General features: G+C 34.2%; 10 protein-coding genes across 16 annotated transcripts; 7 read left to right on the top strand and 3 right to left on the bottom strand.

Annotated features, from left to right (window-relative positions):
- The first annotated feature begins 7,541 nt into the window (after positions 1-7,541).
- On the top strand, positions 7,542-10,420 carry LOC105176977 (protein RICE SALT SENSITIVE 3). The gene is made up of 7 exons (XM_011099981.3): positions 7,542-8,074; positions 8,239-8,289; positions 8,471-8,599; positions 8,767-8,872; positions 9,104-9,145; positions 9,386-9,442; positions 9,555-10,420. The coding sequence occupies exons 1-7, from the start codon at positions 7,944-7,946 to the stop codon at positions 10,233-10,235; spliced, it is 1,197 nt and encodes a 398-aa protein (XP_011098283.1). The 5' UTR covers positions 7,542-7,943; the 3' UTR covers positions 10,236-10,420.
- Positions 10,421-13,431: 3,011 nt separating this feature from the next.
- Positions 13,432-15,003, top strand: LOC105176978 (wall-associated receptor kinase galacturonan-binding protein). The gene is made up of 3 exons (XM_011099983.3): positions 13,432-14,343; positions 14,442-14,480; positions 14,713-15,003. Exons 1-3 carry the CDS (start codon positions 13,518-13,520, stop codon positions 14,835-14,837), a joined length of 990 nt encoding a protein of 329 aa, XP_011098285.1. The 5' UTR covers positions 13,432-13,517; the 3' UTR covers positions 14,838-15,003.
- A 2,996-nt stretch (positions 15,004-17,999) lies between these two features.
- PSKR2 (phytosylfokine-alpha receptor 2) lies at positions 18,000-22,343 on the bottom strand. Its single transcript, XM_011099984.3, has one exon. It carries the CDS (start codon positions 21,256-21,258, stop codon positions 18,112-18,114), a length of 3,147 nt encoding a protein of 1,048 aa, XP_011098286.1. The 5' UTR covers positions 21,259-22,343; the 3' UTR covers positions 18,000-18,111.
- A 4,432-nt stretch (positions 22,344-26,775) lies between these two features.
- LOC148784491 (uncharacterized) lies at positions 26,776-27,425 on the top strand. Its single transcript, XM_088877349.1, has 2 exons — positions 26,776-27,193; positions 27,362-27,425. The coding sequence occupies exon 1, from the start codon at positions 27,037-27,039 to the stop codon at positions 27,133-27,135; it is 99 nt and encodes a 32-aa protein (XP_088733475.1). The 5' UTR covers positions 26,776-27,036; the 3' UTR covers positions 27,136-27,193; positions 27,362-27,425.
- Positions 27,426-31,385: 3,960 nt separating this feature from the next.
- Positions 31,386-35,236, top strand: LOC105176980 (protein DETOXIFICATION 18). Its single transcript, XM_011099985.3, has 7 exons — positions 31,386-31,938; positions 32,754-33,298; positions 33,446-33,532; positions 33,623-33,679; positions 33,766-34,004; positions 34,093-34,211; positions 34,893-35,236. The coding sequence occupies exons 1-7, from the start codon at positions 31,669-31,671 to the stop codon at positions 35,022-35,024; spliced, it is 1,449 nt and encodes a 482-aa protein (XP_011098287.1). The 5' UTR covers positions 31,386-31,668; the 3' UTR covers positions 35,025-35,236.
- A 3,123-nt stretch (positions 35,237-38,359) lies between these two features.
- LOC105176981 (protein DETOXIFICATION 18) lies at positions 38,360-42,268 on the top strand. 2 transcript variants are annotated; one of them, XM_011099986.3, is made up of 7 exons: positions 38,360-38,768; positions 39,645-40,189; positions 40,347-40,433; positions 40,523-40,579; positions 40,671-40,909; positions 40,998-41,116; positions 41,903-42,268. In XM_011099986.3, the coding sequence occupies exons 1-7, from the start codon at positions 38,499-38,501 to the stop codon at positions 42,032-42,034; spliced, it is 1,449 nt and encodes a 482-aa protein (XP_011098288.1). In that variant the 5' UTR covers positions 38,360-38,498; the 3' UTR covers positions 42,035-42,268. The 2 variants fall into 2 exon arrangements, with proteins under 2 accessions (XP_011098288.1, XP_020554420.1); XM_020698761.2 differs by lacking the exon at positions 40,523-40,579.
- A 1,117-nt stretch (positions 42,269-43,385) lies between these two features.
- ENODL1 (early nodulin-like protein 1) lies at positions 43,386-44,659 on the top strand. The gene is made up of 2 exons (XM_011099987.3): positions 43,386-43,730; positions 43,836-44,659. Exons 1-2 carry the CDS (start codon positions 43,550-43,552, stop codon positions 44,516-44,518), a joined length of 864 nt encoding a protein of 287 aa, XP_011098289.2. The 5' UTR covers positions 43,386-43,549; the 3' UTR covers positions 44,519-44,659.
- Positions 44,660-50,403: 5,744 nt separating this feature from the next.
- Positions 50,404-58,708, bottom strand: EMB2737 (embryo defective 2737). Of its 4 annotated transcripts, none has more exons than XM_011099988.3 (12): positions 58,341-58,707; positions 57,513-57,577; positions 56,234-56,332; positions 55,679-55,811; positions 55,256-55,315; positions 54,922-54,981; positions 53,994-54,116; positions 53,169-53,240; positions 52,291-52,428; positions 51,599-51,754; positions 50,786-50,890; positions 50,404-50,591 (listed from the first exon to the last, which is right to left on the bottom strand). In XM_011099988.3, exons 1-12 carry the CDS (start codon positions 58,563-58,565, stop codon positions 50,556-50,558), a joined length of 1,272 nt encoding a protein of 423 aa, XP_011098290.1. In that variant the 5' UTR covers positions 58,566-58,707; the 3' UTR covers positions 50,404-50,555. The 4 variants fall into 4 exon arrangements, 2 of the variants coding, with proteins under 2 accessions (XP_011098290.1, XP_088733287.1); XM_088877161.1 differs by having other exon boundaries at positions 57,476-57,577; positions 58,341-58,480; XR_849014.3 differs by lacking the exon at positions 50,404-50,591 and adding an exon at positions 51,044-51,192 and having other exon boundaries at positions 50,786-50,963; positions 58,341-58,708.
- Positions 58,709-59,673: 965 nt separating this feature from the next.
- LOC105176985 (putative bifunctional methylthioribulose-1-phosphate dehydratase/enolase-phosphatase E1) lies at positions 59,674-63,290 on the top strand. 3 transcript variants are annotated; one of them, XM_011099989.3, is made up of 9 exons: positions 59,674-60,013; positions 60,156-60,292; positions 61,163-61,345; positions 61,435-61,590; positions 61,924-62,070; positions 62,154-62,255; positions 62,400-62,509; positions 62,624-62,742; positions 63,108-63,290. In XM_011099989.3, exons 1-9 carry the CDS (start codon positions 59,791-59,793, stop codon positions 63,197-63,199), a joined length of 1,269 nt encoding a protein of 422 aa, XP_011098291.1. In that variant the 5' UTR covers positions 59,674-59,790; the 3' UTR covers positions 63,200-63,290. The 3 variants fall into 3 exon arrangements, with proteins under 3 accessions (XP_011098291.1, XP_011098293.1, XP_011098292.1); XM_011099991.2 differs by lacking the exon at positions 60,156-60,292 and having other exon boundaries at positions 59,675-60,013; positions 61,215-61,345; XM_011099990.2 differs by lacking the exon at positions 60,156-60,292 and having other exon boundaries at positions 59,676-60,013; positions 61,155-61,345.
- A 4,398-nt stretch (positions 63,291-67,688) lies between these two features.
- Positions 67,689-68,752, bottom strand: LOC105176986 (VQ motif-containing protein). Its single transcript, XM_011099992.3, has one exon. The coding sequence runs from the start codon at positions 68,552-68,554 to the stop codon at positions 67,862-67,864; it is 693 nt and encodes a 230-aa protein (XP_011098294.1). The 5' UTR covers positions 68,555-68,752; the 3' UTR covers positions 67,689-67,861.
- Between the last annotated feature and the right edge of the window lie 659 nt (positions 68,753-69,411).

Raw genomic sequence — 69,411 nt, 5'->3', positions numbered from 1 at the left:
TAAGGATAATTCAATCATAAATTATTTATTTGACATGTAATAAATCAGTACTAAGTCATTGGATGGACTGTTTTAACTAACGGACCGGAGGGATTATTTGTTAGACAAAAGCAAACCTTATGGATACTAGCTGTAATTTTTCAACCACATATGGTCTACATGTAATTACACCAAACTCAGAGGAGGATAATGTAATTATTCCTTAAATAATGACATCTACACTCACTCGGCAAGAGTTGAATGTAGTACCACTACCGGTAATATATTACATTAATGCTTTTCTTTCCATTTCTTTTTTATTTTAATCTAAAACACTGAATCATAAAAAAATTACAAAATCGATTCGTTAATTAACCCAAACACATTTTCGTTCTCACATGAAAATCTGTATAAAATTGTAGAAAATAAGGTTTAGAAAAATCGACAAATAATATTTTTACACAAATAGATTAAGAAAGAGGAAAATTCAACAACATATCGGTTACGAATCAGATTGTTCTATTGCGTAACTCACAATTACTCAAATCCAATTTCTTTTTTTTCAGTCATTAAACTAAATAAATTGCATTTCAATTGTTGATTAAATTATACATCACCGATACTTTTTCATTGCATATTATAAATGGTTTATTATATTACATTTATCTATAATAAATTAGTAATATATTATTAAAAATAAAATAAAATATAATCAGGACAACTCTCGTTCGGGTCCGAATGAACTCAAGACCCGCTCCAGCTCAAAATGGGTCCTATTAAATAGGTTGTGCTATCTATTTTTTTAGACTCGAATCCATCCCATTAAAATCGAGGACCTAAAACGAAAACAAATAATAAAAAAAAATTGAAGCGTGGGAAATAATAATAAATAAATAGTGAAGGAAATTGGAAACTCGTGAGGAGCGCGTGGGGAGGGGGGAGCGTAGGGAAGTGAAAATCGAGAGAGAGATGCCGAAGAGAAAGGATACAGTGCCCCGCAATTCGTGCGCTTCCCTTTCTTTATGAGAAACGATGCACCGACTCACTGCCATGTCACGTGCTCACGTGACTCCTTAATCTCATATTCTCTCCCTTCTTTTCTTTAATATATATTAATTTATTATTACAATTATTATAATAATAATAATACAAGTAGCTTTGTTTTTGTTCTATCTTTTCTCCCTGCACTGCCCAGTCCTACTTTGATCAGAACACTCCCAATTTTTCTACGTCCACTCCTAGGTTGTAGAGATAATTATATCGCTCCCTCGTGAGATTTGGTGAAATTACATATAATTTTTTTATAATTTAAAAAATTATATTTAGTATCCGTGACACGTATATTTTCATCTAACAAACAAATTCATATCTTGTATACCTTCACATGCTAATACATGTGAGAATATGTATTTTCACCGTTTTAAGAGTAGTTTGATCAGAAAAGATTTAATTGATGTTCGATAAATCAGTAATAAGGTAATCGGAGTAAATATAAATTTTTATTTAATTTTTTTATTAATATCAATAAAATCAGCGAATTTTAACTAACGAAAAAATTTAAAAAATAATGTCTTAAATACTAAATATAATTTATTAAATTACAAAAAATTTATATATAATTACATCAAAATTCAACATTACGCAATGCAATACCCTTAAAAATTTTTTCACCATGTAAATAACAACCAAATTAGATAAATGCAAGGTAATTTACATTGGCCCACTTCCACATGCAATTCTTGAAATTTGTGATAAATTTTCTGGTTCTACATTTTAAATATTTTTACTTTTCTTTTATTTTATCGTCACGCCCTGAACCGACAACGGATATGAGAATTTCCTCCACACTCTCATTGATTGCATTACGAAATTCAATTATAAATAATTCACTGAAAAGGGATATCATTTTTATACTGAATATAGTAAAGAATACTAACCGCCGGAAGAATAGAGGGTGTTTGGATAAGCTTATTTAACACATCATATAAGTTCCTATAATGTTTTAAAAATTTTAAAATATTTAATCTTATTTTAAAACTAAATTTTAAATTTTTTGGATAAATAAGATACCAAAACTTATAAGATATTAGAGTATTTGACATAATAATTTTTTCACACTGTAATAATGATTAAAAAAAGCCATCAAATATAAATAGAGACTTTTGCTTTGGAAGGAAAAATATCGATTATATGAAAGGTAAATGTGCAATAGATTAAAATTATGAATGTCTTTCGTTTATTGAATAATAAGATTAAAGAATTTAGAAAATATTTTAAAAATAGTTGGCTGAAGTTAGCTCCTTTTAAAGAGCTCATAAGATCCAAACATCTTACATTAAGATTTTATAAGTTTTTCAAAAAAAATCGTGAGACGACTTTTGAAAGTTTATTAGTTCTCAAACATCTAAAGATATTTTGAGGAGCTTATAAGCTTAGTCAAACGCCCTTTTAATTTTTTCTTATTTTCAACAATAAGCTTATAAACGTCTGCAAATATCCCCTCAATACTACTGTATATCATGTACTCGAATCCCGAGCGCACGCATAAGGTAAAAAAAAAAGAAAAAAAAGTGAAGCATTTAGAACCGAATTGGATTTTCAAATAATTTTTTTTTTGCATCTTCTATTAATATACACACATTGTGTATATAAAATATTTTTTAAAATAAAATATACGATGTCATTTTTATATACGTAATATATATAAATCGATTGGAGCAAAAGATTGAATAGAGTTTGCAATAAAAAATCCAATCAGTTGAAGAAGAGGGGGAGAGCTGCCTTAGCCTTGAAGGGAGGTTTGGCGAAATGAAAAAAAGGAGTGCCCAAATCCAAGATTATTTTATTTTATTTTTTAAAAAAAGGTCTAAACTGAGACCGTACGATTTATTTATGATTGCCCCAAGTCTTTCCAACTGATGCTAATATTTAAAAAAAGAAAAATGATATTATATTATAATATTAAAATATGTAATGAGGTCAGGGTGTCTCCTACTGCCTTTTGACCAGTAAAGATTCTGTTGCCCCATTTAAATTCCTTAATTATCCTTACATCCTCTTTGTCCTTCCAATCTTTTTTGTTTTTGTTTTAAGAATAATAATAATTATTATAATTAACTCTTTTAAAATTTATTATAATTATAAATATTTTATTATTATTTAAAAAATTACAAATATCACCTGGACTTAACAGCCATTTAACAACTATGACAAAGGGTATTTGTCAGACGACCGTGAAAATGGTAATTAAGATAAATATCAAGAAAACCCATCGTAGTTTACTTAATATTTAAAAATAAAAAAAAGAATAAGGTAAAAATAAAGTATTTTTTGATTTTTTTAGGGCAGAAGAGAGTGACCAGTGCATCAATTTTGTGAGTTAAGGGTCAGTCTTAGCTCAATAATAATAATAATAATAATAAAGATAAGATATCACATGCCCTACTGATATTTCATACTAATTATATGATATGTGTGTAACAAAATTTTTTTTATTTTGCCACAATAATGATAATTTTGTATATATATAAATTCAATAATGATAAATTTTGTGTATTAAATGTGAATTGTGTGTAGTTTTCTGTTCGAATGATTATCGACTGTTCAACTGTAAAAAAGTACTAATCACGTATACAAATTATTAAAAAAAAATTGTCGATCTATATATGTATACACTATTACTTATTGCCGTCATAAATTAAATACGAATTTCAGGTTATTAATTTGTAACTGTGGCAAAATGAAAATTGTCGTGAAATATTGGATTGGATCTGTAATTTTTTGATATTTTTATGTAATAGATTTTTAATAAATACCATTTGTTATGATAGTGCCTAGGTTATATTACGATGTTGGATTAAAACATCTCTTTTTTGTGTCAAATGGACGAGAGTATTTATTCCTTTACATTTTTAACAGGGTAAAATATATTACCAGTCGTCGAGGTTAGGTCGAAATACACAAATATTTTTTATTTATTTTTTAATTACAGTTACTCCTTAAGATTATAATTGTAATTACAAATATAATTCCTGAAAAATAGTACAGCAACAACCCTCAGGGGGTGTAGTTGTAATTTTATAAAATATATGGAGTATTTGTGTAATTTGACCTAACATCAGGGAGCACTAACGTAATTTACCCTTTTTAACATGAAAATAAGGAACTTCTAGCATCTCGATTCTAATATCTGTTAAGAGTGTCGAACGAAGTGGTAGCTTTCTCTGGAAAATGACTATTTTGAAGGCATTTTAGATGCATCATGCCACACTGATGTCTTGTTGTGCGAGATATTGTCCAGTTTAATTTTATATGAACCGTATGATTTTATCATGAGAAGGCAGTTAGCTAAGTACGTCGAGTAGGTCTTGGTACTTATAAGTTACTCAAGCTCTTTGTGTGTAGCTATTATGAGAAACAAGTTAGAATCATCAATCCCCGAATTAGGGCTTTGGAATGAACATGCGGCCTCATTTTTGTGATTAATTCGAATATATCAAAATTGATTTGAGTAAAGATTTTTCTTCTCGTCTTCTATGTTTGTAAGAGCACAGTAATAATAAGAATACCTCACATTGAAAAGATTATAAATTTCATTTTATTAATATTGGTATTATTACTTTATATAAATATCAATTCTTTTTTTCTCTCTCTCTCTCGTACACGCATACATGTATATATGGATAAATTATAACGAATTTTTCTAATATTTAATATAGAAAAATATAATTACTTTCTTAATATCTGATGAAATTCTATAATTCATAGAACGGACCCTAAAATCGTCAACCTTTTTTTTTTTTTTTTATGAAGAACAATTAAAGATTTGTAAACAAACCGGAGCAGATAGATGAAATTTTTTGAAAAACTATCCACTTAGTTCATAAAAAAATATAAAAGTTAAAAAAAAATTTATAATCCATAGTCCATAAGAATATTTTGGACAGTTCACCATAAAAAATAAATAAAAATCTAATAGAGATTAACAGATTGGACTAGCTGCTGGACAACCATTAAAATTAGAAAGTATTGATAATTTTTCAAATAACAAAAGAAATATTTATAATTATGTCAAATTCTGAAAAAAATTATTTTATTTTACTATATATATGGATTATTTTTTACTAAGTTTCTCTTTTTCACCGTCAACGAATGTTTGGTGAAATAGTATTTCTTTAAAAATCTGTACCTGTAGTGTTAGATAATCAACAATCTTTTGAGACAGAAATTGGAAAATCATGACCAATCAGGTTCATCTTAAACCTATTTTTAAATATAAGCGCTTATCAATTTATCCTAAAAATAAATAAAAAAATTATTTTGTGTTATCTATACTATAAAAAAAGAAAATACTTTTTTATCTCATAAAGGACGGTTATGACACCGTAAAATTAATTTTATTATTATGCCAATAATATTCCTGAATTGATTTTATTTCCCCCCCCCGCCTCTTTACTGCTTTCTTTCTTTCTTTTTAGAAATATGATGTGTTGGTTTATATATAATTTTTTTATGCATAATATATTTTTAAAATATAAAATATTATTTATTGTATGCGCGCAAGGACGACGTGCCACGACGGCTAGTTCTTAAAAATAAATTAAAAAAATTATCTTTGTTTTACACCTTTTATTTTTGAACTGTTTAAATTAAGTTGGTTTGAGTCAAATGCTACAAGCAGCTCACCACCAACTTCTGCATGTCATTAATAACATTGTACGCATTAAGTTGTTTTTCCAAACGCTACAACTTCAATTTTTCTTCACTTTTAACTTTTGTTTTCAAGCACTCCAAATTTTACCACAACTTATTTCACCACAAAAGCAGAAGTTATTGCAAACATCTCTTTAATCGGTGAAGTTGATGTTATATTATAACAAGGCCATGGGTTCAAGATCCACCTTCGTACGGATTTGTTATTATATATTAATAGTAATTATTGAATAGTACAGATATTTTATATTGATGGCTAATATATCGATTAATAATCACACTTACAACCCTAACATATAGTTTATTTACAAAAATAATCCATATTTTTTGCGTAATTACAAAAACCATTTCTAACTATCAGAAAATAGGAATAATTTATATAAATATGATATTCTTGTGGGATGTATATATAATTTTTTAAAAAATAAGAATAATTTATATAAACAGATCGTAAATCAAGACGTATAAATATAATTCGACAGAGATTGAAATCATAATGTAAGCCAGCTGCATCATTCAACATGACAATGTTAAAAACATTAATAGTATGGTTTCAACTGTGGAGAAGTGATTGTTTTCCTTTTAAATTCCATGATTAACTAATTTTGTAAGGCTGAATGGTCAAGAACCTAAAAAGCTGTGAAGCCTATTTGGGCAGGAAAGCATTTCCATCTCCGCAATGAACGCAGTAATCCGACATCATCTATTCAAGTCTGTGAATCATGCGCCACACACCCCCCTTTACTTGGTCACCTCATGCCAAATTCTGGTAAATATTCGTGTTAATTACATGATCGGTGTGATGTATTTTGACTTGATGTTTATTTATGCGCTGAGATTAAAAGTTTTAGTTCATTAGATTGGATTTGTGTTTAATTATGTGATCCGTATAGTATATTTTTATGTGGGTGCATTGCGTATTGCAGTTGAAGATATGTATTCATTACGTTGTCTGAATAACGTATTTTGACTTGATGTCCACCCACGTCATGATTAGAGGTTGGTTGGTGTGGTACTTTCTGATTTCATACATTCACGCATCACAATGGAGCTCATGTAATTCAAATATTGTAATTCTATTTCAAGAATATATTTTAACAAACCATGTAGGCTGATTTTAACAAAATATGCACGTCAAACAGATTGATACGAACAGGGAGAGTATCAACTTTAAGAATCTTTTTGTACAACCTGAATTAATCTAATTTGATATGCCTTGTAACTCTTGTATGGCCTAACCAGCCCTTTGGTCAGTGATTTTGTCGTCCGTTCGTGAAAAGAAGACAATCAATATCTTTTTTTCAATATTTACAATCTAAATTTTTCGAATTATTTAGTAATTTTACGCTCGACGTTTAATTGCATGATCGGTGTGATACATTCTGATTTCATACATCCATGCATCACATTGGAGCTCCTGTAATCCAAATATTGTTAATTCCAATTCAAGAATATATTTTAATGAACCGTGTAGAAAATTTAACAAAATATGTATGTCAAACAGATGATACGGACAGCGAGAATATGTATCTTAGGAATATTTTTATACAGCCTGAACTACAAATGGATCTAATTTGATTTGCCTTGTAACTCTCGTACCGATCTAACGTCTCCGAACAAATCTAACTAACTTTTTAGTCCAGTGATTCATTGTCCGTCCGTCAAGAGAAGACAACCAATGTATTTTTCAGCGTACACATTCTTAATTCTCAATGTGTAGGGGCAAAAGTGTAATTTTAAGGGGGGGCCACGCCATCCTTTTTTCTTCCTGACCTTTCTCCGGCTGTCTGTTGGTGCTTCGCTAAGGAGGATAAAAAGAGGTGTCCCCACTCCCCTAACACTATTTTCACAGTTAAAATATTTACACATAGAAAGAAGGAATAAAACGCACACAGACACACACTGAGTTTCACACACTCATGCCGCACGCACTTTCACTCCCCACTGCGTGTCTCAGGCCCTTTTTCCCTGGCCCCGAGTAAACCCAAACCATGTTTGGTAATTAATCCCAGTAGTAAAAGAGGGTAACAAAGTTGAGAGAGAGTGAGGGGACAGAGACAGAGAGAGAAGGAGAGAGATGAAGCGAGGAGCAGTTGTCTCAGTCTCTCTATCAAACACCTTTGTGGTTGATTTTTGACAAGAATTCTGAAAGCATTGTTTTTATTTACTATATAGTAGTAGCTAAGTTCTTGAGTTAAGAGAGTGGGATTAAGTCTTAGAAAAGCAAGAGAGAGAGAGAGAGTAAAGAGGAGATGGTGGGCTCAGGAGCAGCAGACAGGAGCAAAGAAGCAGTTGGGATGATGGCCCTTCATGAGGCCCTTAGAAGCGTCTGTCTCAACTCAGACTGGACTTACTCTGTCTTCTGGACCATCAGGCCTCGCCCGTATGTCTCTTTTAAGTTTTGTCTCACTCTCAGTTTCCCAACCAGTTGCTTGACTTTTGATGCCGACGGGGATGCTTACTTGGGCTTTCTGGGTTCTTGGGTTTCGTTTTCTTTTCTTGGTTTTCCGGTGCTGAATCTAAATGGGTTCCGGCATTTGTTTGCAGGAGAGTTAGAGGTGGCAATGGTTGCAAAGTTGGAGACGACAATGGCAGCTTGTGAGTATAAGCTTCTGGATTTCCTGATTAATGAGTTTAATTTAGTACTAAACATGGGAGCTAAGAAGATTTTTATGACGTTCATTATTGTGTGTTTGATTAAGGATAGCGAGTGACAGGTTGTGGTGATTTTGAGGTTTTTTGTTTTCTTGTCTTATCTGACTCTGACCCCTTCTTGCAGAATGCTGATGTGGGAAGATGGGTTCTGCAGAGGCAGAGTTGCGGAGTGTTTGGATGAGATGGATGGGGAAGATCCTGTCAGGAAATCCTTCAGCAAAATGTCCATTCAATTGTATAATTATGGAGAAGGGTGGGTACTGGGTAGGTGCTTTGTGGGATTGGGATTTTTCTTTCTTTATCTCATCTCTGTTTAGGATCAAGAAGAGGAGAAAACAGATGATTTTCACTCTTATTTTGTATTTTTGTGTGTGTTTACTCTTGTGGGTCTTGTTTGATTGTGTGCAAAAATGGTTGCAGGTTGATGGGGAAAGTTGCTTCTGATAAATGCCATAAATGGGTCTTCAAGGAGCCAACAGAATGTGAACCAAACATTTCCAACTACTGGCAGAGTTCATTTGATGCTGTATGTATTATCATTATTACCTCAAAGGCAGATGATGGGGTTTTGATAGTTAATTGATTTTGATTAGGCAGCAAAGTTAAATTGATCTTGGACCTTACTTTTTCAAGTAATAGTTATGTTTGCTCTAAATTCTTGGTAGATCAAAGTGGACTTTCAATGTCCCAATTATTGCAATTGATGAAACTACTGTATCTGAATGATTGATGAAGTCATCTGATTTATTAATTGCAGCTACCTCCAGAGTGGACTGAACAGTTTGACTCAGGCATTCAGGTCAGTATCAGATCCCAGAATTCTTGGTATAGTTTCCTATGTTAATGAGAACTCTACTGTTTGATATTTTTACACTCTCGATCAGATGGATGTATATAAGATGTTTGTGGATCAGGGGTTTGGTGGATTTTGCTTTGCCTGTACTAGGATTCCATATTTTCTTGTTTTTTGTTGTGGAGAAAATGAAAAAGGACAAGACTTTTATCCCTCAATTGCTTAGTTTGATTGTGCTTTTGACAGACTATTGCTGTTATTCAAGCTGGACATGGGCTGCTTCAGCTTGGTTCTTGCAAGATTGTGAGTTTCTTTGATCATTAGTTTGTCAAATTTGTCTTGCTATTACATACTTGTTTAACTTGTTGCAGCATCGCCTTCATCTCATTGAATTGATGTTTTTAACTGTATTCAGATACCAGAAGACCTACATTTTGTGCTGAGGATGAGACACACTTTCGAATCCTTAGGTTACCAATCCGGATTCTACCTATCCCAGCTCTTTTCTTCCACACGCAACGCCTCATCTTCGACCTCAGTTCCTCTAAAGCAACCCGCTATGCCTATTCGCCCGCCCCCTCCCCTGTTCAATTGGGGGCCAAGGCCAATGCCTTCAGCCGCTCCGATGCTCACATCTCCCAGTTTTCAGAACTCGGCTCGACTCGCAATGCCACCATCCAAAGACGAAACTCACATGTTCCTTCTGCCTCATTCCTCTGAATCCCGGATGGAAGATATGATCGGGGACCACGAGAACGACATCAAATGGCCCAATGGATTGTCATTCTTCAGCGCGCTCACTGGACGGACCGACGAAGCCAAACTTTTGTTTAATCCAGAGGGCCTCGCGAGCAAGCCAGATCCCAATTCAGATCCGTCAAGTCTGCACAACAATTGCGGGGCGAATCCTAACGAGTTCTTGAGCTTAGACAGCCATTCAAAGATGGACGGTAAGTTCAAGAGGAGCTTCACTTTACCTGCAAGAATGGCCACTTCGTCTTCTTCAACATCGCTCGATCACCACGGACACAATCCTGGGGAGTATAGGAACGAAGCGGGCATGTACTCCGACGTGATGGAAACTTTCTTGGAGTGATTTGTGTTGGAGGGGGAAGTTGTACCTAGGAACAAAAAAAGTGTCTGATGCTCCCTTTTTTTTAATTGTTCTAGTGCTTTCTGTAATTTGCTGTTCTTTGATCTCTAAACACTTATCTGCAATATTAGCTATAGACTTCAGATTACCAACAGATTAGGACAAGAAATACAATAAACTTCTCCACATTTCCTGCTTGTCTTCATCATCCTTACAACATGGGATGTGCTTGCAGCCCAATGCTCACATTCTCAATCTTGCTGGATTTAAAATAGGAACTCCATCTCCCTTTTTGCATAAAGCAAAACACAGTCATCCACTTTATTTATTTCTACTTTCATTGAGGTCGTTTTACGATGCATCCATTCCGCCTATTTATCAGCTCTCGGTTGGGAGATAATTTGTTTTCATCTATCCAATAATCTTCAACGGATAGATTCCATTTAAATCGATTGATCCAAAAAATACACATTACATCATGCAGGAAACTCCTTTTGGAATTGACATGAAATTTTGTACTTTGCTTCCAATTTTCATCATTCCCTTTCTGAGTATGTATCTAGTGGGATATATCAAATCATCAGAGGTCTAAATGCTAATGCCTTCTTTTCCCCCCCACTCCCCTACAAAAGTAATGTCATCTATTTGCCTATATATTGCCTTTTCGTAGGCACAAAATGAGTCTTCTTACCTTTTCAAGGGTGGCAAAGTGGGCTGCTTTTGGTACACTGCAACACTTGTTATATAATTGGACATTTTTTTTTTAAACACAACTGATTCAGGTTTAATTTGATTTGATTTGATTTTAAATTTTCTATTTTTTTTTGTTACTCAAAGTCGTATTTATTACCAATTATGTATTACTAATTTATTTGGAACGTCCCGCAAAACTTAATAATAGTATTAGCAGTAGAGCACACTCGACGAGTTTGTGAAATTATTAAAAAGAAACAAGCAATATCACGTGTTTGTGAAAAAAAGTGTTAAGTAATTTTTTTTTTTGGTATAATATAATCAAGAAAAAAATTATAGTAAGAGTCGAAACACACTTAATGTGTGTACTTAATTTAAAATATTATTATACTTTTATCAAATTAAATAAAAAATTGAAGATAAAATAAATAATCGATCAAAATGGATAAGATAAATCATTATTACAAAAAAAATATTGAGAAAGTTAATGGATTGAAGAAGTTGATATCTTATGAATAAATAAATACTTTTCGATGTACTTTGTCAATATGTAAAACCAAGTCAATTATTTTAGAGTCTTATCTTTAATAAATAGTATAGATAGATAAAGTCACGAATTTGAATTTCACCAAAACATATGGATATATAACCTATTCTATGCAAATTTACTATTTCATTGTTATCTGTAATTTAATATTTATTGGAAAATATTTTGGATTATAATTTATATATTAATTTAATGATGTAATTTTAACATTTGTCAATATATTTATATATATATATATTGGAATTAAATTATTAAAAGTGTATTTTAGAGGAATTTTTAATTGTAGGGAAGCCCTTTAACCAGTCCCAAACATGTGTCTCATTTGGAGAGGCCATTGAGTTTGGGTCCATGCTCTCAAAATCCTCCCAGTGGGGACCACAAGCTGCTAATTTACAGAAGTTCGTAATTTTTTAATTTAGATAAATTACAATGAGCTCTCATAAAATTTATTATAATTATAAATATTTTTTATTATTAAAAAATTATAAATATATTTAAAAATTATATAATAAATATCCTTACAATGAATTATTATTATGGGGTATTTGATAAGCGGTGGTTAGTACTGGGAGGATATTTGTAATTTGTCAAATAGTGAGGAGGTAATTATAATTATGATAATTCTCATGGGAGTCCGTTGTAATTTATCTTTTATTTTTTAACTAGTGGGTGTAACATACTAGATATTTAATATGTATGTATTATTAATTAAAATATATATTAAAAAAAGTGGAAGTTGAGAAGATAGACAAATATGAAAATTGGTCATATATATATAATATTAATAAAAAAAGAGATTCTTCTCTCTAGTAATTTAAATTTTTAGATGAAATGATCATTTAACATATTACAAGAATTAGGCCAAACAGAGATTTTTGGACTCCAATTTCATCATCACTGTTTTATACGTAGAATTTGCACAAACTTTTAGATAAAAATATTACAAGAATTAGGCTTTGAAGTTCTAATCAGGTCGTCGGGTAGGTTTCTGAGTTATAGTATTTTGGACTCAAACCCGACCCAAGTCTAATCATTTGAGAATTTTTTATATATTTAATATACATTTATATAAAGTATATATTTATACATGTAGGAAAAAAAATAAGCGTATATTTTATAATATACTTACATATAAAAATAAAAAATTAATATTCTATAAATGTTTTAATATATATAGAAGTAATACATAGAAAAAATTTAGTTTTTTAATAATATTATTTTTTTTTTGTATTTAAATCGAGTCTATAAGGGCTAGGTCTAACCCGCAAATCCTGTGTCCAAGAATTTATTGACGGGTCGGATCTTGAGTTTTGACAAACTTACCGCAAATTAAACCCGTTGCTATCCTAATTAATAGGTTTATGAATAATATTTTTAATTTAAATTAATTTAAATGGGCTTGATTTGATCAACAACCGCTATTAACCCTACCATCAAAATTGATTAATCGGCCAAGTGGCCCATTAATTAAGTGCATACATAAACAAGAAACCAATTTAAAAATTAGGGCAAATTACGACCAATTTAAAAATCAATCCCACGTATCATATGATTTCAAAATAAAAATGTTTCTCTATCTCTCCCTTATCGTTTTTGAAACTACATTAATAAACACAAAAGCACTTCACCGTAAGTTGTTTTAAGGTTAATTGTGTGATTCATTTTTTCTTAACTGTAGTGTATTGTACTTGTCATATAATTGATTTAAATTTGGTTTAATGAGTTCTGGACTAAAATTTCCCCAAAATCAAATTGGGACGATCTCTCAAGTCTAAACCTCTAAGTAAGAATAAACAAAAAGCTTCCACCCTTCTATTACAATCTAATAGAAAGAGAAACATATGTGAACTAAAAAAGCAGCAGCACCTGGAGACAGAATAAAGCACACAAAATTCCCAGAAAAAGAGAAAGAAAACAACAAAAGAAAGCAAAAGACAACAAAGCAAAAAACCTCATCATATCATCACAATTCCTTCACTTTACTTATTACCAAACACTTAAAACTCTGTCTGAAAGCAACACAAAGTCCTTGTACCAAAATCTCCATGGCTTCTGCACTCTTTCACAACCTCAATCACCACTCTCTCTTGATCCTACTTCCTCTGCTCACACTATACCTCCTCACATCAATACAAGCCAAGAAAACAAGCCAATGCAGGACTTCTTGTGGCCAAATCCCAATAAACTACCCTTTCGGCATCGATGACGGCTGTGGCAGTCCTTATTACCGGCACATCCTTGTTTGCTCCGATTCGGACCAGCTCGAGCTTAGGACCCCATCAGGCCGGTATCCCGTCCGGAATGTCAGCTACACCGATCCCCACATCCTCGTTTACGATCCGTTCCTCTGGAACTGTCAAGACGGCAACAACTTCCGGCCCGCCAGGCCTTTCAGCCTCGACACCAGCACACACTTCAGGCTCTCCCCGCAGAATGATTACTTGTTCTTCAACTGCAGTGCGGACGACGTGATCATGGAGTCTAAACCAATGTTCTGCGAGCGTTTCCCCGAGCAATGCGACTCCACGTGTGACACGTCGAGCTACCTCTGCAGGCAGCTGCCGGGGTGCTCATCCGCGTTGCATGGGAGCTCGTGCTGCTCGTACTACCCCAAGGGGAGCGAGTCGTTGCGGCTGATGCTCAAGCATTGCGCCACTTACACCAGTGTTTACTGGAGGAATCTTGGCATAACGCCAGCATATAACCAAGTTCCAGAGTACGGAATCAGGGTGGACTTTGACATTCCTGTGACGACACGGTGCCTGTGGTGTCAGGACGGGACGAAGGGAGGCGGGACGTGCGGGTTCGATACGGAAACACAGGATTTCTTGTGCTTGTGTGAGAAGGGAAATGTCACTACTTACTGCAAAGGTATGGACTTTGAATTTTGTTTGGCTTGCATGGTTTCTTGATCATTTGGATTGCTTTCAACTCTGATTCACTTGGTTTTTGGTTTATGGCTGATGCAGATCAGAATGGTCAGCACAACAGGGCTGTAGTTGTCGCAGGTGAGTGATCAAGCGTATATCGCTACGTTCTTCATCAAGATTATCAATTACGCATTCTGCAATCATATTTTACATTACAAATTTCTACGGGCTATTCGCCTTAATCAGTATGCAATAAATAACCGGTCTTGCAAGAATACGAGCAAAATTCATGATGTATTTGACTGTCGGAAATGAAACCAAACAAAGCTATGTCTGCAGCAGCTGGTTTAATTGTGTAACATTGGTGTAGGGAGTGTGACTGCGGTGTCAGTAGCGGGAGCATTCGTCGGAGGAGCAGTTTGGTACCTGAAAAGGCTGAGAGCAAAAGCCCCAGTGACACATGGCGTCCAGACCAACGACAACAGGCTCTTCTGATGCCATCCCCACGCTCCACGCAACGCATCTTGCTATCTTTATGTACAATCTTCTACTTTCTTGATTGTTACTATAGAGAAGAAGTACACTTTTTGGCCCCCAAATATTCGTAATTTTGAATTCATTTTTGGTTCAGTTTTAAACGATGCTACATTTAGATTATCAATTTTGGAGTAATGAATTTCAAATTCCTACTCATACATACTTTTTATTTTGTTTGGACAATCTTAAATTTAAAATATTTCAAATCCTTCAAATTATTTTTTGGTTGAACGATGATGGATTTTAAATTCTTACGACATAGAGTTGTTCAAAATTATTTCTTTAGATTATTCCGTCAATTCAATTTAACCTCGAATAAATTAACTAGCACTATTCTGGGATAAAAAAGAAAAAAAACCCGAAAAGGTATTATATTATGATGCAAGGATAGTTCTAAAAAAAGAACAATATTTGTGTTGCATTAGAAAATACATGATTTTACGCTACGGTTAATTATTACAGCAGAAAGAAGAAAATCGTGACAAATACCAATCATCCATAGCCTTGAAACGGTCATTAGCCATCGTTTCTATGTGTGTAGCCAAAACATTAACCATGACTAAAATCATGGCGAATGTTTTGACTATGGGTAAAAAACATAACAAATATTGACTACCTTCTGTGGGCCCTTGAGCCGAATTTCTTTACTGAGTTCCCTCTCGGCTGACACCTTGCCTACTTCAATGCCAATGCCTGGTAAACATGTAGAAAAGACAGTTGAGAAGGCGGGCGCTGTTTTCATCCAACTAGAAATATTGTAAGAGAGGAGTGGAGCTCCAGCCACTCGACTGATAAGGAGAGGCTCGATGTAATTGAGTCTCCTCTTTGATAGAATAGAAGGAGCTGCACATGAATGCACAGAGAAGGCCGGGTTCTTTGACATCAATTGTGATCAAAAGTTAAGTTTTTTGCTTTGGTTTTATTTAACTGTGATATGATAGTATTGATTTACCACGATTTTTAAATCGTGATCAATTATAGTGTAGTGAAAATTCAAATTTTTTATAGTATTGGATACTCCCAAATACTGTGTGATTCTCAGATACATGTATATGACACATTTTCAAGTATCGAAGAGGATAATAAAAAGGGAACATAAACAGATCAAATATTTTATATTTTTATTTTTGGATTAAAAGTAATTTATTCCATGTAATATAAACAATGTTAAAAAAAACTCACGTGAAAATCCATAAAAAAATCTCTGTGTTGGCTATATCTACACATATGACTAATTCAATGTGAATTTTCTTTTAACTTGTTTTCCGAAATTGCAACAATCTATAGCAAAGAATTCGGTTCTACCTCTAAGAAAATACTCAATACCCAAGTCAGCTTACAGAGCCAATCATGATATGATCGAGTGTTTTCTGGTCGTATGCGATTTCACAATTACTATATTATCTCCAGAACAATTGCAAATACACACACAAAAGGTGTATTTGTTACTGATTTAGTCTAGTCTATACTTTTCTTTAAATCTCTTGTTTCACTCCCATAGTATTATTGATTCCAGCAATGTGGAGGAAATAAATGCATTTCCATACTATTCAATTTTAAGCAGCGTTTTCGAAATAGATCGGACCGGCCAGTTCGACCAATCTGACAGGGAACCAGGCATTGTTCCGGTCCGATTCATGTTGTATAAACCATCTCGGTCAAGCCCAAAGGCGAGCCGATAAAAAATGACTAAAATCTGCACACCCGGTAACCGGTCAAACAAATTTTTGATAATTTTTTTTCCAACGAGGGATTTTGAACATTTAATACATCACAAAGGGGATTCTTGGAATTTTTCCTTAAAAAATATATAAATAAAACAGTATTTATTTCATACTTTTTTCTATATATCAGTAAATATTTGTCTCACACGAACATTTCATACAGGATAATATCTTACAGTATTTTCTTATGTAAAATCTGCAGTATTCTGTATTTTGTATCAAGATCCCATATTCGAACATATATACCTGTTATTATCGAAGTATGTCGATCTACTACAGACTTAAAACAGAGGAATCCCATCCTACCTCAGAAATCACTGTCCCACACCACATGCAAGATTCAACAATCCCAGAAACAGAAAAACTAACTGGGCAAGAATTGTCTGAATCTGGTAAACATCCGAGAATGTAAGTTTCAAGTCAAGAGGGATCTCATTGTTTTCTTCAAACTTTCTTGCCAGGAGGAACTTCCAATCTTCCCTATAGTAACAGTATGCTTTCAATCTTCCCCATAATAACAGTATGCTTACAACCGACATTATGATCCTGGGATCAGTATTAGGAACTATGAAATTATGAAATACCCCTGCCAAGATAGGGGTGTCAGGTTCGATACTTCAACATGTTCCGTAAAAACATAGGCAAACATTCAAAATGTCCTTGGCTGTGTTCTGGATAGCAAAAAGTTGAAAACAAACACAGCCTATGATTATCGATAATACCGACGCCGACAAAAGTAGGCCAAACCAGCGGAGAGATGTGCCAATTGGCGTAGAGAACCAGAAATGACGGCCGTACTTATTGCAAATAAAGCAAGTGATTGACAAATAAGAGAAGAACATTAAGGATATGGCTACTCTGTAATATGCCGTTTTATTCGTTCCCATCACACATTTGACTTTGTAGAATCAGAGAATATCGTCTGAGGTTCACATTGTTGCTGCCGTATCAAACAAAGATACTGCTATATCTCGTGCAAAAGGGAAACTGGAGATATCACCATCAGTCGTCACCAACTATGTATAGCTTAACCACATTAGTAGCTCAACCAAAAAGAGGGCGTCGTAAGATTATGTAAACGGATTGTGTTGAATCTTGCATCAAGTTTGTTTTTATGCAAAGAATGGAAAAATAGGGAAGGAAACAAAAAATATTAAGAACATGAATAGTCTCTTATAGTGGCTGTGTACATACCTGCATACGAAGGGGAAAACAGTATGTGGATATTGGTGAACGTCACGCTACCTGCTTCAGTGTAAAGAGATTGGTTGCAGCGCCAAGCTATACAGACCGAGAACGTCTCTGTATTCATACATAAGCACTGCATTAAGAATATGAGGCCAAACCGATACAGAAACCCCGAAGATGTAACTATATGAAACTTTAGTTCAAGATGTAACTATATGAAACTTTGTTTTTTACTATCATATATTTCACTTGAAAATCCATGTGAAATGAAGTCTTCAAGAAGAGAAAACAAAAAAGAAATAACTATATGAAACTTTAGTTCAAGCTTTTCCTATCTCAATTGCTTCAAGCAACGAAACAACTTCATCAATCGAAGGTCTTCTTCTAGGATCCTGGTCTATACATTTACAAGCTATGTCAAGCAATTGCATCAGTTGTTTTTCACAATCTTTATCTCGTATAGATGAGTCGAATATCTCCCACTCCCTCTTTTCAGATTTCTTCTGGTACACCCAGCCCACCAAATCTCTGCAGTTTTTGCCTTTACAAACCTCGACAGGCCGTCTTCCTGTTATTAGCTCCAGCAGAACAACTCCAAAACTGTAAACGTCACCCCTGAAAGTTGCGGTCAGGGTCTGGCTGTACTCAGGTGGAATATATCCCAACGTGCCGACCAAATCTGTCGTGACATGTGTATCATATGGGTGGAGCAACCGCGAGAGCCCAAAATCAGCTAAGTGAGCCTCGAATTTCTCATCCAAAAGAATGTTGCTGGTTTTGATGTCACGGTGAACTATATTTGGCTCTTTGTGCAAATAAGCCAATCCCCGAGCTGCTCCTTGAGCAATTCTCAATCTGGTATCCCACGTAAGAAACGAGCTCCCATCTACTCTTTCATGCAACCAGTAGTCTAAGCTTCCGTTTTCCATGTACGAGTAAATTAGTAACCTGTCATTTCCATATCGGCAGTACCCTTGAAGAGAAACAAGGTTTTTGTGCTGAGCTCGGGAAAGAGCTTCCACTTCAGCTTGAAACTCACGCTCCATCTGTCCGCAATCCCCAGAAAGCCTCTTGATTGCAGCTTTTGTGCCGTTAGGTAGATCCGCCTTATAAACTAGACCAAATCCTCCACAGCCAACAATGTTTGATTGGTTAAAATTGTTTGTCGACTTCAATAAGTCTGAGACACTGAGGTCCTTGCAATCAGCATTCTTGAAAATAACCAGCTTTGGAGGTCCAAATGCATCAGAATATCTAGGTGCCCTGTTGATTTCCTCCTCCACATCTTCAATTGGAACTCCGGGATCCCTTCTCGATATCCTAAGCAGAAGAATGGCCAGGAGTAACGCAATCCCAACCCCAATGCTGATTGTCATTCCGAGTATACTGCCTCGACCAAACTTGCTATCTCTGTGAGCTGGAGGAGGCGACGATAGCCCCTTTTTGTTGACATCACAAGGAGAAATTAGCGTTCCACAAAGTCCGGGATTTCCTTCAAAGCTTGAGCTGGGAAAACTAAGAAATTGGCCCCCAGTTGGAATTGCTCCTTCAAGATGATTATAAGCAACACTAAATTTTGAAAGGAATGTGAGCTGATTGAATGATGAAGGAATTGATCCATGAAGATCATTATAACATAAGTCCAAAGTCTCCAGGTTTACCATATTCGAAATGGAGCTGGGGATGGTTCCGGTAATATTATTCCTGCTCAGATCTAAGACATGAAGCTGTTTCAGCTGTCCAATTTTGGGCCAAATCGTCCCGTTTAGTCTATTATTACTCAATAATATGGATGGAGGAAAACTTGAAGCTTGGTTATACTGCAAGCCACTGGCACTCTGATTTCTCTTCACAAAAAGTGGAATACCAGTTGAAGTGTTGAGACTATACGTGTAGCTCTTTGCAGAAATCAGGCTCTTGAGCTCCATCATGCCCTCCGGAATCCCTCCCGTCAATGAATTATTTGAAAAGTCCAAATAGAACAAACCCTCCATCTGACCAATCCATGACGGAATGCTGCCCTCCAAATGATTCCAAGACAAGTCAAGAACTTGCAACTTGCGGCAATTTAATAGCCAATCTGGGATGCGACCTCTCAGGCCGCAGTTTCCCAGAGCAAAAATCAATAAACTCTTAAATCCACTCACATTTTCAGGAATTTCTTCACCATGGAAATTTTTAGTGAGTATAAGAGTAGTCAGGCTTTTGCAATACTTCAAGACGGATAAGGACCCTGACAGGTTCACAAGGCTGTTATTGGACAATGAAAGAAATACAAGGGATGAAAGATTAGCATAATTTTCAGGGATCTGCCCAGTTAAACTATTCTTCGCAAGACTCAAGATTTTCAACTCCTGGCAACTAGACAGTGATTCAGGCAAGGGACCAGAAAAATGATTGCTGGCAAGATCAAGAGTACAGAGATTAGACAATCCAGAGAAATCCAGATCAATAGGACCAGAAAGAGAGTTGTTCCGAAGATCAAGCACATGTAGCTTAGAGCAGAGTGCCAACGTCGAAGGCAGCTGGCCAGAGAATGAATTTGAATGTGCAACAAGCTGCTCTAATTCAGTTAAGTTCCCAAAAACATTAGGCAAATAACCAGAAAACCGGTTCCCGTACAGAACTAAGGTTTTAAGACTGGAAAGCTCACTGATTTTAAGACTCAGCTGGCCAGATAAATTATTTGAAGACATAGAGAGCTGCTCCAAAGAAGATAACAAGTACAATGAGTCTGGAAGGTCGCCAGAAATAGAATTGAAATCCAGATGGAGCTGCTGGAGAGTTGTGCTGCAATTGTCCAAGCCTTCAAGCCCACCAGTAAAATGATTTGACGATATATCAAGAATTCGAATGCCCCTGGAAGAACCGCAGATTTTGGAGTCAACTTGGCCAGTGAACATATTGTTACTTATGTTCAAAGCAACAAGATCAGGAAATACTCCAATGTCTGCGAGGCTTCCAGACAAAGAATTGCTCGAGAGGTTGAGCAATCGAATCGATATCAATCCAGCAATCGCCCCAAATGCTGGCCCAACCAGCATGTTGTGGCTGAGATCAAGAACTTCCAGCTGCTTCAAGTTGGAGAATTCCAGGGGCAATCCACCTTCCAGGGAATTGTGGGAAAGATCAAGCCATTGCAACTGATCCAATTTACACAAAGACTCTGAAACTTTGCCCTTCAAGCCTTTTCCAGACAACTTCAACATGATCACCCTACTTGCTGCTGCCGACTTATTACCACCACCTTCACACACAACACCTTCCCATTGGCAGCAATCCGTTCCATTCGACCAAGAAAATTTGACAGAACCATTGATCAGTTGGCCTGCAAATTCCTTCAACGCTGAAAAATCATTTGGACTGCAATTTTGGGTAGGAGTTGCAAGACTCGAGGATAAACAGAAAAAACAAGCCAAGAATGCCAAATTCAGGAAATTCATCAGGAGAAATTTCCAGACAAACATATATGTACCCGAAGGAGATTACCAGCTCAAATCAAGGCTCAGAACACCATAAACTCATTACAAAGTTGCTAAGATTGATCTCTTTGCACAGCTTGAACACTCACATCACACATCAAACTACTCCCAAGAGATGCAAAAATCACATTCACATGATATCTCGGTCTCCCACATGGCTTCCAATCCCAAGACACAATTTGAGAACTTTAATCTTTAGCTGAGAGCAAGGCGCTGCCTGGCTTAGAAATAGATGGAGAACTCAAGCAAGAAACTTCCACCCACATTCCAACATCAAGGAAAAGAAAAACAAATCACCAATTATCAACTTGCAACCGAAGCAATAAGCAGTGCAGAAGCCCCACTTAAATTTCTATCCCCACTTGGAAACAAATTCCTGAACCAAAAATCTTGATTCTGAAACACCACTTCACACTGAGGCAAAACAACAGATCAGCACCGCCTCTAGTCTAACAGACAGAAACATCAAACTCCCTAGAACATCCGAACCCACTTCCCCAAACACCTTAAAGATCACGGAAAAGGGACAAAAACATAAGAAAGTCCCAGCAAGCAACTTATAACTGAAGCGAGGTTCTCATGGTTTCAGATCCCCAAGTTCCAAATTTCCAGACTCAATGAGGAAAAACCCTTTCTTTATTCAAAACCCACAATCCAAAGCGCTCCCTTTGCCCAAAAAAGATGTGATTTTTTCAATGCCTTATCACTTACAGATGAAGCAAGCAATAACCCACTACGGCAAACAAAGGGATGAAATCCCACCAAGTAAAGTGTGCTCTTTTTCTACAAATGACCCGTCACTACTTACACACACACACACACTAAAACGGGAGCACAAATCTTTGGCAAGAAATGGTTAAAGAATAAAGTAAACTCACTCACACACAGTGTCTGAAATCAAAACAAAAAGGGAGGAAAGAAAAAGACCATTCTTATACAGCAAGACAGGCAAAAAAGGCGCAGTTTTTGCAACTCTTTGCTGAACAGTGATTTTCTTTTTCTCTGTATTTTCAGAAAACCCAATTTTTATTTGTGGACAAAGACAAAATTGCTGGTGGGCTGATTTGAAATGATGACACAAAGAGCTGACTTTTTTTTAAATGACAAGAAAATATTATATATTTGCATTACATACAACACAATAAATTTTCACCACAAAGTCTGAGTCAATTGTCAATTCCCAGGTTTGTCTCTATCTCTATCTGTCAACTAGAAAATGTGTTTCCAGTGGGAGGTGGGAGATTTGATGAGGTCTGAGACATTAATTTTGGTGCGGTCTAAGGAGGACTCTCTATTCTTAATTATTACGCACTCTCACGCCTTTGTAATGCGAGTGAAGCCCACACCAAAGCTCAATCCAACGCCTATGGCTTCTCTCTCCTCCACTTCTCTCTCTGTTATATGTAATTGTCGATAATGATTGTGAATTCTGATCTTATTTCCTTTGTCTTTTAACTAAAATGTTAAAACATGGCTGTATTTAATGTCCTAATTCATTTGTTAGAGATTCTTGTAATAGTTTTTTGTTGTTGTAATGGAAATAAGTTCGTATAAACAGTCTGTAAATTTAGTTGTATTGGAAATTAAGAGTATTTAAAAGGATTAAATCTAATTCAATCTCCGTAATACATAAAATAAATAAATATTTTTTATAAAAAAAAATTAATAAATTACCTTCTATATTTTGAAAATTAACTGCGCGTCAGGCGCCAATCACGGACAACAGCGGCTGTCGTAGTTAAGATAAAAATGAACCGGTCAACTACTCCGGAAACCCGGCTTACATGTGAACCCAACAACCCCCAACCAAGCCCCACTATTAGCCACTAAACTATAAATCCAACCCTCACTTTTTCTTTGATTTTTCGGCACCTATCTATCTATCTATCACCCATCAATTTCCTTTCCAATTTCAAAACCTTACCCCTCCTACCCTTTGATTAATTGAAAACAATGCACCACACCTTTTTGCCCTTACTTGTTCTTTCCACTTCCTTTTTTGGTATTTTGTGTTATATATATATATATATATTAGAGGTAGACAAGTATTTTATATCAATTGTAGATGAAGAGTATGAATAGTTTATAAGTTTTTTAATATCTTTTCTCCCAATTAAGGTGTTTTTCTGGAACGAACTTGTGGGGTTCGTATGAAGTCAGGACAAACATGAATATCTCACGTCACGAGACATCGATCGCATTGCACGTTACACCGACATTAAAATAAGATTGTGGGAGCAGGGGAGATTGACATAATTACATTAAAGGATATTTAAGCCCCGCCTCCTCCTTTGTGGTTTGAAAAATTATATTTAGTATATTTGACATTTGTTTCCATCCATCCATCTCATAAAATTTAATGAATGAGAATCTATATTTACCCTGATTGACTTATTACAAGTCAAACAAATCTTTTATGACTAAACTATCTTTATACATTTTTACACAATAATGCATGTGAGAAGATACGTTTTCACCCTTATAAGTATAGTTTTGTTAGAAAATATTTATTTGCCCTGTAATAAGTTAAAGTATGTCAGCAAATCTTGTAAAATTTTTAATCGATAGCTTTTTATTGAATAAAAATAAATATCAAAATACTAAATATAATTTAAAGTTATAAGAAATTCATGTATAACAATAATAAATCTAAAAAAATGGTAATGTAATTATCCCTTATATTAATATAAGACAAGGTATGAAGACATAATTGTGAAGAAGCAAGTGGGGGAAACCAAGAATGATAGAGTGTAAAGATGGGATGGAAGTAATGATGGTTTTTGCCTTTATGAAGTTGACAAATTGTTGAACACAAATGCAACTCCAAACACTACTAATTATACACTTTGATTACAACATAAGACACATTGAATAATCAATGACATATGCTTTTTTCCATGACAACAACCTCAAAAAAGTATGTTCCCTTCATATTGTCTTAAGTAGAGGCATTTTTCCATGAATTTGAAAATTCTTAGATTGAATTTTTTAGGGTTTTGAAATCTATAATTTCTAATTTAATAATTTAAATGCAATCTTATATAACTCAAAATTGAGTTTTCTTATATATTTTGATTGGTCCAATATAAGCCCATCAAGTTCTTGGGCCTGAGTTGGCTTTTGGGCCTTAACAAATCTCTATGGGCTCAGTTTTCTTACATTAGTAATTGAAATATACTTCACGTGTCTGTCTAATATAAAATGTTATTGTATTCACTTAATTAGTTTAAAATAAAAATAGAAATAATTAATTGATAAAAATAAAGTAACTTTAGAAATATATGAATAAAAATTATTGATAAGTAATTGGGTAAATAAATTATCTTATAAAGAAACTAAAGATATACTTTCTTCAAAGAATAAATAATGGACGATTACACCCCTTTTTTCGTATTTGATGTAATTATACGTAAATCTTTTATGGTTTAGAAAATTACGTGTAATATTCTTAATGTTTATTTTTGTCTAACAAATAGATATCCCATTAGTTAAAATTCACTGAATTTGCAAATATTAACAAAAAATTTGAACGAAATCCATGTTTATCTCCGATTGACTTATTATCGACTTATTACATGTCAACAAATCTTTACTGACCATAAGGGTGAAGATACATGCATTAGCATGTCAAGATATATAAGTATAGTTTGATTAGAAAAAATATTTGTTTCACCTGAAATAAGTCAGTAATAAATTAATTGTGAATAAATCTGTTAATATAAACAAATTTGGTGAATTTTAACTATTAAAGAAATTTATTTATTAGCTCAGATATAATTTTTCAAATTCAAAAAATTTATATATAATTGCACCAATTAGAGGTGGTAGTCAAATAGGCAATAATAATTAGTATTGTGGCCTAAATAGTAAAGATTATTCGTTGAGAAGTCGGCGGTGCGATGCGGGCTGCGGGATTGCAGAATTCGCCGCCGTGAATGGTTACTTGAAGCCCATAAACCACACAAAGCCTGGTTCCCAAAGGCCACAAACATCATGAACGCCCGCTTTTGTGTTCTATCACTCTTTAGTCTTTAGCTAAGCCACTGACTTTTCTAATTGATGATCAAATATGGTTTTTTGATTCTTGACTGTTAGCACTGGTTAAATGTTTCTGATTTATTGTCAAGTTAAACCTAATTGGTCGTCATTTTTGGGGGAGAACATTATGTTATGATTATTGTTTCTGAAATTTCTGAATTTCACTTTTTGCAGTGCTGTTTGGCTCCGAAAATCTGTTTTGCAGCAGGAAAAAGTGCTTAAGCTTACTTCGAGTTTGGAGAAATTATGTCTTGTTGATGGTGTATTTCTACGATTACATTGTAGGATTGTAAAAGGTCAAGAATTTCAGAGGCGTGTGAAATACAATGTGGAGATACCCATCATAATCTTGTGATGAGAAAGGGTTTCTGGAGTTGGGATATAAGTAAATAGGTTGAGACTATAAAGATGGAATTTTGAGAGATTTAAATTTTCATTCTTCAAAAGCTGGTAAGTGGTAATTGTATTCTGTGCCTTTGAGGAGCATTGGGTTCAATGTGCTGTAAATTCAATCATTTAAGTGTTGCATGACATCTGGACATATAGTAGCATTTGGTGTTGCTTTTTGGCCCCTACCGTTCTCCACTGTTAGCCTTAAACATCGAGTACCTGCTTTGCAGGTTTGGCTCGATGATAACATGTTCCGGTGATTTCTCTGGCTTTGTTGTCAATAATGTTGTGTATCTGATTCTAATGCCAATGATAAATGAAGCACTTCTTGCACCATCACGGGGCTTATAGGGGCTCTTGTCCGTATAGTTCATACTGAACAAATGAGTGGAGCTTGAGCTCATTTCTATGTTTTGACCTCGAGTTTGAGCTCTGGAACAGCAGGCTAGTTGTGCTCGAAATCACTTTAGTATACTCTCTGATGCATATAAAGATTTACAGTGTATGTTCTTAGAATAAAGATTTATTTCAGGAAAGCAATGAAATTGACATAATCCTCTGTTATCTGTCAAGTGATTAGGCAATAGAGATTGGAACTTTTGTTACATAATGATAGCTTCCGTACGGTAAGTATTCCTTGCTCTTGAAACAACATTTATGGTTGGAATTTCCTTGTGAGATAATTAAGAATGATGCTGGGCTGATGATTATGTCCTTGTTGCACCACCCAGAAGACAAGTTTTTCATATCATCTAGGACTTCTGCAAAAACATAATCATGGTAGCAAAGTTGGAAATCTACCCATTTGGACAGTATCAAATTCCCCCCAATCCATTACCCTTGATGCTTCTCTCTTCCAAGAGTAGAAGCCTATCCTTCTTCCTGGGGAAAAGAGTACACTTCTGGCTAATAATCCCCTTTCTTGAAACTTTATTCCTCAATGCTTGCCAGCTTAGAAATCTTTCAACTTGAGACAAAGAAATCAAAGAAGTCCATGTTGGTAACATGTTGTATGACCCACAAGAGATACAGACTACTCTTGGGGTGGGGTGGGGTAGGTGGGTATGGGGTACTCCAATATTCATTTAACCTTAAGGAAGCATACCCCACCATGAACCACCACCCATTTTCTGTCTTCTCTCATAGGAGCATTGTTTTGTGGAAAGTGACTGAAATGGAATCTCATAATGGAAAGTAATGCAAATAGTAATTCTTTTTAATTTAAAAAGAGGAGAGGACAACAAAGGAAATAAAGGCATTACAACTTTCTAGTACATGCATTTGTTACAGATCAGAAGCATTTAGGATTTCAGACAGAGTGGGCAGAAGGAAAGGATGAAGTTCTTGTTCCAGTGTCCTTGTTGCTCATGTTTCTGCTTCATGAAGCCCAAGAAGAGCAGCAAACCAAAGGAAAAAGAAGCTAAGGAAGAATGACCAGATTCTTGCTGATTTCTGCAACCTCAAATTCAGACATTAGCAAATGAACCAATAAGTGACTTACTATCTTCTTGATGTTTTCTTTATTGTTCTTTGGTATAAATCTGAATGTGATACATTTTGTCAGTACAGTCACTGTTGCTTGTATTGGTAAGTGTACCTGTTAAGCAATAATGACATGGTAGTTGTTCATCTGAGGTTTGTGTTTGTGGAATCATGGCAGATCTCAAATTGTACCAAGTTATTACTGCCCTGAAAAATGCTATGGTTTGGTGAATTGTGCCCAACTCCTCCTAATTCAGTCTTCTTTCAGCCAACTGGTAAGATTTGGGAATTTCTGGATTGATTCTGATATTGTGTTCTTGATTATTAGTGCTTTGTTTCGCAATATACTATAATAATATCATGAGCTTACAGAATCTTTTAAATAAGTTTAGCCAAACAACCTCGTAAGTCGCTAAGACTTGGGGATTTTGAGGGAACTGCAGGTTGGATTTAAAGATTTCAAGTGACTCCAATATTGAACTAATTTTAGGTTTATAATCAGTGGTTGATTTAGTAATTCAAATTTTTCGTTGGAAAAAGATCGATACGTCTAGCTACTCGAAAGTGTTCAAGCACGTGCAAGGAATTTGTTATTAAGAATTTGAAAATTTTCAATAAAAAGCACAGTTTTTGACAGTAATAAAATCAAAATTAGGACAGAGTTTGCCTAAATTTATTCAAAAGATTTTATAAGTACCGACATTTTTAAAGATGTTTTTAGAACACATAAGATGTCAAAATTTATTCTAAAAATAAATTCTTAAGAGATACCGACAATGATAATTTTATAATCTTGACAAATTTGGAAAATAGTAAGGAAAGCAAACCCTTGTTCGGTTCTACTTTTAAGGCGTTTATTTTTTTTTTAATATTTGAAAAATAGAGAGAAAAAATCTATTTTATTAAAAAAAAAAGAATTTTTTTGTCCAACTAACTTTTGAACATCCAAATTAACTCTTTAATTCATCCAATTCCTTTAATAAAATTTGATCATAACAGTGAATTGAATATGTTTAATGAATTTATGGAAATAACCCTCAAACTTGCAAATACTAACCTATGATCAATGACCAACTTATTAATAAAAAATAAATTATTTATTTAAATATTTTGTACGCACACTGAATGTTCTGTGTGACGTCAATAAAAATAAATGAGTGTGTTTTAAAATTTTTAATATGTTCGATTTTGTAGTTTGTATTAACATAAAATAAACAAAAATAAATCAGAGCACACCAAATTACACTTAAATATTTTACAATATTCTATAAATCTTTAGATAATTTATAAGAAATTTTAACAAAATTATAAGGGTAAATTATATTAACACCCTCGAAATTTGATCAAATTACACGAAACCTCTTGTATTTTACAAAATCATAGTTACAACCCCTGAGTGATATTAGAGTAATATTTTTCAGGGGATGTTTGTATAAGTTTTTTATTTCAATAAGGGGTGTAGTTGCAATTACAACTATAATCTAAGTGGGTGTAATCGTAATTTTATAAAAAAAAAATATATATTTTTTGTATATTTTAATATAATATCATGAAATGTCACTATAATTAATCCAAATTATAAACTTATCCAAACTACTTGAGTGAAAGAAAAAGGCAGAAGGAATTGGTGAGAGACAGATGAAAGGTTGAACTTTTGTGGATGTATTTATTGTTTGTATTCGGCGCAAAATATGGTTTACATGTCACTGATTTTCTAACAACTATTTATAGCTGTAGCTGCAGATGTTACGTAATGACAACCTTATCATTGACTTTTATGCACAACGTTGGACTTGTTATTAGGATCATGTTACTAAATAATTGGAGTCGAAATCGAATCGAATATATTATTATTTAAATTATGATTGAGTTTGAAAAATTGTGTTTAAGGGTATTTGTGTTACTTTATATGAACATTTGTCTCACTTTATGTGAGTTATTGTAATTTATTTATCGTCGTTAGTCATACCGATGAAATGGTTGAATAGAGGTATTGCTCGATGTATCGTGATGAGTTGCTGTAATTTATTTGATAAAAAAAACTGCCATGAAAGTTTATTGGAAGAGTGCAAAACGTCAAGCTGTTACTCTGACTCAGGCATCGAAATACTAGGGTAATGTCGCCTACCTTAACATAACGAGTGTTGTATGTCAATTTATCTTCTAAAATCGAGAATCTATTATCGACCGCACCTAATATCTTCGATCATCTAACATGGAGCGTGGATCCCATTGCCAAATCCAATCCCACATCCCTGCGACCTCGATCTGGATCACCTCTATTCTTATTTTTAGGCTCTTAAATTTTCGATTAATATTATAGTCCAATAATGTAACTTATTAACTTTCCATCAAAAGAATAATATTTAAAAGTTAAATATAAGTTCCTCTTCAAAATAAAAAAATTAATATTTGGAAATTAATATAACTTAATTATTCTTCACCATTTTAAGGCATCTCCTTTTTCCATTTTCTCTTTTTATCAGAAAATTAAAAATCTCATAGCGAATATTTGGAATATTTTTTTCTCACTTGATTTTGAATGGGCTACAAATAAATTTAAATTTTAGAAAGTTTGAAAATTGTACCGACAACTAAAAAAATATAACTTTCTGCTACGATTAATTATTACAGCTAAACAAAAAATCATAATAAATACAAATCAACCACAACATCGCAACAGCCATTAGCCGTTGATTCTGCATGTGTGACCATAACAAATGTTTTGACTATGACTAAAAATTATGGCGAATATTAATTAAATATGGTAAAAATTTAAGCTTTTATTTTGATTTTATTTAACCATAATTAATAGTATTAATTTACCATAGTTTTTAAGTCGCGATCATTTATAATGTAGCGAAAATTTAATTTTTTTTTGTAGTGGATAGACAAATATAATTGATAGTTGATATTTTCTAAAATTATCAAAAAGTGTTGAAAATGGATGAAAATGTATTCGGCATTTTTTTTTATCTTTTTATAATATAAGAGTTATTAAAAAACGATACTTTGATAGTCGTTGAGAAGTATTAAAAAAAAAAAAAGTAAAAGCATATATGATATTATCTTTTGAGGTAATGAAGGTTGCTTTAAGCATTAAATTATATTCTAAAAATTGGTATTTTACCATTATATTCTTATATATAAATAATATAAAAACTAGGAGGAAAGTAGCTTTTCCTTTGATATATATCGAATGTTTTTTTATAGGTATTTGGGGTAGTTATAAATTAACCAATCCAAAATCCCACTACACTATGCATTATTTAATAAAAAAATTTCAAATAGAAAATTCAATCGGATGGTTTGAATTACAAAAATTGATAAAAGGATTCATTGAATTCTTGAAAAAGAAAAATTCTGTGAATGAGAATGTTTAGTGGAAAAACAAGTGGACATCATTTTCGGCAGGCGATTCAAAGTTTTCTACTACTGATCTTGATTGGTTTACTACAGAAATGTGATACAAACTGAAAGTGGGTGATGAGAATATATCATCATTCTCGGACAAACACAACATCATCAATATTCCATTACTCAACATTGACCATGTTTTGGTTGCTAAAGCCCTCTCATTCCATCAATATCGATAATGTTTGTTAGTTCAATCGAAATATTAGATGTGTAAATTGATTTTTCTATAAAAAAAACACATGTAGTGCACATGTAATATTTAAGGACGATGTAGTAATACTTGTATAGCATGTGCATTATATGTGAGGTTTCTTGTATAGTAAAATTGACCGAAAAACAGTAAAATATGGCAAAATATAAATTTTGCAAAATTTAGATTATAAGTTAATAAAAAAATTAAATGAGAAAATAAAAAAAATAATTGAAATGACTAAATGTGATTTATTATGATATAAAATGAATACCTTTTGAAGCCCTCGTCAAGTGATGTATATTGGTAAAAAATATTAACCTACAAGGATAAAAAAGTAATTTAACATATATAAAGCACATATTAAATAAATGCAACCTACTACACCATATAAACACTACTACAAATACCAAAATATTAATTTTTAAAGACAAACAATATTCATTTATTTGACTCTCTTTCTAATAAAAGAACCTTTATCGAAAATTCCATTTTACCGAGTGTATAATTATACTGTAAATAACATTTCTAATTTTATCCTTTAATAAAAACCTCGACCACATCACTGAGAGGAGTTAGGAAGGTAGACAGGATCATAGGAGTTCTGACTTTTTGAGTATTTGACTGGTAGTTGAGTCGGCTGTATTTGTTTTAGCTCAGAGTTGAGCAAATACTCGCACAATTCATAATTCGCGTGGTCTTAGATTTTCTTGGTGTCTGAATATTTCAATAACCATAATGTTTTAATATCACGACAAGGACGTTTGTGTTGTTGGGTAGCAGTAATCGAGTTGTGTGTGTGAAATATATATCATGTCTTGTGTATATCTATAAACGTTTTTGTATTTCGAACAATTTGAGGGAGTGGGTAGGTGGAAATGGCGTCAGGCGGCGGAGCAGAGGCTGTGAGGAGTCCGCTGCTGGAGAGGAAGGCGGCGACGGCGAAGGATGGGTGGTTGAACAAGGTTATTGATGTCGAGGAGGCGAAGGACCAGATATTGTTCGCGCTGCCGATGATTCTGACAAATGTTTCCTACTACTGCATCCCTCTTGTCTCAGTTATGTTCGCCGGCCACCTCGGAGAACTCCAGCTTGCTGGCTCCAACCTCGCCAATTCCTGGGCTGCTGTCTCTGGTTTTGCTCTCATGGTAACAATCTTCTCTCTCCGCCGCACTGTGTGACGTTTTCGAGAAATTTAATTGGCGGAAAATAGATGAAAATGTCTGTCTTCTTTGGTTATTCCAAATCAAATCGAATCTCAAATTGCATGAGTCGATTTCAATCGAGACTAAATTAACATTGCAGGAAGAGATTGCAGCTCATCGTCCCTGTTGAGATAGTGTCATGATGATGCCAAAAATTACCCCCCCCCCACCCCCCCACAAGGAAAAAAGAAAAGAAAAAGACAGATAATAATGTGAATATTTGATTGAGCAGGGCTTGATTTTCTGCAAATTTTGATCTATACCTATTTTCTTTGGGTCCTAAATCCTAATCGCGTTAAGAGTTTGACTTAAATGATGCTCTCAATCGCGTAGACGTTGCACATGGGTAGTAAGATGGTTGAATGGGGGGTATGCATCGATAATCCATACATTCTGTGCACAAAGTATTAGATGCAGCATGAATTTAACCTAATGCTCTCTGATTGCGGAGGCTATAAAAATGTGTTAATTTTAGTGAAAACTCGACTACTTTCGTGTCTATGAGGGACTAATAGTAAAATCATACACAAGTATCTACAATCTTGGTGGGACTCAAGTAGGAGATCTTTTGCAACTCGAATTAGGTTTGATGGGTCGTTTCTTGTATTTCCTTAGGAAACACATGGCGTGTATTGATGACTTGAGAATGAAACTTTCTCGTTTAACTCTTTTTTCCTTTTTCAAACTTCCACCGTACTGTGCGCCTGATAAGGTTTTGACCGACTTGCAATTGATTTATGTTTGATGTATTTCTCTAGGTTGGCTTGAGTGGTGCGCTCGAGACATTATGCGGCCAAGGATTTGGCGCAAAACTATATAGAATGTTAGGTGTCTATCTTCAGGCGTCCTGCATCATAACCATCATCTTCACTATCATCATATCCGTCCTCTGGTGGTATTCAGACTTCGTTCTGACTTTGCTACATCAAGATCCTCAAATAGCAGGAGCAGCTGGTCTCTATTTGAAGTACCTCATCCCCGGACTATTTGCTTACGGGTTCTTGCAAAACATCTTGAGATTTCTTCAGACACAATGTATCGTTTTGCCACTTGTTGTCTGCTCATTGGTCCCTCTTGCTTTCCACATCGGCATCGCCTATGCTTTGGTTCATTGGACCGGACTTGGATACAGGGGAGCACCACTAGCAGCCTCGATATCATTGTGGGTTTCCGTTCTCATGCTAGGCCTGTACGTCGTTAAGGCAAAGGAGTTTGAGCAAACATGGGAGGGATTTACGTTGGAGTCGTTGGGTCATGTTTTCACAAACTTGAAGATTGCTTTGCCTTCTGCGGCTATGGTGTGGTTAGTAGTCTTTCACAAATTTCTGTGTTATTTACATCGATTGTAGTCTGATACGAGTAAGACTCATAAAATGTTCCGGTTGATGAAGAAATGCTTCTGTGCCTAGCTTTGTTTCTTGGAAGTGACATATTCTTGTTTTTCAATCAGTCTCGAGTATTGGGCTTTTGAGATTCTTGTTTTGTTGGCGGGACTGATGCCGAACTCGGAAATCACTACTTCTCTGGTAGCAATGTGGTAAGTTTAATGCAGCATTTTTGCTCGTTAATCGTTTTCTTCATGTTCTTTTCCTTGTATTTTCTAATCATAGTAGAACTGTATATACAGTGTAAACACAGAAGCCATCTCCTACATGATTGCTTATGGTCTGAGTGCCGCAGCTAGGTAATTAATAAGATGACAATGCATTATGTTTCTCAAATTTCTATAATTTTCATTGCCTTTCTTACATCTGCTAAATCTTGTTGCAGCACAAGGGTGTCCAATGAGTTAGGAGCTGGAAATTCCAATCAAGCTAAGCGTGCCATGGCCGTCACTCTTAAGCTAACCGTTTTCCTTGCAGTTCTTGTTGTTTTAGCACTATCTCTTGGTCATAACCTCTGGGCTGGATCCTTCAGTGACAGCCCCGTAATAATAGACGCATTTGCCTCAATGACTCCCTTGCTCGTCGCCTCCATATTATGTGATTTTGTCCAAGGAATCTTATCAGGTAAGTTTTGTCTCTGTAATTTTCCAGCAATATCATGGTAAGCATAGATCATTTCTCTCCTCATTGGTAAAATGGATCGGTACTGCAGGCGTCGCAAGAGGGTGCGGCTGGCAGCATTTGGCTGTGTTCATTAACTTGGGAACATTCTATTTCATCGGCATGCCTATTGCTAGTCTCCTTGGTTTCAAGTTCAAACTACATGCCAAGGTAAGAACACGTATTCTTAATTTGTTGGGGTAATTACATAGACACTCCCTATATTTTTGACATATTACAAAACACCCCCTTGGTTTTGGAAAATCACACACGCGTCCCTTGTAGTCGATTATGAATTCCCTTCCGATCATATATTTTCAAGATGAGGTTTCAAGGAGAAATTAGATCGGAACACTTTAAGGATATGTCTAATTATAGAAATAACGGTATCCTTTATAAAATTACAAGTATACCCTCGATGGGGTTATATCTAATTATACAAACATATGTTATCCTTCGTAAATTATATGTGCAATGCATGAGGAGGTGTCGATGCAATGTTTTTCAAGGGGGCAAGGTGTGTACGTATAGTTGGACATAATTTCAAGGATTGCCGATGTAATTTACTCAATTTTTAATGCGGAGGTGGAATAGATAAAAGAGGATGAGGTGCAATTTCTTAAAATCAAGGGGTTTCTTCGTGACATATATAAGTTAACTTCAATCTGATCAACTAATGTCGTTTCACGTATTCAGAACTACTTTTTCGATTGTGTAATGTGTGTGAAAAATGTAGTGTCAACCTGGTCATTACAAAGTCGATGATACTTCATGGATGACTGTATTCCTCGTACTATGTTTCTTGTGTAAGATCAATTAGACATACACACACTAATTAACCTGTTGGCTCAGGGTTTGTGGATTGGCTTAATCTGCGGTCTAGCGGTGCAGATGATAGGTCTTTTGCTGCTTACAAAGTTCACAAAATGGACAAGAATAGAGCTGTCCCAAGATCCATCAGCCAAGACTGTTGAGGATGTCTGAGTTCTTTCAGCTGCCACCTGGATTTCATGAACAAACTCTGTTTTCTATCCTTTTTCCACCATTGAAAATTCTGAGTCATATAGAATTTGATCCCACGTTGTAAAGAGCCGAGGATTGTTGCAAGAGAACAATTAAGTTATATTTAAATGTTTAATTATTTGGGATTAGATTGTATGATTCAATTTATTTCCTCAGAAAATTTTTTACTCTCAGTTTTGGTGCCGCCAAATCAATTGCATTGCAGCTGTTATTACACTTTTTCTGTGATTAACCATTACTCATAAATTATTTATCAATCATATAATTAGTATATTACACTCGATATATAATTAGTTTAGTTTCATTCATCTGGGCTTGCATATTTATATCTTGTGTTCATATGGTGAGGAATTTCATACGTGTAACAATGAAGAATTCCAGGAACTTCTCTGTAATCTGGAGTCTGATTCTACTTTTTAAATCAAAGACAATTATACTAAATTTATTATGTGTAGATCTTCCATTAAATATTTAATATATTATTAATAATTAATTTAAAGAAAATTGAACGGACTTCATAATTAATAATTCATCATCTAATATATGCAATTTAAAATATTAATTCAATACATCGTTAGTTCAAATGAATAGATATGTTCAAACAAAAAAAGAAAAGAAAGAAAGACACGTCCAACTTTGGTTAAAATACATTTTACCCCCTTGTATTTTGTTAGAAAAGCTATAAATTCTCTAGTATTTTTGAAATAGGCTATAAAATCCTCATATATTTTGTAAAGCTTAGTAAAAAACCATCCTTTCCGTTGGTAATTAATGAAAGGTGCATCACACACGCTCCTTATGCGTCTAAGAATATTTTTTAAATATAATTTTTTGAGTTTTTATAATTTAAACTGAATATTAAATTATATTTAAATTCAAATAATTTTGTAATTTTTAAAATTGAAATAATTGTTAAATCTAAAATTAATTTAATTAATTAAAATATATATTTAAGTACAATGATTATTATAATTAATTAAAATATACATTTAATTATTATACTTAAATAAAACGATTCTTAATTAACTAAGATATATATAATTAATATAATTAAAATTAAATAAAAAATAAAAAATAAAAAGCTGGGCAAGTAGCGTCATAGACATCTTTATCTGAGGCGGCCCTGGAGCTAGAGGAAGAAAGAGTAGGAAAAAGGTTGGCTCAATCAGGAAATCGTGTAAATAATAGTCACCCTCTTTCTTAATCTGGAGACGCAACTTTGGGGGCGATGGAGTCACCGCCACCCTCTTTTTTGATCTAGATGACGTCGCCCCCATCTGCGGAGGGGGTGGTGGTAGGCAGTGGGGTGGGGGTGTTAATTTTGTTTGTTTCTTTTAAATAATTTTTCTTTTTCGAATATATATTTTTTATCAATAAAATCTAAACTTTTAATTTATTTTTTTTTTTTATAAATTTAGGGTCCAACTGTTAAAATTAATTTGTTAGAGCTAACAGATGTAATATAATCAATATAATTCCAACGATTATTAAAATAAAAAATAATATATATTAAGCAATAATGTAATAGTCATTTTGTAAAAAACTTAACGTCGTTAGATAGATTTATCGGAAAGGGGCAATTGAGCTAAGCTTAAAAGAACACAGGGGGGGGGGGTTTAGCTTATTTTTAAAACAAATGAGGGTTTTTAGTGAATTTTTTAAAACACAAGGGGATTTTATGCATTTTAACCACCAACTTTAGAAGTGAATACATCACTTATTAACTAAAAAAATATTAAATTTTACTTATATTATAAGCTTTGGTGTCGGAAAAGTACATTTTTGGTCCCTCAATAATATTACTAAAATGATTTTTGGTCCATCTTGTTTCATGAGTTTTTGGACTAGTAAATAACTTTGATGAGTATTTAAAAATCTCTTCTAACAAATTCATCGCATAAAAATATAGTTATTATTATTTAAATAATTTAAAGGTATTAGGACTAGTAAATAACTTTTTTTTTCCTGTAGAATTTAGTTCTTTTACAACTAATTTTGATTATTATTAAAAAAAATTACTTAAGTAAGAATATAATATTTTTTCACAATTAAAACAAACACTCGAAGACTCATATATATATATATATCCATACGAAAAGGCACAAAAATTAATTATTTACACATAATTGATCATTATTAAAAAGATTATTTAATAATTGCAAGTCAACATACCACCAATCAATTTACTTAACATCAACTTGAATTCTCCTTTTTCTGCCCCGACTCCAATCCCCAAGCAACCATCGTACACAACACCAGTCATAGTTACAAAAAGGCAAAATCTCACACTATGTTTGGTTTCAATTTTGCTTTATCTTCAAATGGGCCAAAACACGAACAATATTTGTCTTGATTTGTTTTGGAAGTTTTGGTGGTATTGTGAGATGTTTTGAAACAGTGTCTCTTTTGTTTTTTTTTTAAATAAATTTACACCTACAAATAAAAAAAATATATTCATACTCATACATATATATAAATATATATAAAACAGTCATGATTTGACAATAAATAGTAATTTTTGTCTCCTACTAAACAACATCAAACATATCATACTTATTTTATATTATCTCCAAAAACAAATCCAAACATACACACTATCTCTAACGCATACTTATTTATCTTTGTTTTTCTCTCTCTATCTCCACAAAGTATATCAAAACAAGTTAAAAATGAAACCAAACATAATGTCAGTTTTTTCGCCGCAATTTTTGAATTTCTTCCGTTTTCAAATTCAATAGGTGCAACATTTCAGAATTATTATGCTTGATTTTGCGCACATCCATAGATCTAGCTAGCCATTTAAAAATTCACAACTATCTGAATTCTTACTTGTTCATGAAGTCTTCAAATGAGCCACTATACGACATTAACATTCAAGTTTGGTATTTTGAGATGTTTGTGACGTCTCTACAATCTTGTTCTTCAAGCTAAAGTGAGGAAAAACCATGGACAACCGTTTCTTCAATTTTTCTGTCAAGAGGATAATATTTTTTACCATTTTACTTAAAATAAAGTGCATAACGTGAGGAAAAATGATGTCTTGGCGCCAATTTTCCGTCCGCAAACCAACTCTAGCATCTGTCTTTCCCCTGCAGCACTTGTTGACTAACGACACGTGATCAACACATATATTTATCTTCAAATATTTAATAGAAAGGACTAAAAGTGTCGATTTTTTTAGAATTTGGGTATTATATATGTCAAATCCACAAATCATGGGATTAAAAATGAATACCTCCAATCTAATGGGATCGAAATGCAAATGTTTTGCCTATTTATAAGCCGGTAGTAGAGTCGTCTGTCTTTGTTTAGCTCAGAAGCGGATTGATCAAAAACTCACTGTTCCATACTTGGTAGCATGGGTGGCATTAATCGAGTTGTGTGTGCGTGTCAATTTGTATACTTCAAACAATTTGAGGGAGTGGGTAGGTGGAAATGGCCTCAGACGGCGGAGCAGAGGCGGTGAGAAGTCCGCTGCTGGAGAGGAAGGCGGCGACGGCGGAGGATGGGTGGTTGAACAAGGTTATTGATGTGGAGGAGGCGAAGGACCAGATACTGTTCGCGCTGCCGATGATTCTGACCAATGTTTCCTACTACTGCATCCCTCTTGTCTCGGTTATGTTCGCCGGCCACCTCGGAGAACTCCAGCTTGCTGGCTCTAACCTTGCCAATTCATGGGCTGCTGTCTCTGGTTTTGATCTCATGGTAACAATCTTTACTCTCTCTCTCTCTCTCTCTCTCTCACCACACACTCTTTGTTTTTTCGAGAAATTTAATTGGTGGGGAGTAGATGAAAATGTTTGTGTTGTTTGCTAGTTCGAAATCAAATCGAATCTAAATTAGCATAGCAGGACGAGATTGCTGCTGATCATCCCTGTTGAGATAATGATGTCAAAACTTATCCTGAAAGAGAAAAAAAATAAATAAATAAATAAAGAAAGACAGAGATATTGATGTGAACATTTGATTGAGGAGTGCATGACTTGTGTTCAAATTTTGACTTTTGCTGGGATACAACAGTCTCCATCCATGACTCTCAGCTAATCACTATGAAAGCTTGACTTGAATTATGCTCTCAATCGCGTAGACATTGCACACGGGGTTGTTAGACGGTAGAATGATTGGTATGCAACAACAATCCATACACTTACTGCACAAAATACTAGATGTAGCATGAATTTAACCTCATGCTTTCCACTTTCCAGTTGCGGAGGCTATAGATATATGTTGGCTTTAGTGAAAACTCGAGTAAGTTCATGTCTATAAGGGACTAGATGTAAGATCATAGGCGATATCTATAATCCTGGTGGGACTGGAGCATCAGATCTTTTGCAACTCGAATTAAGTCTGATTGGTTTGCTTATACAATCTTCTATTTCCATAATGTTTGACCTTAAATAAACAAGCATGTCCGCATGATACCTTAACTATTGGTCCTTTCTTGTGTTTCCTCCGAAATAACATGGCTTGTATTGATGACTTTAGAATGAGGACTTTCTTCATTAACTCTTTGTTTGCTCTCAAAATTGCACCGAACCGTGTGCCTTTTCACCAACTTGCAATTTTCATGTATTTCTCTAGGTTGGCTTGAGTGGTGCGCTCGAGACATTATGCGGCCAAGCATTTGGCGCAAAACTATATGGGATGTTAGGTCTCTATCTTCAGGCATCCTGCATCATAACCATCATCTTCACCATCATTATATCCATCCTCTGGTGGTATTCGGACACCGTTCTTACTTTCCTACATCAAGATCCTCAAATAGCGAAAGCAGCTGGTCTCTATTTGAAGTACTTCATTCCCGGACTACTTGCTTACGGGTTCTTGCAAAACATCTTGAGATTTCTTCAGACCCAATGTATCATCTTGCCACTTGTTGTCTGCTCATTGGTCCCTCTTGCCCTCCACATTGGCATCGCCTATGCTTTGGTTCATTGGACCGGACTTGGCTACGGTGGAGCACCACTAGCAGCGTCGATATCATTGTGGATTTCCGTTCTCATGTTAGGCCTGTATGTCGTTAAGGCAAAGAAGTTTGAGCAAACATGGGAGGGATTTACTTGGGAGTCGTTGAGCCATGTTTTCACAAACTTGAAGCTCGCTTTGCCTTCTGCAGCTATGGTGTGGTGAGTAGTCTTTCACACGTTTCTCTGTGTTATTTACACCGATTGTAGTCTGATATTAATGTGACTCATAGAACATTCTGGTTGATGAAGAAATTCTTCTGTGCCCTGTTCAGTTCCTTTGTTTCTTATAAGTGACATTTTCTTGTTTTTCAATCAGTCTCGAGTATTGGGCTTTTGAGATTCTTGTTCTGTTGGCTGGACTGATGCCGAACTCGGAAATCACTACTTCTCTGATAGCAATGTGGTATGTTCTATGCAGCATTTTTGCTCCTTAATAGACTTCTACATGTTCTTTTCTTGTATTTTCTAATCATCGTAGCACTGTATATACAGTGTAAACACAGAAACCATCTGCTATATGATTGCTTATGGTCTGAGTGCCGCAGCTAGGTAATAAGATGATAAACCATGTGTTTCTCAAATTCCTATAATTTTCATCAGCTTTCTTACATCTGTTAGATCTTGTTGTCCATTCTTGCAGCACAAGGGTGTCCAATGAGTTAGGAGCTGGAAATACCAATCAAGCTAAGCATGCCATGTCCGTCACTCTTAAGCTAACCGTATTCCTTGCACTTCTCGTTGTTTTATCACTATCTCTTGGCCATAACCTCTGGGCTGGATCATTTAGTGATAGCCCCGTAATAATAGATGTGTTTGACTCAATGACTCCCCTACTTGTCGCCTCCATATCTTGTGATTTTGTACAAGGAATCTTATCGGGTAAGTTTCGTCTCTGTAATTTTCTGGCAGTATTAAGCTAAGCATAGATCACTTCTCTCCTCATTGGCAAAACGGATCGGTAATGCAGGTGTGGCGAGAGGGTGCGGCTGGCAGCATTTGGCGGTGTTCGTTAACTTGGGAACATTCTATTTCATCGGCATGCCTATTGCTACTCTTCTTGGTTTCAGGTTCAAACTACATGCCAAGGTAAGAACATGTGCTCTTAATTTGTTGGGGGTAATTACATAGACACTCCCTAAAGTTTTGACATATTACAAGACAACCCTTTTGTTTTTAAAAATTACACCGCATCCCTTGTAAAGTCATGGTTTGTATTATGAATCCCCTTCGTTCATATGAATTCAAGAACTGTTAAGCATAAATTACATAGACACCCTGTGATGAGGTTATGTCTAATTATGCAAACACCGATATCCTTTGTGAAATTTAAGTATACCATGAAGACGGGTTAGATCTAATTATACAAACATTCACCGTCCTTTGTAAAATTACAAGTATGCCCCTTTAGGTGGGACCGAGGTGATGTTTTGTCCTTTTGTAAAATTATAAAAACACCCCCTAAGTTGTTGTCGATGTAATGTACCTCAACAAGTGCTTAAAATAACAATTAGAACTTCAAGGGGTATACTTATAATTTTGCAAAGAGCAGGGGAGGTGTTTATGTAATATTTACTCGATTTTTGTAATGTAGAATAAAATCAAAGAGGATGAGGTGCAATGTCTTAAAATCAATGGGTTTCTTTGTAACATATATAAGTTAACTTCAATGTAATCAACTAATGTCGTTTCACGTATTCAGAACTTCATTTCGATTGTGTAATATGTATAAAAAATGTAGTGTCAACCTAGTGATGATAAAGTCGAAGAAATATACATTTTTGTTTCGACATTTCCTCATCTGGTGTTTCCTGTGTAAGATCAATAGGATATACACACACTAATTTTGTCCCTCGACCAAACCTGTTGGCTCAGGGGTTGTGGATTGGCTTAATTTGCGGCCTAGCTGTCCAGATGATAGGTCTTTTGCTGCTTACAAAGTTCACAAAATGGACAAGAATAGAGCTGTCCCAAGATTCATCAGCCAAGACTGTTGAGGATGTCTGAGTTCTTTCAGCTGCTGCCCGGAATAAAGTCTGTTTTCTATCCTTTTTCCACCATTGATAAACTTCTCAGTCATATAGAATATGATCCTACGTTGTAAAGATCCGAGATTGTTTCAAGAAAATAAATTAAGTTATACTCGAGTGTTTAATCATTTAAGATCAATTGTATCACTTAACTAACTTATTCCCTCCAAATGTTTTTTTACTCGAATTAATTCCGGTCCCATCAAATCAATCACTTAGCAGCTGTTGTTATACTTATTATGTGATTGGTCGTTATCTTTAAACTGTATATCAACGGCATGATTAGTATATTAAGTACACTCGTATAAATTAATTTCATTTGACTGAACTCGGCTTGTATTTCTGTATTATCTGGGCATGTGGTGAAGAATTTTGTACGTGTAATAATGAAGAATTGGAGGAATCCCTCTTTAATCAGGAATCAGATTCTATTTTCCAAGAATCAAAGACGATTATACTGAATTTATTATGTGTAGATCTTGCATAAAGAAATTCCTTTCAGGCTCTCTTTCCAGGCCTGGAGCCCATACCTTTGATGCCTCTATTGTTTGATTCCTTCCATGTTTATGTTTCTCTTACAAACTCCTTGACCTTTCGCCATGGTCAATATCAAAGGCCAATATTAACTACATATGGGATTGAAATTTTATTTCAAATTTTATTACATTTGACGCATAGACTGTGCGTATAAATGTTCCTTAAATAAAATAGATTGTATGTGCAACGTGTATAGATTAAATGCAAATTGCAATATAATTTATACTAGGAAATCTCTTACTGAATTTTCTATCTAAAGCAATTTTATTACATTTTCTATTGTATTTGGTGCATACACGCAACATGCTGAATTTGAATTTATTCAAAAACTCTCAAAATAACGGTAAATTTTTATCATGACAATGAGCCCCACAAGGAAACTTCTAGAAAAACTCAAGTCGTTTATAACCCTTTCGTTTCATTTTTATCTCTATATTTCCATATAAGACTTCACAATTAAATCATAAATTTTTATTTTTACAGTACAAAATTCCTACTTAAAAAAACCTACTCAATTATAGCATTTCGATCCTTTGCAAATTCCCAACCCATAAACAAAATAACTAGGTTTCCTCTATCAATCTTACAAAAAAGGTGATGAATCAAAACATTCCAAAATCCAACCGTTGCGTCTACACACATCTACACCACCTTATTCTCCACCAACAATGCAAATAAATACAAGCAAGAAAACCCTAATTTATTACTGCAAGAAAACAAACTTTATTGTCCTTAATTTCTTCACTTTCTCCTCGTATTTGCAACGGTAACCTCTCCAACTATTCCCCTATATATCCCCCCTCCTCTCCACCCCCACTCTCCATCTCTCCACCTCTCGCTCCATACATCTTCTCCCGTCGTCTCAACTTTCCAGGGTGGGTTCCCTGGATTCTTCTTCCAGCTACAGAAAAACAGTAAACATCAATCAAAGTATCCTCATATTTCTCCGGCAGTCATGGCTGATCATCATCGGAGATACGGTCTTCTCTTTCTTGTGTTCTTCTTCTCTGGGTTAATCAAGTTTTCTTTCGCGTATCAGTTCGTGGTTGGTGGTCGACAGGGGTGGGTGGTGAACACTTCTGAGAACTACAACCACTGGGCTGAGAGGATGAGGTTTCAAGTCAATGACACTCTCTGTGAGTGAATTTAGATTGAATTGATTCTTTTCTTTTTTCTTTTTTTTGTTTTTATTGTAATTAATTTATGGAGAATTCGTCCTGTTTTTTTTTTTGTTTTTGTAGTGTTTAAATACAAGAAAGGGTCGGATTCAGTGCTGGTGGTGAACAAAGATGATTACGACAACTGCAACACCGGAAACCCGATCCTGAAACTGGACGACGGGAACTCAGTTTTCAAGTTTGATCGCTCCGGGCCGTTCTTCTTCATCAGCGGTAACAAAGCCAACTGCGATCAGGGCCAGAAGCTGATCATCGTTGTCTTGGCCGTGAGGAACCGCCCCCCTCCGCCGCCGAATGCTCCCGTTCCCTCCGCCGCTCCGCCCAAATCCTCCTCATCACCTTCCCCGTCTCCCACGGGTGGAGCTCCGTCGCCAGCTAGCTCGCCCCTGTCCCCATCTCCCGCGGGTGAAGCTCCATCGCCCGCTACCTCTCCTCTGTCCCCATCTCCGTCTGTTGGAGCTCCGGCACCAGCTAGCTCGTCCCCGTCTCCGTCGGGTGAAGCTCCTGCACCAGGAACCTATGAATTGTCCCCGCTTCCGGGAGCTACATCCCCTTCAGGTGCTTCATCGGGGACACCAGGATCGCCGAATTCTTCTACTCCGGGAGATGTTAATGGCAATGCACCCGGCGGTGGCTCGCCGCCACGTTCAGTAGCGGCGCCGGCGGGCAGGCCGTCGGTAGTTGTGTTGGTGGCGACAGTAGTGGGAGTTGTGGGCTTGGGTGGCTGTATCGTTTCCCCGAATTAATGTTGTTAGGAATTTTATTTAATTTTTGGTAGGGAATATTTTGTTAATTGCAATTATTTGTCTTATTATTTTGTGATGGAGTGACTGAGTTTCAGTATATATACATATATATATATATACTTTTCTCTTGTCCCTTTTTAATTGAATTTTCAAATATTTGTTGTGAATATTTACAGTAAATTCCTCCCAATTTGTTGTTCATAATTTTTATTTATTTTTTCTCGGTGGTGGGTATAAGTTTATAGAAAATTATAAATTAGGTAGTAAAAATTAAAATTATTTGAAAATAAACGTTAAAATCAAAATGTTTATAATTTTGATAAATAGTATAATATTTATAATTCTCATATTAAGCTGTAGAAGTTGGTCGAAAGTATACATTAAAATATGTATAACTAATTTAATTTTTTTAAAAAAAATATTTGAATTTAATGTCCATACACAAACACGCACACACACACACATATATATATTGATTTGGATCGAAATTCACGCGACCTCTTTGGTCGGGCGAGTTGGTCTTCCAAGTGGTTCGAGATCTTTATCTCTCTCAAACTAGTGATTGAGCCATGAGAAAAGAAGCAGATTGTTAGGTTTTTTGCGATGGCCCCCGCTAAAATCGTTCGATGCTTAATTCAGTGTTTGGTTCTGAGGTCGTGAAAATAGGTCACTTAGGGAGAGTTGAAGCGACCTGAACATAAAAGTGGTGAAAACAACATACCATTAATGCACTGACTGGGATATTTATAAAGAAAACTTAGGGAGAGTTGAAGCGACCTGAACATAAAAGTGGTGAAAACAACATACCATTAATGCACTGACTGGGATATTTATAAAGAAAACTTGGGGGTCTGGTTGGCCCAATGTGCGTCCCCCACGTGTCTCGGGTTGCGGCCCGACCTAGTAAAAAATGCGTTGATCCTACTGGTAAACTTGTAATTTTGTGGTCTTTTTGGGATAAAATTATCTTTTTCTGATAAAAATATAATTTACCCATATCATATATATATATATATATATTAATTAGTTTTTTCATTTTCCCCGTCTCCTTTTACGTTGAGGTCAGAATGGTTTAAAAAAGAAAGTAAGAAGGATATTTTATGGATCTTTAATGAAACATTGATGTAAAAATAAATGCTCCATTTATAAGCCATGAATCTCTTGTCTAAATGCAATAAATCGTCAACAATTGGAAATAAACGATTCCCTCGGGACACATTTGCAATTATATTTTTTCAAAAAAGCCAAATATTTAAGGTGGTATATATTTATTTCGACAGATGAGAAAATTAATATCTTTTACTAATTTATTCGACCGGTGTCTCATTGGACGAGAACTTCTCCACTTTAACTTCGTATTGATTTCACAGTTTCATTCACTATGGTCAGAGTTGATGGGGCTTATAAGCGGCTCAGATCCTTCGTCGTCTGCAATGGACGGGAGATGTTTGCCTACATCAATTTTATACTTCATTTTTTAATATTTTTCGTTACCAATGCTACTCATATTAGGTAAATAAATACTAGTGATCACTTTGGATTGTAAAAATAATATTATTTTTTTCTTTTTTATAGAGAATAAAAAAAATAAATAAATGAAATTTCGCTTAAATGGTAATTAAAAATTCTGAAATCATCTTAAATTCAACTCTGATTCGAATATTGGAAAATGACCATTATAAGATAGAAAAAACATCTTAATTATGTGTTTTTATACTACAAAATGACTCATAAAAAAATAAATTATTATATCATTTTCTCTTTTTTATATATTTTCTTTTATAAGATGTATATATAATTGACGAGCTAAGTTGAAGAAACTTGTTCGTTGAATTTAAAATTTTCATCAAAAAAAAAAAATACTAGAAAGGTAATCAATCCAAATCACAAATAAACATGAGCAAGAACACCTAAGGCATGGAAATTGCGTGCTATTTTCACAAATGTTTGGCTTGCAAGAAAACAAATTCCTCAATCCATCTCGTTTCATTTTTTTTTGAAAAAAGTTGACAATTCTGAATCTCCATCCAAGGATTACATAATTTCATCAGACATTAAGGATTACTTATTATTTTTCAAATAATAAAAAAATATTTATATTTATAATTATGTTAAATCTTAAAAAAGCTCGTCGTAATTGGGACATACATAAAGTTTATTTTAATTATAGATGTAGAAATATGATTTAATTATTCCAAGTCTTAGTATTGGAAAAAGAGTGAGAAAGGAAGGGGTGGTGAAGAGGACATATTGGCCGACCTCTTCTCCATTAATCTGATAAAACGTGGAGTCCAATTATTAATGTTGTTCTAATTTAATGTTTTCCAACCATTCATCTAAGTAGTCAATTTGTGAATGGTCACTACAAACTCTTTTTTGGGAAAAAAATATATTACTAAATATAATTTGATTGAATATGTGGATTTTGAGTTTTATTGTATATATTTGCACTCTAGTACAACTTTCTTTTTATTTTTTATTTTTATAATTTGCAACTTTTAATACGCTATAAATTAGTACAATATGGACTTATTTATTTATATATATAAAAAAAAAAGACACGCTGTTCACTTTCTTATCTTGATTTTTTTATGAGATATCGTTCAGTTTGGTCGAAATTACACAAGTTTTTTTTTAAAAATGATCGATGAGAGGACTTTAAACTTATATATTGCACAAATTTCTCGTCTTTCTCCATATATAACGATAATAATAATTTATAAGAAAAAAAATAAAATTTGGAAGAAAAATAAAAAATAATTGACTCCCTTTTCTTTTATGATTTATTAGTTGATTCCCCTATTTTTTTTGTTTGATAAAAGGGAAAGAAAAAAGTGGGAATAATAGAAAAATAATTGGGAATGGTGTTGTGGCAAAAAGTTGTAATGATGAAAAAGCTACTTTATAAATTTGATGATGATGGGTGGTCAGGATTAAAGGGTGCACTGCTACGTGTCCCTCACAGTTTATTTGTTTATCCGTGGAACCTTCTTTTCAGATGTAGATTGATAGATATGTATGCCAATTGCCATGCCCCCTCTTCCCTCCCTTACTAATTAGTGTTTTAGCTTAAATTTGTATTAGTTTGATGATTAAGGTTGAAATTTTATAAATAAATTTGAATTTTATCAAATGTGTAAATTTATATTTTATATTATTATATTAATGTATTAATTCAAATAATATATTTTTTTATTCAAAATTATATTAAAATATTGATGTTAATTATTATTTTTATTTTTACAAAAAAGAGGAAAAAAGTTTCCTCCCTCCCCATCTCAAGACTATCAAATGTTTTTATTTTGATGCTCTAGTTTTATATGAATTAAGAACTGATAAAATATTTACTCAAAAAAAAGAAGTGATAAAATTAATATTTTAGAAATTTCTATTAAAAAAATCTATGTACATTGAACTGAAATCTTATATATATATATATATATATAATTATAATATGAATTTCAGAATGCATTCCATGAATTTAAAATTTGTTAAATTAGTCAATTTGAGGGTGGGATTTGGGAAGGCTACATATATTAGTTAAATTACGTATAAGATTTTAAAGATATATACATATTAAATTAATTTTTTATGGGAGGACTCGAGACCCGCCCCCAACACCCGTTTTTAGACCCAAACCCAATTCACTAAGAGCGAGTTTTCCTAAGTGAGAATCTAATTGACATCCCTACGTCCGAGATTCGTTTCTTGAATTTGGGTACTACTTTTACAAAAAGCGTCTTTTAAACCCACGACAAACAGAAATGCGAAGCTTAGTTATCGATTGTAGACTACGTCTACTGCAACAACAGTTATTTTTAGAACTTCAATAGCTCTAAAATAAATTAAAAACTAACAAGATGAACATTTATAAAATTTGACCAACTAATTATTCACAATCAAATTTGTAAAGGTAGTGAATGAGTATGAAAGCAATTTATAGATGAAATAGATAGGGAAGGCATTAATGAACTCATCAAATGGTTTAAACTCTTACTCTTTCAATGTCGGCAACCATCATTTTTTTTTAACTCTTACTCTTTCAATGTTGAGCTTAATTAATTAAATCCAATTTCATATCTTATGTATTCACATTTGATTTTTATATTTAACACATCAAGCTCAAATAATTTTTTTAATAATTTTATCGGGATAATTGCATTTATACTCTTATGATCTATGATATAAATATATAACCTGGGCTGAAAAGGTATGTTCTGGAATCAAGACTATAGGTCTTGGGTTTATACTCCACCAACATATGGGATGTTATTCTATTTTAATAGTAGATATCTTTTTATTTTAATAATAGTTGTTGATTAGATTTGGTTATCTAATATTAATAATTAGTATATAAATTGTTACAGCTATATGTAATATGAGATATAAATATTTGATATTGATAATTTATAATCAATTTACTTAAAAAAATAATAGCTAATTGCTTACACTTAAAAAGAAATAAGATTTAAATAGAGAAATTCATACTGTATTGATGGGGTGTGCTAATAATATATGTATGAGCTATGGGGTTGTTTAGTCATTCAAGAATGACTTAATAAAGAATGTTATAATTATTTCTTTTTTACTATTTATTTAATTTATTTGTTTATAATGTATCGAACTTTAAACTCGAAAACTAATATTTATTTGAAGGCGACTTGTATTTATACTATTTATTAAGATATAAAATTTTAGAATAATAGCTATTTTGCTCGTTAACATATGAATTGACTAAAAAGCCCTTAATTGTTTTTATGAAGATTTCTTTATTGATTAGTTCTGTGAATTATTTCTACTCATATAAACTTAATTCATGTTATCAATTATTTATTTTATTTTCATTTATTTAAATAATAAAAAAATTAAATCATACACATTTCATCATAAGTTGTTGGGATAAACAGAGTAAATTAATATAATTATTCCTGTCTCACATTTCATCATAAGTTTATGCAACACTCACTCATCCCACTGAAACTTAAATATAGAAACACGATTCACCTCACTCATCCCATTGAAATTTAAATATAGAACACGATTCACCTCACTCATCCCATTGAAATTTAAATATAGAAACACGATTCACCTCACTCATCCCACTCAAATTTTAAAAGTATTAGCACCATTCTTCCTACACATACGAAAACCCAAATCTCCAATTTTTCCCCCTTCCCAAGGATTGTAGTTTTCTTCAAATTAAAACTTAGGATATGTGTTATATTTACATAAATTATCTATATTTCTTGTATAATTATAAAACTTACTCATAATAATAAAAAAGTATGGATTATTTTGTATAAACATATTGATGTCGTTATGACATATGTGTAGTTTTTCAAAAATAAAAATGATTTATGTAAATGATATTGTGTTTGATAGGTGTACGTGTAACTTTTTAAAGGACATGAGTAATTTAAATAAATAAATCATAAGTTAGAGAGTATAAATATAAATATCCCTAAAACTTAAAAGCCAACAATATATTTGGTTTCGTTTTTAAATTAATTTTTAATGTTTTGTGGAGATAGAGAGAAAAATAGAATGGTGTGTCAAAAACAATTGGCTGCACCTGAATGAAGGGAAATGGTATAAGAGCAACCAAATAAATTGAAAAAAATTGTCACAAATAGTAATGGTATGTAGAAAGTAAAAATGAAACGATATTAGTCTCTAATTTTATGAATACATGTAAAAATAGAACCGACTGAAATAATATCGTCTCCATTTCTAATCTATCGTGTCTTTATCCCCTCCCCTCCCCTCTAAGTAAACAACCCCTTAATTCCAAAGCCTGGCCCTCACTCAGCCCGCCAAGGGGGTATCAATGCTCACCTCAACCTTCATACTTTCACCCAAAAATTGATATACATTGCACAAGAAACTTAAACACAACACATAGATTAAATGACAAAATTGGGCACGAGTAGCAAACTAGCAACCCATCTTAAATCCGTCCACGAAAACAAAGAAACTGCTTATATTATATAGCACAATGAGGGGAAAATCATACATAAAAACGTGCAGCTCAAGACCATTAAAACAGCCACCATCGCCGCCTGCCCTGATTTTTCTGCAGCAAATAAGACAACATGGTGTATGAGTTTGAGACCAAGTGTTCTACCACGTTCATCAAACATGACAAATCTGTTCAAAGCTAGAGACTAGAATCAATTTTGCTATGAAGATAATTCGTAAGTGTACCAAGGAAAGTTTCAGTCGGACAAAATAGTAAGATGGGCAACTGCAAAAACAACTGAGACAAACCTTTTGGTCATGGTTCTGGGACTGCAGTACTATAGGCTGAGGAAGGACGCCGTTGTCAATGTTTTGCAAGTAGGGCTCTACTTTCTCTTTCAGCATCTCATTCAGCTGAAAATTGAGTTTAGGGGCGGTCATCGGCCATAATGTTCACACCCTTGAAGCAAGTTTTTGATAAAGTAGGCTAACCAAGCAATATATTAGAAATATCATACAGAGAAAAAAAAAAAAAAAATTGAAAAAACTTGTTTCTCATCCTCTCACCATTGTGGTATTGCCTGGCTACAATAAGCGTCCAAGTTATGCATGGTAACAAGAGATGAGTGGATTAATTCAGTGGTTCTTCATACAGCTTGCTATATTAACTGTCATTCACGAGGCTTAGTCCCTCAAAATTGAATTATAATGGGTACCTAATAAATAAGAGCCATTACTTGGGACATGGAGCACAAATACTACAATAGTAGCAGCATTGCCAACTAGTCAAATCCTCCCACGCAGAGATATGACTCTTTCCTCTCTCCTCTCTTTTTTAGAGCTTGGAAAGAATCTAAGTACAAGAAACCATATCTGTTATAATTTCCAAATTTACTATATGGCCATGTGCAGAAACCTTCATTTGTTGGAATGGTACGGAATGTAAAAATGAAGCAGAATTCTTACATCATCATTCTCAGAGATGACAGATCAACAAAGCGGTTCTTGCATGAAATAATATGTACATGAAATTGATATTCAGACTACATGAGTTATAATGTTGAATATCATCAAGAAATATCCATACTACGAGGCATTAAAACACTTCAGAAATTTACTCACCTTCTCTTCACGCCACTTTGTTTCCCACTGTGTGTCCAATATTTTATCAGCAATTTCTCTTTGTGCATTAAGAAGAATAGTCATCTCATATAGCTTCTTTGGATCTTTAAGGTCTTCCTCGGACCAAGAAGATGCATTCAGTGGAAGGTCCAAGTCCTGCAAAATGCTTAAATTTTATCATTTGACTTGGAAAAAAGACCGTAAAAGGTCAGAAGTGGCAGTATTAACTATTAAAAAAAATCTTCTTAAGATAGTAATAAATGGTTAATTACACTAGGACCCCTTCAGAATTGCCAACTTTACCACTTTCCTTCTATCTTTAATAATTACAAAAACCATGAAGACCAAGAATAAGATGTAGGTCCTATATTCAATGGTGTAATAACCCAAATGTTTGAATTTAAATAAAATAAGAATGCAAGGGATGGTGGTTATGACATGGGCCTGCAGGGGCATATACTTCTATAGGACACCACAAGAACAGATGCAAATTAAGCCAACAAAACAAGTGATTTGCTATGAAAAACTTGGAAAAATAACGAGGAGAAAAACTCATGGTACAACTATAACACCAGTAAATTTCTGTCTAGTACTATGCTGTTGAAGCCAGTTTCAATTTCCAAGTATCTACTCTACACAGTAATAAATGGAACTAGAAGCAGCGACAAAACTCGAGAAAAAAATAAACATACCCCCCAATCATGAGGCCGTGGGGGAGGATTAAGCTTCATGACTTCTGCCTCCAGAGCTTTCTTGGCCTTGTAGAATGGAACGTTTTTCACAACTACAGGATCATCCTTAGCACGGCTGGGATCTATGGAGATTAAAGCCTGACAATGTAATACTGTTAGCACTGTAAATGACATGTCAACCAACCCCCCAACATTGTTGAGGACTCAGGGGCGTCTGCTAGAAGTACATTCCAAACGGTGCACTCAAAGTGAAATGTCATTACGGACTCACAGACAACTCACCCTAGGGTAATCTAGATAAAGAAGAGCTACCATCATAATGTTGCACATTTCTGCAATTTCATGTTTCCATGCAGACTGGCAGAGATGCATCTAGTGATCAAATCAAACTGTAAAGTATGTATCCTCTAGAACAAGAGAGAGAGTATACCAATTCTTTTAACATCTAGAAGATGATCTTTACCTAATGATGTTAATAAAAACGTTGTAACATTTGAAATTCGGACATCAAATTGTCAGAAACAAGAGAGAAAAGCAAGAGACCGTTGGGATGATGGAGAAAGAATCATAAATGAAATGAGGATGAGATTATGATGATACTTTGTCAATCCCACTGCAATAACTAGAGGGTTCTTCCAGAGAAATCCAACTTCAGATAAAAGATCTGCATATTTTCGTTAATGTCCTTGTCCCAGCATTAGCTGAACTAGATATTTTCTTGACAAAGGAAACCAGGTTGCAGATTAGGGTTACAAAGAAAGTTCCTTCATCCCCCCCATAATATTGAATTGAGCCCCATAATTATTCATAGATTCTGATTGCTGGGTACAACTAGGTACTCTTTCAATGAAGAAATCTTGCTGAGAAAATTATCCTACCTCTTGCAAATACTCCCACCCTGGTTCTCGTTTGGCAACTTCATTCCGGAGTTGATCATACCGCATAGATTCCTAACAATGTGTCACAAGATTACAAAAATCACAAAAGCATATGAGAGCATGGTATACAGAGAGCAAGAAAAGGAAGAATGCCAATGTTTCACAGAGAAAGGGCTCCCAACTTTAGAAAGTTAACACAACACTCAAAAACCGCATATGACGATGCCAGTGGTTTAGGTGTATCTTTTAGGCAAAAGCAACAAAATTCTGATACATGGGCAAGGAAGCACAGTAAGCTGAATCTTTTCTTATAATTACAATTTCCACCAAAGTGTAATAATGCAATTGATGACAAGATAAAGACACATATAGGATGAGACTGATATTTCTACTTGTATCAAGAAGAAAAGGGGACATAGGAAAAACAGAGTATTGGTTTCCTGGAAAAGAGACTCTCCACCCACAAAGGCTGCTTAAATTATATCAACTAGGATTAGGAGATGAATCGAGAGAGGACCCATATATCAACCATAGTTATTCCAGAATTTTAGAGAGGCTTCAGCAATTAATCTCATGCTCAAACTTTCAGAGAATATTGATCTAAAAATAGCTAGTGACCAGAACAAAGGAAAAAAATTGGGTAATGCAACACATACTCTGTGCTCTCCTCTTTCACTTCCTAAGATATACACTTCTCTGCTATTTTAGTTTTAGGCCAATGCAGAACTCAAATTAATGTGAATTTTTACTTTCAGATCATAGTTCAGATTGTCAGATAATGGCTTAAGTTTGTCAACCATGACACTAGAAACATTAGAACTGGACCTTGTATTGCCACCAAATTTTCTGCTTGACATCATCGTCGTAATCCATGCCTCCCACGATCTGAGGCAAGGTTATCAACCAAAATGCAGCAATGCTGGGATCCTTCATACTGTGAACTATATGCTGCAAAAGTAAACAAAATCAGTAACCCTGCTGGAAATACGTTGTATCCAAGCTAAATCTGTATTGAAATACGGTTATTATCTTAATCTTAAGAGTGCAACATCGTGGATAGGAATCTGCCTCCAAGGGTGTCGGGCCCAGGGCAGGGGATGGAGAGTGAGCACTTTGATGCATAACCACCTCCCCAGGACCCAATCCTTTCCTATTTCTCTTCGCATTCTGTTCTACCAATCTATATAAGGACTCCTCCAGAATAAAGTGGAAATAACATACTAAAAAGTATCAGCACTAAAAACTATCATGCTTCATAGACAGCATGGTTAATTATTGAAAACTAGCCAGCAGAAACCATGGTAATACAATGTACCTTCTAAGAACAAAACTCTGACACCGATCAATACACCAAAAATTGAAAAAAAGAATGAAATACATTTATATTAGACCCTTTACTAGAAGACAATTACGGCAAACATGAATAAGTTGAACTAGAATCAGCTACTTCACATCAGAAGCAATTTAACACAAGGAAAAACATGAACCAAAGAAATAAGTGTCGGAATGAAAGAATCCCCAACAATGTAACTGGAATTTTCACTTAGAGGCTATTTATCAAAAATCCTTTTCAATATGCTTCATAAGCATATCAAGGCACCTGCACCGATGGACGAATTTCAACTTTTATCTATAAACACAATAAATCTCATTTTTTATGACCCAACTGAGAGAAAAGCCAGCAACAAATAAAACAAACTAAAAAATTATATTTAAACTGTAAAGAAGTAATGGAGAATTAAATAGCACTAACCTCATAAGGATAGTCCATCTTACGCAAGATGTCACAGGCTTTCCATGGAGGTTCCATTATCTGAGAAATCGGGACAAAAGAACAAAAAAGTTTTAACCAATAAACTTAAGTATGAGATATATCAGCTATGGCATGAGCATGCAATTCAGAACGTAAACTCCAATGAACATAAGCATGAGATGGTGCATAACAGCTATTTTTTATGTGCAAGAAATTCATCATAGACTTCTTTTCACTCATTAGATTCAAATATTTCTGAACATTAGGACCTAAAAACCACCACATATTAAGAAAATAAATCTTTAAATGAGAATATGAAAGCACCAGATCTTACATCATCTGCAGATATTCTAAGTGGAAATTTTCCTTTGCATTCTGGACATTTCATCACCCCCTGTAAAGCAATAAGTGACCCAAGAATGATCAGAGCTCAAAGATGAAAACCTTCCAAACCTTTGACACTAAGGTCTACAAAGAAGTGAACACCTACTACAATTGTTGCAATTCGTGAGACAAGATGGCAAGTAAAAACCTTCTGATCTTAAAACATAGTAGCAAACAGAATATAAGAACCTAAACTACCATGAAAAGAACCTCTTCAATTAAAACTAAACTTAGCAAAGCATAGTCCCACTGCATTCAAGGACATAACTCTATAGAACTGCATGTTTAGGATTAGATAGTGAAGCTAACTACCCCAACAGCTACAATAAGAAAATTCTGGGTTAATTGGTTGCAAAATATATGTAGTTCTTACTGATCCATCACAACTTGGACATTCTTTATATGGCAATGGCAGATGAAGATCAACACTTGAAGGAAGGTGAACCAACTCAGCTCGGTTTTCAGCAATTGCATCAGCAATATTTTCAGCTGTTGCCTTCTCTCCACTACAAGAGTATCAATAACATACCAGATATAAAGTATCAGGCTAACAAAGTGACATGTAGGAATTCACTGATAAACAGAAACATAAGAACAATAATTAAGGCGGAGCATGGAGACAGCCACCATAGACAGATAGGAAACTAGACCTTTGAGTTTGCATCAATATAGCTGGTCGAAATATTACATTGCTTGACTTGGTATCAGTTAAAATCTAAGAATTCATCATGACACCATTATATGAGAGCCAAGAGAGAAGATAAGAAGCAAATGTGTGTTACAGTTTACAGACATCCATGCATTAGAAAAAACTGACACTTCCAATAAAAACTATAGAAAATCAAGCGTCCACTACCCAACCAAACTGGTAAGGAATCTTATAATCCATCATTTTTCCCCTTCTAAAAATGCAATAGTTTTCGCCCACCTTCTCAAAGCATAATTTTTCACTTGATATTGCACTTTTCCTGAGCCTCTGCACATGGTACATTGCATGGCCTGCCATCCAGTGCAGGTCCTACAATTCCTGCATTTCAAAGATTGATTGTTATTATCAACTTACGTAATTAGCTATAAGACATGCTATATTTAAATGAGACAGTGGAAGATGTACAGTTAATAACTATTATTGGTTTCCTTTCAAAACCTTGAAAAATAAAATACTTCCAGTCAGCACCACATAGAGAATGGTGACATGATTTGCGAAGGTTTGCTCGCATGGGTATGGAATGTTGAGTTTCTAGAAGCAACGCTATGCTTTTTCTGAACAATAAGTATTAAACTCAGTCTGAGGTCGAGGTGAAGATCAAAGAGTGTAAGAGTAAGAAAAGCATAAGTCGAAGTACAAAACTAGATCCACTTGTTGGGTTAGAGATGATAATAGGCGTAGAAGTAAAACTGAACGGGCAAGAAATCAACAAGCGAAATTTTGCTCTTCAAAGTTGGGATAATAGGGAGGGTATGGGTCAAAAGACATAAAAACCATCAAATTCAACATGCACAAGTAGATAAAAGAAAACAAGAAGAGCGTGAGCGAATAAAACATGAAAAATACTCTCCCCTTCCAATAAATAAAGCAAGCTCCCCTACCCCTACCTTTCCTCTTCATTCTATATAAACCAAATAAAGCATCAGTGAAATAATGGAAGAGGGCCTCATTTTTCACTTATAGTTGGATGATGTTGCAAAACTATGTTTTAACAACAAGCGAGTGAAATCAGGTAGAGGTTCAGGTTAGGGGAGAGAAGTTTATCACAAAGTTCTAAATATTCTTATTCATCAATTGGCTTCATTAGTTCAACTTCAGCTCATTGAGACAAAACTATCTAGTTCCAAATCCAATCGAGCATCACCATCAGTTTTGGCTGTTATGTATATCAAGATGCATCAAAAGCATGAGATCGGGCATCAGTGCAATTTAATGGGCTCCCCACCAGTCTTCTGCAACCAAAGCATTTACCTAATCACAAAGTTCATTGTACAACACCAATAGATAGAAGTGGAAAAAAAGTTGCTAATCACCGCTGTCAAGCAAATCCTAATATCCACCATGCTATATTAACGAATGCTTTAATTACACACACACACAAAAAAAAAAAAAAAGGAATGCTTTAGCTTGTTGAAATTAAACCCGTTATGTTATATAATTAGTATAAGACAGAGCGAAAACCTTAAAGCCAGCAGAATTATACAGTGAGCTAAATCACCTCTGACACAAAACCTTCTTTCCCAGTTCGAATGCAATGTCATAAGTCCCAAGAGTAGCAATGGCCTGAAATCAACCGGATGAATGAATAGCATTCGATTAATCCATAAGAGTGATAAGAAAAATCTATCAACAGCATTCCCCCACCCAAAGGAACAAAATGCTAAGTTGTTCAACTAAAACTGATGAAAAGTGGCAGCTCTGTCTTTTCTCACAGCTCACTAAAAAGTCTAAAATATATCACACTGTATCAATTCAGACAAACAAATTTGCCACTGCTGATGTATAAAAACGGCCCAAGTATCTCTGCCACCCCTGTGGTTCCATAGTTACAAGTTGGAAGAGGAGATTCTGACTAAATTGCAGAAGCAGCTGCCAGTATGCGTTCAGTGCCAAATGCAATGCTAAACACATGAAATTGTAAGGCACTTAGTTAGGATCATTAGTAACGTGAATTAACACAGAAATATTTTTTCGATGCAGATTATTATTTTTAGCAATATCCAAGCAATGGCAGAACTGAAATATTTCACTGCAATTTAACCGTCCAAGAAACAAACGGGAAATCAACAACACAAGAAGTTAGAACCGAGCAATAAGCCCTATTGCTTTCCCGCAGAAAGTCTAGTACATATGGACTGTAGAGAATAGAAGAACTGTGTCTCCAACTGATCTTCTACAGTCAACCATTTTTGGCAATACCCCACTTTGAAAAATTAAAAATCACCCTAAGATACCCAACCTTTTCCCCCTAAAAACACAGTCATTTCCACAAACAGCTAGACAACAGGCACAAAACTGTACGAAAGAGAATAGGGGTGTAGCATACGAAAACGGCGGAGTAAGAAAGCTTGGAGATGAACTCGGGGACGCCAAATCCACGCGGGGCAGAGCCAGCAATGTCGAAGGGGAGAGTGAAGGGCGAAAGCACGACCTTCACGGGGAACTCGAGGATGTCCATCAGTTGCTGCCCATAGCGGCGCGTGAAGAGCTTGTAGTGCAAGTCCACGAACTTTTTTATGCTCCTGGCCAGCTTATCTGTTCCCCGAGTCATTTTCGGCGGCTCTCAACGACGGAACGGAAGCGAATTTGAGCGCAGCGCCGCGCTGCGGTAGGAGAAGAAGACCGCAGTTCAGTATTCGGATAATGGTGGGATGAGGAATGGGAATGGGTTTATAGTTGCTTGGGGTATTTGCTTTCTTTCTGTTTATATACTTATGTGTGAAAAAAGTGCAAGCATCCCTTCCTAAAATTGCAAACGAGCAAATTATCCTCTTATTATTTACCTCTTTATATTTTTTAAAATATAACTTACCTTTCTATATTTTTTAAAATAAAGTAATTTATCACTCTTTATTGCATGTTTGGCAAGAAATAGTAACAAAAAAAAATAGTATTTTGGATAATTTTTACAATTTTACAAAATCACAATTGACATAAAATTTCATTCCATGTTTGGAATATGTATATGTGCATTACTTTTTTTTGTATTATAAATTCTATTGTATCTTTTATGTTATTTAAGAAATATGAATATTATATGTATAAAAGTTACATTATTTTTTAGCTTATATGTGAATTATATATATTAAATACAATATAAGACATATGATAAAATTTCAAACAAAAAATTTAATTCATCCACACAAGAAGGGATTGATTGTTTGTATATTACATCCACCCTTTTTAAAATTAGATTTAATTATACTAACTTTTTATATTTTCTGCAAAATTAGAAGTACACTCATTGAAGTTATAAACGTCTTGAGTTATTATTTTGGGTATATATTGCTCTATTGAGCTTTCCCCTTTTTAGATGTCGATAAAGTATCAGTATCATCATTTCAGGATCTCGTTGTTAAAAGAAATTTGACTCATAAAAATTTCAGGACCATTTAATTTAGAGAAGTAAATATTATATCAATAATAGTTTAGATAAATATTATATTAAAAATAGTTTAGAGGGCAAAGTGTATTTAGTCCTATATTTTATAATGTTCCAAAAGTACATATTATATTAATTCTAAACATTATATTTCGTTTTTATTACCCATTTTTACACCTTAAACAAAAATATAACAATTTTATTTTTATCTCAATTGTAAAAACATCTTAAGAAAATCATTTTAATTCGAATAAAATCATTTTTATCCTCTTCTGTTTCCTATCCGATAAGATGGATCGAAAGACAAACCTGAAACAAGAACATCAGCGAGCAGTGGCATCTTTCCACACAAACACACACACACATATATATCTACACATATATACATACAACCATGGCTGCAGCTTCAGCAGCTCCATTCACCATTAATGGAGCTGTGAAGACACAGGCATATTTGGATGGCAGCAGAGTGAAAGAAACTAAGGCACTGATTCCAGAGTTTTGTCGCCAATTTTACCACCTGGGCTGGGAATCCGGCGCTGGTGGCAGCATCACCATTAAAGTGCATGATGATTCCACTCCCAAACCCCATCAACCCATTGTCATGTCCCCCTCAGGTACAATGTCGTTATGTGTGATTTATACATGTGTTTGATGTTTTTTCTGTGTCAAGATTTGATTTTTATGGCTGATTTTCAGTGAGTTTTTGCTTTTATGGGGTTGTTGTGAAGGAATGATGGTTGTTGGGGTGTACTGTAGGCGTACAGAAGGAAAAGATGATGGAGGAGGATATGTATGTGTTGTCTCCTGATGGGTTTGTGTTGTCTGAACCATTGCCAAAGTCCTGCCCTAATAAGCCTCCCAAATGTTCTGATTATTGGCCCTTGTTCTTGGAGGTGTATAATTTTATCTTTATTCATGGTTGTTTAGTTGATTGCTTCTGCATTTTAGGTTTTAGGATCGATGATCAGCTCAATGGGCTGAAGTTTTAGTGTATTGATTGTGCATATAAGTCTATTTGTTCCTTTTGTCTTTTGTTTGGCAAATGGCAATGATAAGATGGCTCTCAGGAGAAAGGAATGTAGAAGAATTGGATGTTAAGTCGATTTTTTGTATGAATTTTGAATTTTAGAATTGAAGAATTCTTGATCATGCATCAGGTTAGGAGGACACCCTCTGCGTCTCGATAAGAATTAATTTTGGATGTTTTGGTTAGAGTATGAAGGTGAATGATTTGCATCAGCTAATACTCAGGTTTGTTAGCTCTTGAAATAGGAAATTGACGTGCTCAGTCGACCTTTTCACTTCTGCTCTTTAGTAATTATTTACTGAATTATTTAAATGAGGATCTCGACTGGAGTTTGAACTGTGGCATATACAGAAGAATGGGTTTTGGTTACAGGTTTTAAATCAGGATATAGGACAAGCACTATTTTTACCCTTTGTTCCTCAAGGAAGATCTCAGAATTGTATTTGGCTTATTCTTTAAATACATATGTGAAGAACCATGGAACATACATATGGGGCGATTCATGGATTAGTGCAAAAGCATCGGTGAGTGATTATAAGAGATTCTAATAATATACGTGACGAAAGCTACACGCGTTGTGCTGCAAACTTATACCTTACTTCTTTTTTGTGATCTTATCTTTTTGTATCAAATATCTCTGTATGCAATCTGCCTCTTCTGAATGATTATTTCAAATAGCACAGATTTTTGTTTCGCATGCTTTTTTTGCGTTTTGACTTGGAATGTAGTCTTCCAGGCTGAATGCTACCACTATCTCTCTGATGCCGCCATTAAACTCTATCAACTAGGCCTGAACTGGTCGACCCCATCTCACGGCCCCATTCGTAGTCCCAATGCAGTTCTAGGCAGTAACAGAAATGCTAAAGTCTCAGCAAAGGCAGGGACCCGTTCTCCAAATAATGGCACTGAACCATCAAGAGTAAGTCCAGAATCATTCTATGTTGTGCTGCAGTTACTTGGGTTCAGCTGTATTATGCATTTTAAGTACAATAAATCGATCTACTGCAGCGTTGCATTGTTCTAGACATTGAAGGAACTACAACTCCCATATCATTTGTAACGGATGTTCTCTTTCCATATGCTCGTGATAGTGTGGGAAAGCATTTGGAACTGACTTATGATACCGCCGAAACTCAGGACGATATTAAGCTACTGCGTGCTCAAGTAAGCAAATCATCTAAGAAAGCTTTTTAGATTATATGCCAAAGCTTGTTTTTTTTAAACAAGCTGAAGACTGATATTTTCCTGACACATAACTGTTTTTCAACCTTATATTGTCAATTAACACGTTAAATGTCGGAAATTTTATCTGTTGATCTCTCTTTACTGTACAAATCCCAGTACTTTCTGGAAAGCACTAGTGAGTTATCATTGTGCTTCGGATTCCCTAAATAATTGAAAGTTCCTTTTTCTGCTCCTACATATGTGAAAGACATGCGGCTTTCAAACAGTTCTTGTTGGTTTCAACCATTGCGTTGTAAACATTTGCTCAATCAGGTAGAAGAAGATCTAGAAAATGGGGTTCCTGATGCCGTTCCCATACCCACCGACGGAGTGAAAGAGGATATAATCCCAGCTGTGGTCGCTAACGTGGAGGCAATGATTAAAGCTGACAGGAAAATAACTTCCCTGAAACAGTTACAAGTAAAGCAAACTTTTTTCTTTCAGACTTCTTGTCCGAAAGAATAATGTTTGACCTCGCTAACATGTGACCGTCTCCAATCCAGGGTCATATCTGGCGAACTGGATTTCAGAGTAACGAGTTAGAGACGGTCATATTCGATGATGTTCCTGAAGCTCTGGAAAAGTGGCATTCTCTCGGAATTAAGGTTATTCTCTCTCTCAACTTTTTGCTCCGTGCATTTTTGTACTAATAAACCTTTACTCTGATTAAACCCGCGAAGAGCAAGAAAATGAAATTATTCTTGTTCCTTGGATTTATTACTCATTCATTTCATGTTTCCCTCTCTTAGGTTTACATATATTCCAGCGGCAGCAGATTGGCGCAACGGCTCTTGTTTGGCAACACAAATTACGGCGACCTCAGGAAGTACTTGAGTGGATTTTTTGATACTACAGTCGGGTAGTTTTCTATGCTCGAACGGAAAAAGCTCTCAATTCAAGTAGTTAAAAACTTCATCCCTGAACGTATTGGATATCATGCAACTAGGCTAACATTTCTCTCTGTTGCCTCAAGGAACAAGAAAGAAACAAAAAGCTACATCGAAATAACGGAATCTCTGGGAGTAGATAATCCATCAGAGATTTTATTCGTCACCGACGTATATCAAGAAGCTACAGCTGCAAAAGCAGCAGGTAAACTCCCAGCTTTCATTCCTATTTTTCGTTATCTTTTCCTAATTTATGTCATTCAGTAGGTTCAGATATTAAAGATAATCAGTTACATTTGATATTTTCAAACAATAAACTATTGTTAAAGTAGACATACACTCATATTCATGGGACTAAAACCTACAATATTTTGATTGTGGGGCCTCAACGTTATCACCTGCTCCCGACCTTATTGGCCTACTTTTGCATTTATAAACCCAGAGTTCTTCATGGAGCAATCTTATGCACTAGTTGAAATTTCTGTACAAGATTTTTCTCGTCTCTTTTAAGAATTTTCACTTCTTCGACCTTACTTTTGAAGTTGTCGTCGGCCTTTGGTCGTAATACAGGTTTGGAAGTGATAATTTCAATTCGGCCTGGGAACGGACCGCTTCCAGACAATCATGGCTTTCGGACAATAACTTCATTTTCGGAGATTTGAGGCTGAGTAAACTAGTGAATGTGTATCAATCAAATAAAATGTTACCTTCTTTTGCAAGTTGTAATTTCTAGTGGGTTTTACTGTTTTTTTTTTTTTGTTGCATCAATTATAATTACATTTTCAATCAATCAATATATTAATTATTAATATTAAAAATTATTAATCAATCAATAATTATTATAAAAATAGACGAATACTCATTATGCAATTTATACAATTTTGTTATAACACAGGATGTTGTTATGCAATTTACCCATTATTTAGAGTCCCATCACTCACATTTGGTGGGTTGGAATTTACCAACAATTTTGAATGACAATAATGGAAAGCTAAATTAAAGTGTTTTAAATTACTAATAATAACTTTTTTTTCTATAAATGAGTGACATTGAAATTCAAATATAAGACTAATAACATCACTTCATCTAAAGATTCAGACTGTGTTACAAATAAATCTTTTAATATTTAAAATAAATTACAACCGGCTCTCCTGAAATTTATTATATTTACAAATATTTTGTGGTTGTTCGAAAAATTATAAATACTCCTCTAGAATTACAAATATCATAATAAATATCCCTTTATGATGGCTCATCATAGGAGGGTATTTATTAAGATACTTATAATATTAAAGGGGTATTTATAATTTTTCAAACGAGAAATATTTGTAATTAAAGCAAATATTAGAGGAATTCTAATTTATAATTTACCCTAATATTTATATCTTAGCAGATTGTGGAAGTAGCGGCAGCCCAGTCGGCTTTAAGTTTTGATTTTTTGAATAGGATTGACCTCCATCCGATCGGGTGTGTAATATACTTTTCGTGTTATTCATACGTATATATAAATATTTATATATAAATAAAAAAATAATTATATTTACACTCCTTATGTATTGTCTTTTTATATAAATTATCTCTATTTTTTGAAAAATTACGAAAATCACCCCTAGCAGCCTTAAAATTAAAAAATGCTCCCTGTTAAGTAGTTTAACCTTTAAAATAAATTTACAAAGACAAAAATGCCCTTAGGGGTGTTTATATAATTAGAAAAAGGTAAAAGGGGTGCCAAAGTAATATTTAGGTAATATACTCCATATATTATTTTATTATTTACTAATTTTTAATTTAAATTTGAATTTAAATTATTTTATTAACTTTTTTTTTATTGGATCTCTATATAAAATGCATATTTAATAATTAAAATATTCAATTATTATATAAATAAAATAATTAATAGATCATAAGTTTAAATTAAAAAATTATCACACTTATATAAATTATTTGAAATTGTTAAAACTAAAAGATTAGTTATCCTCTATTTTTATTTATAACCGAGTTTTACTAAAATGAAAACTAAAAACAATTTATGTATTTTATATAAATCTAACTAAAATTAATAAAATAAAATAATTAATTTATTAAAAAGATATTTTAATAAAATGGGGGTTAGGGTGGGCATGGCGGGGGTGTGCAATAATTTTAGTAAAATTTAGTAATAAATAAAAATAGAGAATAAATAATCTTTTAATTTTAACAATTTTACTAAGGGATAAATTTATATATTAATTGAATAATTTAATATTTTAATTATTAAAAATTACAATTTTATATCAAAATTCAATTAAAAAAAAATAATAAAAATTTAATATAATAATTTACATATAAATTAAAAATTGGTATAAATAATAAAAAAAGTATGGGGTCATATTACTCATCTTTATAAATATTATCTTGACACTCCTTCTAACTTTTACTAATTACAGAAACACCCCTACAATATTTTTGTCCTTAAGAAATTATTTTAAAGGTTGACCTAGTCAATAGGGATATTTTGAATCTTAAAGACTGTCAGGATGATTTTTGTAATTTTTCAAAAAGCCCTTATAAACTAAAGTAATAATGTAAAATAGTTTTTATATATATATACATATACATCTAGAAGCAATAAGTACATTAAAGAAGTGGAGACATACACATTGATGTGTAGAGCACCAATTTTTCCAAGCACAAGTCCCATTTGTGGCCAAATCAGTGTTCATAGGCGTTCGTTACCATTCAACACTTTTTTGCAAATTAGTCCCTCAACTCTTTTAAAATTTCAATTGATCCTATAATATTTTGTGGTGATGTTGGACTACGATAGCATCATATATATATATATATATATATATATATCTATAAAGAACTAGTTTGTCGATAATATTAATTATTTCTCATATTATAAAGAATCATGAAACTATTATATATCCTTTTAAATACACATTATTAAAATTAAAAAATAAATCTAAGATATTTCAAACCAGTTGATGATGATGATGATGATAGGTCAATTAGTGATAATGTATTCTCTTATACCTGGGATATATGCACAGAATATGAATTTGATACTCCATGATTACCATTTTCATCATACTTTATTCCAAATCACTTCTTCTTCTTGCTCCACTATCCCTCCTAATTCTTTCTAATTTATATTTAATTAATAAATTTATTATGATCAAATTAAATGGTAACATGTGATTGGTTATATTGTATGGTGTATAATAAGGTTGTGACACGTGGATGATGGTTGATGGAGTTCAAGTAATCATCTGGCCATGTCTAATCAATCGAATAGGTATGTTCTCTGTGTGAAATGTGTCCACTGGGCGAAACACTTTGGTTGAAAGGATGCGTCATTTGGGTAATATGATGCGTCCATTCGGATGAAAAATTATAACCTTTTTTCAAATATTATACACTTCCCGCATATTCCTCATTTCTTCACAACAGGTTTAAGATAATTATATATTGTTGGGTGTTATGATTATTGGGTCGGTTGTTATTACTTCGATTTATGTGGTTGTCCAATCTCTAGTGGTACATCCAATTACTGCCCCAAGGGAAGAGCCTCAAGAAATTCTCCAACAACAACTTTACATATGTCATCAAAAGATGTTGTTCTACCTCACTACGTTTGAACCTAGCAAGGTTCTTAAAGTGAGGGAGCCGCCGTTTTTCTGAAGGGGAAACTTATAATGCCCAAAAAGGGCTACTTTGGATGCATGGAGAATGGGGATTTTCTATGTAGAAATTACATATTCAATGATATGTGTGTAAACAACGTATATAGCCCAACTAAAACTGCAAAGTTTTTTTGGGAATCATTAGAGGAAAATTACTAATTGACGTTAGGTCATCGCCATTCAATAATGAGTTAAATTAAGAGATCTGCATGAAAACCTGAAGAGTTTGCCATTCTTAGCCTAGAAAAGAATGACGTACTTGTCACGTCCTTGTATAGGCTTCAGTAAGCTCCTAAATAATGGCATACAAATTTTGAAAAAATAATATTGTCAAATAGATTCAGGATCAACGAGTGTGATGAATGTGGTTATGTTAAAGGCATAATGACTCTAGTCTGTCTATACTTAGATGACATGTCGATAGTGGGAAGAAATAATGACCTTATTTTGGCTATAAAAAAAGTATTAACAAAATATTTTGACATCGAAAACATGAGTTTAGCTGATGTAATATTAGGAATTAAGATCAATAAGATGTCTGATCTTATGAATTCACCTTTAGAAGTGGTGCAATATCTTGAAAGTTCTCAAAATAAACTTATATAGCTCGCTCTGCAGTGAAATCTAAGTTTATAGCCTTAGATAAAGTTGGAGAAGAAATCGAGCAGCTTCAAAATTTCTTGGAGAACATTCCATGTTGGACAAAACCAGTGCCTACCATTATGATACATTTTGACAGTCAACCGACTATAGGAAGGGGACAAAGCAATATGTATAATGGTAAATTTAGACATATTCGATGAATACATAATACCATAAGACAGTTGATCACGAGTGATTTAGCTGATCTATTAACAAAAGACATTTCTAAAGATCAAGTATACTGTTCATCGAGGGAAACTCACAATTAAGGGTTCGTTTGGTTCAAATAAAAGAAAAGTGAGAATGAGGGGGGGGGGAGTGAAAAGACAAGAGGAGGAAAAAAATAATAGTTTACTTTCACATTTTTTGATATTATTGGAAGGGTAGTAATTAAATTTCAAATACTTCCTCTTATTTGTCACGGAGAAAATAGATTGAGAAAAAAAAATATTTTTTGTAATTTTATTAAAAATAACCATTTTCTTTATTTTATACTAAAAAATAAACAAGTTGATATTATACTAAGATAATTTTAATATACCAAAAATTTTAAAATTTAATTTATTAGTAAAAATATTAATAAGAAAGAATACAAATATTTTTTTAATATTTATTAAACTGAGTGTTAAAACTATTTAGTTTTGGTTTAATAAGTTATAAAAATTATAAAAAATATTTGGAAGTCACTCCTTTATGTTAGTATATAAGTTTTAGTGCTACTAGCTCAAGATTTTTATTATCAACTTTTCATTCATTTAATTAAATAAATATAAAAACATCTTGAATATGTAAAATGCATGGAATGTGTTCCGATGACAGTAGAAATAAAAGATTAGAGCAATGAGACGAAGTAGGTTTTTTTTTTTTTTTTGAATTTTTAGTTTGTGAGTAAAGATGGAAGAAGATGAAGAAGAGAAGCAAAAAGAAAATTCAAAATCAATTGTACAATGCCTTTACTTTTACTCTTCAATCCCTTAACTCCGATGGATTACTCGGCGTTGAAACTCTTCGCCGTCAAGAAGACGACCCGGAAACTCGGGGCGAAGTCGTCGGAAAAAGCGGCAAGAGCTGCGGCTCAGCGCCCCTCGGCGTTGTCCTCGGAGACGGATGGAAGTAGAACTTCTTCTCCGCAATCGCTTTTTCCTCCTCCGTTGAAGGCGACGGTGACGGCGCCGTCGAGGGCTTTCTGAAGCTGTCCTCATTCAGAGGAGTAACCGGGCTGAGAACCAGCGAAGGGAAATCGAGAATGCTGGGCGACAAGATCTCGGGATTGCGGGGCGAGAAGCCCGAGGAGTGAGAAAAGCCCGGGATTAGGGTGTTGATCATGAGCCCGTTTTTCAAGCTGTTTCTCCGCTCGTAGAGTTTGAACCCTTGTTTCTTCTGCCCGGTGCTTTTGATGGGCGGTATGCTGCTGCCACCGCCGCCGCGAGCTGGATCGGTTTTGGAGGCTTGTTTGGCGGTGTCGGAGGATCCGGTGAGCATTTGCACCACCTGTTTGAAGGTGGAGGTGTCGGCTTGGACAAAAGTGGTGGGGTAAGGACTGGGCTCGTGAGATCTGGAGATGGGCTTGGGGCTGGGCACGGTGGGGGTGAGGGGTGGGGTGGGGATCAGATTGAGCGGCGGCCCAGTGGTGGTGCTGCTGGCATTGCTGTGGGGAGAGGTGGTGGGAGAAGGGTTGTCTTTCTCCGGCGAGGTACTGATCTCCATTGTAATTGATGGTAAACGATGAGTGTGAATTTCACGTCAAACAGAGAGAGAGAGAGAGAGAGAGGAAAATTGGGTGGAGAAGAAGAGATTGAATGAGTGAATAACAAGAACAAGAAGTAGAGAAGGTTTTTGGATTGCTTGTTTTGGGTTTTGTTTTTGTTGTCAAGTTGAACTCTTTCACCCACACCACCACTTTCTCTCTCTAGACCCCAATACCATATTTGAAAATTTTTTATTCGAATCAAATTTAATTAAATTAAATTAATTATAAAATAATTATATTATATTTATTATATAATTAATTTGTTTTTTAAAATTATATACTAATCATACGACAAATATATTATAATTGTTATATAAATGATTTATATTTAATTAAACCAAATTGGAATTAAAATTTCTCATACCTTAGTTACCCTACCTACACTTATTCTCTCTCTCCTCTCCTCTCTCATGTTGGTGTTTGGTTTTTGGTTCATAGTGGGGTTGGAGGGGGAAGTGATTGGCTGACCAGAAAATTGGGGTCTTTTTGTAATTATAAAAAAAAGGAGTGGGTTAAACTGCAAAAAGGATAAGAGAAAGAGTCCATATGTTAATTTCTCATCATCTTAGGTAATCACTGACTGAGTTTTTATCCTCATTTTGTGTTCCTAAAGAATAATATTAATCCTTTTCATAAAATAGTAATTTTTCTAACTGTAAAACATAAATAAATAAAAATAGAGGAGATTTGTGTAAATATACTACAAATTAGGGGTGTAAATATAATTGTAATAATTTTAATGTAATGATTCAAAATTTCACATTTATATATATATATATATATGTATGTATGTGTATGTAAATTTGAAAGGAAG

The sequence above is a fragment of the Sesamum indicum genome, linkage group LG13 (assembly GCF_026168435.1).
Source record: "Sesamum indicum cultivar Baizhima isolate 11 linkage group LG13, ASM2616843v1, whole genome shotgun sequence".
Lineage (NCBI taxonomy): Eukaryota > Viridiplantae > Streptophyta > Magnoliopsida > Lamiales > Pedaliaceae > Sesamum > Sesamum indicum.
This window is presented reverse-complemented; position numbering and strand designations above follow the sequence as displayed.

Excerpts from the sequence above, each read along its gene's own strand:
- LOC148784491 (XM_088877349.1), top strand. The coding sequence starts at position 27,037 with ATGAAGTTCTTGTTCCAGTGTCCTTGTTGCTCATGTTTCTGCTTCATG.
- LOC105176985 (XM_011099989.3), top strand. The coding sequence starts at position 59,791 with ATGGCTGCAGCTTCAGCAGCTCCATTCACCATTAATGGAGCTGTGAAG. Across the intron at positions 60,014-60,155 it reads CATTGTCATGTCCCCCTCAG|GCGTACAGAAGGAAAAGATG; the intron begins GTACAATGTCGT and ends GGTGTACTGTAG. Across the intron at positions 61,346-61,434 it reads ATGGCACTGAACCATCAAGA|CGTTGCATTGTTCTAGACAT; the intron begins GTAAGTCCAGAA and ends GATCTACTGCAG.
- LOC105176986 (XM_011099992.3), bottom strand. The coding sequence starts at position 68,554 with ATGGAGATCAGTACCTCGCCGGAGAAAGACAACCCTTCTCCCACCACC.
- LOC105176978 (XM_011099983.3), top strand. The coding sequence starts at position 13,518 with ATGGCTTCTGCACTCTTTCACAACCTCAATCACCACTCTCTCTTGATC. Across the intron at positions 14,344-14,441 it reads TGTCACTACTTACTGCAAAG|ATCAGAATGGTCAGCACAAC; the intron begins GTATGGACTTTG and ends TGGCTGATGCAG. Across the intron at positions 14,481-14,712 it reads CAGGGCTGTAGTTGTCGCAG|GGAGTGTGACTGCGGTGTCA; the intron begins GTGAGTGATCAA and ends ACATTGGTGTAG.
- EMB2737 (XM_011099988.3), bottom strand. The coding sequence starts at position 58,565 with ATGACTCGGGGAACAGATAAGCTGGCCAGGAGCATAAAAAAGTTCGTG. Across the intron at positions 55,316-55,678 it reads GTCCAAGTTGTGATGGATCA|GGGGTGATGAAATGTCCAGA; the intron begins GTAAGAACTACA and ends ATTGCTTTACAG. Across the intron at positions 52,429-53,168 it reads GGTGGGAGTATTTGCAAGAG|GCTTTAATCTCCATAGATCC; the intron begins GTAGGATAATTT and ends TTACATTGTCAG.
- LOC105176980 (XM_011099985.3), top strand. The coding sequence starts at position 31,669 with ATGGCGTCAGGCGGCGGAGCAGAGGCTGTGAGGAGTCCGCTGCTGGAG. Across the intron at positions 34,005-34,092 it reads TGTCCAAGGAATCTTATCAG|GCGTCGCAAGAGGGTGCGGC; the intron begins GTAAGTTTTGTC and ends TCGGTACTGCAG. Across the intron at positions 34,212-34,892 it reads AGTTCAAACTACATGCCAAG|GGTTTGTGGATTGGCTTAAT; the intron begins GTAAGAACACGT and ends CTGTTGGCTCAG.
- ENODL1 (XM_011099987.3), top strand. The coding sequence starts at position 43,550 with ATGGCTGATCATCATCGGAGATACGGTCTTCTCTTTCTTGTGTTCTTC. Across the intron at positions 43,731-43,835 it reads TCAAGTCAATGACACTCTCT|TGTTTAAATACAAGAAAGGG; the intron begins GTGAGTGAATTT and ends TTGTTTTTGTAG.
- LOC105176981 (XM_011099986.3), top strand. The coding sequence starts at position 38,499 with ATGGCCTCAGACGGCGGAGCAGAGGCGGTGAGAAGTCCGCTGCTGGAG. Across the intron at positions 40,190-40,346 it reads CCTTCTGCAGCTATGGTGTG|TCTCGAGTATTGGGCTTTTG; the intron begins GTGAGTAGTCTT and ends TTTTTCAATCAG. Across the intron at positions 40,910-40,997 it reads TGTACAAGGAATCTTATCGG|GTGTGGCGAGAGGGTGCGGC; the intron begins GTAAGTTTCGTC and ends TCGGTAATGCAG.
- PSKR2 (XM_011099984.3), bottom strand. The coding sequence starts at position 21,258 with ATGTTTGTCTGGAAATTTCTCCTGATGAATTTCCTGAATTTGGCATTC.
- LOC105176977 (XM_011099981.3), top strand. The coding sequence starts at position 7,944 with ATGGTGGGCTCAGGAGCAGCAGACAGGAGCAAAGAAGCAGTTGGGATG. Across the intron at positions 8,873-9,103 it reads GGCAGAGTTCATTTGATGCT|CTACCTCCAGAGTGGACTGA; the intron begins GTATGTATTATC and ends TATTAATTGCAG. Across the intron at positions 9,146-9,385 it reads AGTTTGACTCAGGCATTCAG|ACTATTGCTGTTATTCAAGC; the intron begins GTCAGTATCAGA and ends TGCTTTTGACAG.